At 44.7% G+C, this 71,227-nt stretch overlaps 2 long non-coding RNA genes and 1 pseudogene across 4 annotated transcripts, besides 4 other annotated features; 2 read left to right on the top strand and 1 right to left on the bottom strand.

Moving 5' to 3' along the window:
- Positions 1 to 15,719: 15,719 nt before the first annotated feature.
- LINC01868 (long intergenic non-protein coding RNA 1868) lies at positions 15,720 to 27,651 on the top strand. 2 transcript variants are annotated; one of them, XR_001739611.1, is made up of 3 exons: positions 15,720 to 18,205; positions 18,813 to 19,926; positions 25,512 to 27,651. It is a non-coding gene; the product is annotated as a long intergenic non-protein coding RNA 1868 (long non-coding RNA). The 2 variants fall into 2 exon arrangements; XR_001739610.1 differs by lacking the exon at positions 25,512 to 27,651 and having other exon boundaries at positions 18,813 to 22,133.
- Positions 30,756 to 31,256: an enhancer, noted in NCBI's record as "H3K4me1 hESC enhancer chr2:101280889-101281389 (GRCh37/hg19 assembly coordinates)". NCBI's record gives its function as "activates a minimal SCP1, AML or CMV promoter by ChIP-STARR-seq in primed H9 embryonic stem cells {active_cell/tissue: H9 hESC(primed)}" and the evidence as "EXISTENCE:reporter gene assay evidence [ECO:0000049][PMID:30033119]".
- Positions 31,257 to 31,757: an enhancer, noted in NCBI's record as "H3K4me1 hESC enhancer chr2:101280388-101280888 (GRCh37/hg19 assembly coordinates)". NCBI's record gives its function as "activates a minimal SCP1, AML or CMV promoter by ChIP-STARR-seq in primed H9 embryonic stem cells {active_cell/tissue: H9 hESC(primed)}" and the evidence as "EXISTENCE:reporter gene assay evidence [ECO:0000049][PMID:30033119]".
- On the bottom strand, positions 34,739 to 37,805 carry NANOGNBP1 (NANOGNB pseudogene 1; annotated as a pseudogene).
- Positions 42,358 to 55,517, top strand: LOC107985814 (uncharacterized). Of its 2 annotated transcripts, XR_001739198.1 has the most exons (5): positions 42,358 to 42,551; positions 43,064 to 43,175; positions 43,694 to 43,775; positions 49,384 to 49,441; positions 54,082 to 55,517. It is a non-coding gene; the product is annotated as an uncharacterized LOC107985814 (long non-coding RNA). The 2 variants fall into 2 exon arrangements; XR_001739199.1 differs by lacking the exon at positions 43,694 to 43,775.
- Positions 52,392 to 52,892: an enhancer, noted in NCBI's record as "H3K4me1 hESC enhancer chr2:101259253-101259753 (GRCh37/hg19 assembly coordinates)". NCBI's record gives its function as "activates a minimal SCP1, AML or CMV promoter by ChIP-STARR-seq in primed H9 embryonic stem cells {active_cell/tissue: H9 hESC(primed)}" and the evidence as "EXISTENCE:reporter gene assay evidence [ECO:0000049][PMID:30033119]".
- Positions 52,893 to 53,393: an enhancer, noted in NCBI's record as "H3K4me1 hESC enhancer chr2:101258752-101259252 (GRCh37/hg19 assembly coordinates)". NCBI's record gives its function as "activates a minimal SCP1, AML or CMV promoter by ChIP-STARR-seq in primed H9 embryonic stem cells {active_cell/tissue: H9 hESC(primed)}" and the evidence as "EXISTENCE:reporter gene assay evidence [ECO:0000049][PMID:30033119]".
- Positions 55,518 to 71,227: the final 15,710 nt, after the last annotated feature.

Below are 71,227 nucleotides of genomic sequence, written 5' to 3'. Positions count from 1 at the left end.
TTTTTCCATTAACATGCCTGATGATCCCTTGGTACCAGAAGCCAATATGCCGTGGAAAGAGCCATAACTTATAATTCAATGAGCCTCTCTATGTATTCCCTTGAAAGTATTATTTTTTGGAAACCAAGACCAGTAAACACCCACAATTCAGATATGCCAGGATGGGATGCACACATTTTTCATATGAGGATACTCCCATTGCTACCCATTTGGTTACCAATCCAAGTATCTAACAACTGAGCACACATGACACTGAATTAGAGTATCCCCTGCTTCTTGGAGGTGACACACCATCCTCACACCAGTGCCTAAGCTGTGCCTACAACGGGCCATTTAAATAGTTTGGATGTTTGTCCCGCATGTTCTCACTCATAGGTGGGAATTGAACAGTGAGAACACTTGGACACGGGATGGGGAACATCACACACCAGGGCCTGTCGTGGGGTGTGGGGAGTAGGGAGGGATAGCATTAGGAGATATACCTAATGTAAATGACGAGTTAATGGGTGCAGCACACCAACATGGCACATGTATACATATGTAACAAACCTGCACGTTGTGCACATGTACCCTAGAACTTAGAGTATAATTTTAAAAAAAAATAGTTTGGATGTTTGTCCCTTCCAGAACTCATGTTGAAATGTGATCCCCAATGTTGGAGGTGGGGCCTAGTGGGAGGTATTTGGGTCATGGGGGCTGGCCTTATGAATGTCTTGGTGACCTCCCAATGGTAGTGAGTGAGTTCTCGCCAACATGAAAGCCGGTTATTTAAAACAGCCTGGCATCTTTCTTGCTCCCTCTCCTGCCATGTGATACACTGGTTCTCCCTGCCTTCCACAGTGAGTAAAAGCTTTCTGAGGCCTCGCCAGAAGCAGATGCTGGCACTGTGCTTCTTGTACAGTCTGCAGAACAATGAGCCAAAGAAACTTCTTTTCTTTATAAACTACCCAGTCTCGGGTATTCCTTTATAGCAATGCAAAATGGACTAACACAGAAACCACTCCATCACTTCATCAGTTGGGCAGTTTTTGGATGGAGTTTAAATATGATATAATAGAATGCCCATTGAAAATAATTTGTCTCTTTATTGAAATTCTCTTTTTAGTGAGGCATTGTTATTATACTCTCCTTTAATACTTTAGACAAAATGTCCTTTATTTCATTGGACATATTTATAATAGCTGATTTGAAATCTTTGTTTAGGAAGTTCAACATCTGGACCTCCTCACAGACAATTTTGTTGATTGCTTTTATTCCTGAACTGGGACCATATTATCCTGTTTGGGAAGTCCTATAACTTTCACATGCCTCATAATTATTTTGTTGAAAACTTTATATTTTAGATAATGTATTATAGTGATCTGGATACTAACTCTCTTCCCTCTCCCACTCTGCACCATTGCCACCTGAATTGATGTCATTCTTGCTTTCTTGGTCATTTATTCCTTTGTTTAGTGCCTTGGCTGAACTAACTCTGTGACATCTGTTTTCTATGCATTGCACAGCCTCTAATGTCCTTGCTCCAGTTGTTTTGCTTTATTTTATCTTTTAGCCTAGCTATTTAGGGGTTGCTCGAGGTCATGATAACATAGTTATTGGTGAGAGGTTGTGCTTAAGTCCTCTTAATCTGTTAGATTTTTAACCCTTTACTACGTGTGTGACTTGGAGGCTGCTATCAGTTTAAGGAGTGTATGCTTTGCCCCATGTTCAGCCAAGGAGTAGTAGCTTGGATGTCCCTTCTGATCACTGCTGAGAAGGCCTAATCTTGGGTATGCATACAGTCATCCAGACTGGCAGACGTGCATGTGATTTTATTTCTAATCCTAGCTTCCTAGGAGTTTCCCCTGGATAGAGAAATTTGTTCAGCCAGTGCTTGGTCAGGGTTTGTGATTAGGTTTGTTGTGAGGCTTCTGCACATTGGATGATGGGTTTCTGTGCAGCCTTGAGTGGTTTTAGTCTGCCTCACACATTGCTCTGATTACTCCTGAATGGGATAGTCCATGCCCACAGCCTTCCCAACCCCCAGGGTTGGCTGTGATCTGAGGAGGGCTCTTTTTGGTTGTTTCTTTCGTGGGTTCTCATGATTAGATTTCTGGTTGTTTTGCTGTTTTGCTTATTGCAACCAGTATCACAGATCTGGAGGGGCCTTTTAATTGTTCTCCACCAAGATCCCCATTGTTTTTGGTAAAGCTCTGGCATGGTATCCTCCATGATCTGCTCCAAATAAAGTCAGTCTTTTCAGGCAGAGCTGCAGAGCTCTTTGTCCTTAAGGCACCCCTTGAGCAGAACCTCAGCACCACTGCACAGGAGCTGGGGGGTGAGGAATGTCTAGCTGCCTATTTTTCCTAGAGAGACACCTCTGTCCTGCCAGTGGTCACTGGAGGAATGGTAGTGGCCCCTGATATTCTTGGATTGCCCCTCCAGGTGTACAACTTCCAGCCTTGGAGAAAGCTGTGGCTGCACCTGGTGTAAGAGCTTCTACCCCATGAGTAGGGGCTGGACAGAGGGGAAGGAGCCTCAGACTCTTGGCCACACCCACCAGGAGCTGGAGTTGAGCTCTTGCAACATGGGGACAGCAGTGGTGGGGAGTGGGTTAGAAATGCCAGTGGCTGCCCTTCCTGGGGTCAAAATGTAGCCCTGTTAGGTACTTGGGACAAAGGGAGCCCTCATCTTCTTGTCTGTGCTGGCTTGGACAGAGCACCTGGAGTAGAGCTTTCCTAAGAGGGAGCTTGCAGGGAGAGTGGGGAGGGAGCAGGTCATGGCTCCAATACCACAGCCTTATACTGTTCTTACTGGGATTTAGTTGATTTCTTGAAAATATATACATATTTTTTAAATTTTCTGTGTGCCTTTGTGGCAGTTTTCAGAGACTTAAATAATTGTTGTTCTTGTTGTTTTTAAATCTTCTCCTGTTCACTGGTTGTTTTGTTGGGAAGAGGGGCGTGGATCTCCTTATCCTTCCTGGGAAGTTTCCAGGTTCTGCCTTTTGCATTATTTTCAGTCTATTCCCCCTCCCCCAGTTGGACATCACCCTGTTTTTATTTAAAGGGCCTTCACTAGTGTCAAGGCTGGGACAAGTCAAGGTGAAGGTCACAGTGAGTCACATCCTGGGGCTGCACCTTTCTTGTCCAGCCTCTTTAGACTTGCTTTGCAGATAAGGCAAGAGAAACACATGTATGGCTCAGGTTTTACAGCCAAGCTTCTTGCTTGCTTTTTAATGCTTAGCGTGGCGAGGTGGTTAAGAGCAGCAACTCAAGCTGGTTTGACAGGGTTCAACTCCGATTTGATCACGGGTTTGCTGTAGGGCCTTGAGCAAGCCACTTCCAACTCCCTGGGCTTCCATGTCCTTGCCACAGACAGGCGAGGAGGGCAGATATGGTGACTCTCCCTATTTTATTAATGGAACAGAGGCTCAAAATGTCACTTGTGCTGCCCCCAGAGTCACAAAGTTATAGATGGAGTAGCAGAAATTAAATCTAGCCTTGCTGAGCCTGAGCTATTCTGGCTGGCATTCTGAAGAATGCCCCGAGAAGGTCTTGGTCTTGCATGGAAGATGAGGACCCTGAAAAGTCAAGTCGTTGGCCTGAGGTCACAATGGCAGCTGGTGGTGGAGCTAGGCCAAGCTCAGGTCCCATGGCAACCAGTGTGGTGTTCTTTATGAAAAGGACATTGTCTCCCCAAGGGGCTGTGGGTCTGGAGAGGTTGCTGGATTGTGAGTTTATTAGGGGAAAGGTTGGCATGGGGGAGAGTTGAGGATTCTAGTGAGCCCACGCCCCAGGAGGGTAGATGCCCAAGGGGTCTAGGAGGCTTCTAGTGTCATGGTCCAGCACTTGGGCTCTGGTGTCAGATAACTGAGTCCAAATCCTCCTTGCACTTCTGCTTCCCAGCTGTGTGACTTTGAACAAATTACTAGACTTTTCTGACCCTCACACTACCCACCTGTGAAGTGGATATATACAAAGTACTTAATACAGAGCTCAGCATCTGGTTAGCTCTTCTGTTTAGTTGAAGTCAATCCACAATCACGTACTGGGGACCTGCTGTGTATTAGAGCCCTTGTTAGGTAACAAAGACTCAGTGGACAGGACAGACATGGTCACTGCTCTCATGGAAAGTGGCTAGGAAGCTGGGTGGGGAACACTGGCAGTAAGTAGGTAGCTATGAGCATGGTGAGCATTACAACAGAGAAAGTGGTAGATGCTGTGGATTTTATGGGACTGGACCTTCCTCCAAGTCTGGGGGTCAGGGCAGTCTTCCCTGAGGCAGTCAGAGGGGAGAGTTGAAGGAAGAGTTACACTTGGTATTGGGAGGGGGCCTGGCCCTTGAGTAGCAGCAGCAGCCCCTCCAGGCAGAACCAGGCACCGGGGGCTACATTTAGCAGAGGCCATGGAGGATGGTGGTCCCCAGCAGCAGTGATTGGTGCAGCAGTGGTTTCTGTCCTCAGTCTCCTGACAGCCCCCATCAATGAGGTGCATATTCCACTCCTGGCAAAGCTCCCAATTTGCAAGTTTTCTGTCATTGTCCACAAAGCAAAGGATTTTTCATTTATTTGAGATAAATAGCTGCTCCAAGTGACGTAACAGACCCAGTTGGCACTACCCTGAGTGGAAAATGTAGCTCAAGACTTCCCTTGTTTGTGTGTTTCTTGGAGGCAGGTTGACTGCTCTCTTGTCTTTAAAAAGACTCTTTAGAGAGCTTATTGTCTAAGAGAGGGGCGTGTAGGCAACCACCCAGGAAGTTCTGTGGGGGCATTCCAGGGATATTTGTGTGTGTGTGTGTGTGAGAGAGAGAGAGAGAGAGAGAGAGAGAGAGACAGAGAGAGAGACAGAGAAAGAGAGAGAGAGAAACCAATGTAACATCCCTACATCCTTGCCCCCGGCCCCCATCATGCCTGGTCACAGGGATGACCTACTTTAATTATTGGAGGGTATGGAACCAAAAGGGATCCCAGAGGCAAATAGCTCTTTAATGGTAGTTGCAGCTAAAAATGAAAGCAACCCTCAGTTCTGGCAGGGACAGACACCCAGTTATTTACAAGACACTCCATTGAACCTGGTCCACCTCCCCTCTAGACCTGGCACAGAGATTGCCTGATGGCTCTAGACTGCAGTCTGATGAAAGAGAAGGAGGCCCCAAAGACCCAGGTTTTGAAGGGGATTCAAGAATTAAGAGAGGACTCCCTCTCTCTGTGCCTCAGTTTCATCATCTGTAAAAAATAGAACAGTATCTATCACAATGAGTTGGTATGAAGATGAAATGAGTCAATACAACTAAAGTGCTTAGAAGAGTGCGTGGCACATAGTGAGCGCTTGATAAATGCTATTGTTAGTTTGTTGTCATTATCATTTTGCTGTAGTCGTTATGCCAACCTTTACCCTCTCCCCTCTTTGCCATTAACACTATCAAGCTTACAGGCATAAGGAGGGGGGTCAGTGGCTTTCATCTGAGCAAGTGCAGCCCGAAAAGGCCTATCCAGGTGGAAGGATCCCACAGACTGAGCCTCCTTGGGGTCTGTAATGACAACACCTTGTAGCCTGTAACTAGCTCTAAGCCCAGAACAGAAGCTAAGACATTTGCACCCTCAAAACACATCCTTGAGCTCAGAGCTCAGAGACCCTACTGGGTCTGGGTAGGGATGTGTGAAGCACCACAGTGGCCATCCACAGGGAAACAGAGAGAGTAACACTGGAGGCCGGGAGCCACAAGAGCAAGCGCCTTGCTATTGGAGGAAACAGGAGATAAACTGAGTTCACACTTGAATCTCTAAACTCCTGATAGTAAATTTTGTTTTGATTTATACCATGCAGTTCTTAGCATCAGACTTAACTCTCCTACCTGACTCAGAACATTTTGATTTACAAATTGGAAAATAAATGGGTTTGCACATCCTGGGCCTGTCTTGCAAACCACTCCAATAAATTCTTCATCAGTGGTTTCAGCTCTTAGCCACTTCACCTGCATTTGGGCTGCTCTGTGCATTAGAGGTGAATAAATCATATTTGAAAGATCTCCATTCTTACTGCTACATTCTGTTCCTTTGTCTCTCCTGGATGTGCGGACTGTGTATTTTGTTAAAATTACCTGGGGAGGATGTAGTCTGTTTGACAGGTCAGGCTTTCTTGCTGGAATCCACTCCTTACCCAGAATGCTGAGCCTCTTCTCACACACTACCTACTGCCTGAACTCTGGACCTTGTTCCCTCTTGAGCTCCTCTCAGCCCTGTCCTTCTTTCTTTTGCAGCTGACCACCCTCCCTGCTGTTCCAGCAGAGGCCTACTTTGTAATATTCTTGGGGAGCAAATCTCAGCTTCAACAGACTTTGCCTCCCAGCCTTTGAGATCAGCAGGCTTCGTGGATGGCTGCCTGGGTATAGATCTTCTCCTAAATAACTCTCAAGACTCAAGCTTTCCAGCATTTAGTGACTTTATTTTTTTTTAATTTTTTTCTCTTTTTTTCGATGTATTCAAAATTTTATTTTACTTATTTTTTATTTTCCATAGGTTTTGGGGGGAACGGGTGACATTTGGTTACATGAGTAAGTTCTTTAGTGGTAATTTTTGAGATTTTGGTGCACCCATCACCTGAGCAGTGTACATTGAACCCCATTTGTAGTCTTTTATCTCTAACCCCCTTTCCACCCTTTGCCCCTGAGTCCCCAAAGTCCATCACCCAAATACTTTGGCATAAATTTAACAAAAGATGCACAAGAGCTCCACACTGAAAGCCTCAAAACATTACTGAGAGAAATTAAAGAATATCTAAATAAATGGAGATAATATGTTCATGGATTGGAAAGTTCAAGATTATTGAGATGTCATTTCTCCCTAACCCAGCAATTTTTTGGTTTTGTTTTTGTTTGGTAGAAATTGATGAACCAAGTCTATAATTCATATGGAAATCAAAAGGACCTAAAATAGGGAGAACAATTTTAAAAATAAGTTGGAGGGTATATACTACTTGATTTGAAGACTTACTATAAAGCTACAGAATTGAAATGGTATGATAGTAACATATAAATTGACAAATAGACAAATGAAGCAAAATATAATCCAGATATAGACAAACGCATGTATGGTCAACTGATTTTTAACAACAGAAAAGCAATGTAATAGGGAAAGGAAGTTTTTTATTAAATGGTGCTAAAACTGAACATTTATGTGGTGGGGATAAGCTGGATCCCTACTACACATCATATACAAAACCTATTAAAAGTGGATTGCAGATCTGAATATAAGTGATAAAACTATAAGACTTCTAGAATAAAGCATAGAAAAATATCACGACCTGGGGGTAGGCAAAGATATGTTGAAATTGAACGTCATCAAAACAAAAAACTTCTGCTCCAAAAAAAGCACCATAGACTGGAAAAAATAGTCCCAATCCATATATCTGACAAAAGTACTGTTTCTAGTATATATAAAGAACTCCTATGACTCAATATTAAAAAAACAAACTCCATTTTTTTAAAAGAAGCAAAAGTCTTGAACAGATACTTTACAAAGAAAGATATACAGATGGTCAATAAACATGTGAAAACTGTTCAACATCTTTAGTCATCAGGGAAGTGCAAATTAAACCATAGTGACATACCACTACTTACCCACTATAATGGCTATAATTACCAAGTCTTACAACACTGGTGACTGGAAAGAAGGCAGAGCAACTGGGACTTTCATTCATGACTGATGGGAGTGTAAGATGATTGAACTACTTTGGGAAACTCTTTGACAGTTTCTTATAAAAGTTAAACATATATTTCTCTTATGCTCCAGCAAATGCCATTTCTAGGTATTATAACAAGAGAAATAAAAAACATATGTCCACACACAAAAAAAGACAAGCACAGAATGTTCATACCAGTTTTATCCATTATAGTCAAAAACTAGAAACAATTGAAATGTCCATCAAATGAATGAATGATATCTACAATATTCATACAAAGCAATAGTACTCAGTGATAAAAGGAATAAGCTACAAATAGACTCAACAAAATGCATAAATCTCAAAGCATTATGGTGAACAAAAGAAGCGAGATACAAAAGAGTATATTCTATGTGATTTCATTTATATGAAGTTCTAGAACAGGCACAACAAATCTATGGTGATTGTCAATCAGTGATTGTCTTAGTCTGTTATGATTGTTATATAACAGAATGCCACACACTGGTTGGCTTACAAACAGAAACTTATTTCTCATAGTTGTAGAGGCTGGGAAGTCCAAAATCAAAGTGCTGGCAGATTCTGTGTCTGACGAGATCCTGCTTCCTGGTGCATAGCTGGCACCTTCTCCCTGTGTCCTCACATGGAGGAAGGGATGAAGAACCTCATGACTTTATCACCTCCCAAAGGCCTCACCTCCTCCATCACATTGGGAATTAGGTTTTAATACATAAATGTTGGGGGAGACATATTTAGTCTACAGCCTTGATGCTTTTTGTGGGCAGAATAGATGGGAGTTTGACTGAAAGGGAGATACAAGTTTACTTTCTTGTAAACTTCTACTCCTGCTCTGAAACTTGCTTTGGTATCTTCTGTCTAATATTTTCCTTTTTTGTAGTATACTTATATGACTTTGGTATCCAGGTAAATTGAGTTAGAGAATATTTACCCTTTTATTTTCTAAAAAAACTTTGTGTAAAATCTTATTTATACATGTAAATCATGTGTGTTATTTCATCCTTAGATTCTTGGTATAATTGAACCATGAAGCCATGTGAGTGTGGAGTTTTCTTTGAAGGAAAGCTTTTAGTTACAAGTTCAATGTCTTTAGAAAATAAGGGGAAATTCGATTCTTCTATTTCTTTTTAGTTCAGTTTAATTGTATGTCTTTCAAGGAATTGATTAATTTTATATATTTAAAATATCAATATGTTTATATTGAATTTTTGGTATAAATTTCCTCTATTTTTTTAATGCCTGTAGGGCTTATAGTGATGGCTCCTCTTAAATTCCTGAGATTGGCAATTTTTCTCTCTCTCTTTTAAAATGAGTCTTGTTATGGAGTTACCAATATTATTAATATTTTTTAAAAAAACAACTTTTTATGTTATTGATTTTCCTATTGTTTTTCCTTTCATTATGTTCTTTTCCTATTTTTATTAATTTTTTCTAATTTTTTCTGTTAAATCTTTTTTTCCCCCAACTTCTTGATGTAGCATCTTATACTGTCAGTTTTAAATCCTTTTTTCTCATGTAATTATTTAATATTATATATTTCCCTCTAAGCATTCCTTTAGCTGCATGCCACAAATTTTAATATTTAATATTTTATTATTTATTTTAAAATATTTCTAATTTCCCTTGTGACTTCTTCTTTGACATATAGAATATTTAGAAATATGTAGCTTCACTTCCAAATATTTGGAGATTTAGGACATTATTTTAATATTACTCTTCAATTTCATTCTGTTGTAGTCAAGGAAGATGATCCTTATGATTTCAACACTTTAAAATGTATCAAGACTTTTTTAAATGGCCCCATATATCATCCATCTTAGTGAATGCTTCATGTGTGCCTGAAATGAATGTGTATGGAGTCAGACATTGTGTTCTATAAATGCCAATTAAATGTTGACATTGTTATTTAAATTTTTTGTCTTTTTTCTATTAATTATTCACAGATGAGTATAAACATATATAACTATGATTTTGAATTTGTCTATTTCTCTCTTTAGTGCTGTCCATTTTTTTCTGAAGGTATTCTGATGCTCTTTTATTAAGAGTATACACAAATAGGATTTTTATGTCTTGATGAATTGACCTTTTTTTCATTTTATCTCTTTATCTCTAGCAATAGGTTTTGAAGTTTGCCTTGACATATTATATTGACTTATAAGTGACTTAAATTGAAGGGGTGGCCTGCCCCTCCACAGCTGTAGGTGTTTCTTGTCGGGTGGGACGAGAGACTGAGAAAAGAAAGAGACACAGAGACAAAGTATAGAGAAAGAAAAGTGGACCCAGGGGACTGGCACTCAGCATACGGAGGACCCGCGCCAGCACTGGTCTCTGAGTTCCCTCAGTATTTATTGATCATTATCTCTACCATCTTGGAAAGGGGGATGTGGCAGGACGATAGGGTAATAGTGGGGAGAGGGTAAGCAGGAAAACAGGTGAACAAATGTCTCTGTGTCATAAACAAGGTTAAGAAAAAGGTGCTGTGCTTTGATGTGCACATACATAAACATCTCGGTGCATTAAAGAGCAGTATTGCCACCAGCATGTCTCACCTTCAGCCCTAAGCCAGTTTTCTCCTATCTCAGTAGATGGAATATACAATTGGGTTTTACACCGGGACATTCCATTGCCCAGGGATAAGCAGGAGACAGATGCCTTCCTCTTATCTCAACTGCAAGAGGCATGCCTTCCTCTTTTACTAATCCTCCTCAGCACAGACCCTTTACGGGTGTTGGGCTGGGGGACGGTCAGGTCTTTCCCTTCCCACTAGGCCATATTTCAGACTGTCACATGGGGAGAAACCCTGGACAATACCTGGCTTTCCTAGGCAGAGGTCCCTGCGGCCTTCCACAGTGTTTTGTGTCCCTGGGTAATTGAGATTAGGGAGTGGTGATGACTCTTAATAAGCATGCTGCCTTCAAGCATGTGTTTAACAAAGCACATCCTGCGTAGCCCTAAATCCACTAAACCTTGAGTCGACACAGCATATGTTTCTGGGAGCACAGGGTTGGGGGTAGGGTTACAGATTAACAGCATCTCAAGGCAGAAGAATTTTTCTTAGTACAGAACAAAATGGCATCTCTTATGTCTACTTCTTTCTACACAGACACAGTAACAATCTGATCTTTCTTTCTTTTCCCCACATTATATTAATAACTACTCATGTTTTCTTATAATTGGTGATTAAAAGATATATTTTTCTCTATCTTTTACTTTTAATTCCTCTGTACCTTTGGTTTTAAAGTGTGTGTCTAGTAAATAGCATATGATCCAATCTCTTCTTTTTATCCAGTCTGACAAGCTCCACTTTTTAATTGAAACGTTTAACCAACTTTCCTACTTGTTTTCTATTTATCCCATCCATTCTTTGGTTGTTCCACCCCCTTTCCTCCCTTCTTTTGAATTAATTGAATAAATTTTAGTATTTCATTATATCTACTCTTTGGGTTGACTTTGGGTTTTATAGTGGTTTCACTAGAGATTAAAGTATATATCCTTAACTTATCCCAGTCAATCTTTACTTAGCATTATACTTCCTGTAAAATGTAAAAATTCAATAATAATATTCTTCCATTTTTATCCTTCCCATCTTTGTGCTATTTTTCCTACATTTTAATTCTAAACATTCTACCAACCGCATTGTATATTTTTATTTTTTTTTCATTTCTCTTAAGTCAAATGAATTTTCTTCAACATTTCTGGTAGTACAGTATATCAACAAATTTTTTCAGCTTCTGTTTAGTTTGAAAATCTCTTTCACTTTATTTCTTAAAGTTATATTTGCTGGAAGAATTCTAGATTGCTTTTTTTTTCTTTAGCACTTTAAATAAGTCTTTCCAATTTCAGTTACTCTTATTGTTCTCCTCTATACATTTTGTCTCATTTCTCTGACTGATTTAAAAATTTTCTCTGTCTTTGGTGTTCAGACGTTTTACTGAGATATCCCAAGATGTAGTCTTTTTTTGTTTATAATACTCAGGATTTGTTGAATCCGTTGAATCTGAACTTGTTAGTTTGACATATTCCATCAAATCTGGAAAAAATTCTGTCAGTATATTTTCAATACGTTTTGCTGTAAAATCTCTTGCCTTTCCTTCTGAGACTATAATTACATACAATGAAAATATTAACTTATCTGTTGAGAGTTCTGTTTCTTATATCCACATTTTCTTTATAAATCCTTGAATAAATAGGTAACAGCCCTTTAAGATTTCTTGTCTGTTAATTCCATTATCTGTGTCATCTCAGTATCTGTTTCTATCAATTGTTTTCTCCAGTATTAGATCATATTTCCTACTTCTTTATTTTTGTAGTGAATTTCTATTGTGTGCTCTACATTGTGAATGCAATATTGTTGAGGGCCTAAATTAAATTTTTTTCCTTGAAAGAATGTTGAGTCTTATTTTGGCAGGAAGTTAATTTACTGGCAAAACAGGTTGGTTTTAGGCTTTGGTAGCTCAGGCTGCAGTAGCCCCTACTTTGGAGCATAGCTTTTCTGCAATCTTAACTGAATACCTAGAATTCTTCCATCTGTAGCAGGGTTTCTTCCCTCGGGCTGATCAGACCTCCAAAGTTTCCAAGCACTATGCCTTCTCTGGAATCTCCATGCATTTCTCAGTTCCCAGAAGTTGTTCTGTCTCAGGCCTTGTGGAATTTCATGTTTACACGTGTAGTTTAGTATTTGTCCGTAGACTCAAGACGTCATTATACAAATTTCTGGATAACAGGTTTCTTGCATCCTTCCTCTTCTTTGGTATCCTCTCTCTCAATTTCCAGCTGCCTCATCAGCACTGAACTAATATTTTTTCTCCACTCAGGCAGAATGCTGCTGTCTAGTTCGGTTCCACTTTCATGTCACAATTTAGAATATGCTCTCAGGCAGGAATCTGGCATAAATGTGACATCATTCCATGTGTTCTTCTTTCAAGGGCCACAGCCCCACACTATCTGTTGTACAATGGCTGAAAAGAGTTGCTTCCATTTTTCTCTCAGTTTTGTAGTTGTTTATGGCGAGACTGTAAGTCTGATACCCAACATTGCATCATGGACTGACTGGAAGACTCCAGTGGCCCCCTCATTTTACAGATGGGAATGTGGAGGCTTAGCAACCTCTTCTGTTTTGCCCAGTCAAGATCACTCAAGCGATGGGTGTCAGAATACTGACCAGAGCCCTGATTTTTACCCCTCCTTTTAGGTCTCTCTCTGCCACATTTCGTGTTACATCAGAGCATGGGAGCCCCGGAAGTGAGAGTCTCCTGTTCTCGTCCCTGCTGTGTCCTGTGCTCATGCTTCAATCTTTCGGAGACTTTTAGATAGCAAAGTGCACCAGCTGGGGTTCTGGGTCTGCCAGGCCTCGGTGGGAATCAGATCCTCCACTTAGCAGCTGATTGACCTTAGATGAGTTTCTTCATATTCTTACCCCCATTTGTTATCTTTAACAGGCGGGTAAAAACACTAACTGTTGGAGGGGTTTGCAATGATCAAATGTTCTATACTCAGAATGTGCCTGCTGTAGAGGTTTGCTCCATAGAGGTGAGCACATCACAGTGTGACTCTGGGAACTGAGGGTGGGTGACTGACAAATGCTGTGCTTTCTCTCTCCATGCACATGGTGAGCTTGAGTTATTTTGTTTATTAAAGCATTTTGTGGCAATGGCACTTGATGAGTCCCAGGTGTTATTAATATCTCTGAATCACTATGAAGTTCTATAAATACCTTTCCCTCCTCTAGCTATGTTATTTTTTCCCCTTACCTTATGAAAATTTAAGTCAGCAACGAAATTATGAATCACTGGCTCCCTTATCCTCTGTTCTGTAATTAAGGAAGCGCTAGGTAAGAAAGCACCTGTTGAGGAAGGTGGATGGCAGGCAGAGCCCATGCTGGAGGCTGCCTGCCTGCCCACCTCCAAGGTGCCAACAAGGTAGTCAGCTGTGGAAGCTCTGCGGGAGCAGAGCCAGGTACCCAAAGGCTGAAGGTCATAATCAGTCTCTGTCCCTGAGGATTTCTCTTTTTGTGCTTTAGTCTTGTCACAAGCTAGTTTTCCAAGCTGGCAAGCATTTTGTTTCAGTCTTGAACATTTTACCTGCATCTCTTTTTTGCTTATCCATAAACTATTACAGTCAACCAGCCACCCATTTCAGTCATCCACCATATCTATTTTTTAAGTGAGTATGTGGGCCTTCAGCAGAATTTGGCCCTTTACACAGATCTAACCATTTAGAATCAAGAGAAAGATCTTCACTGGGAAAATCTGTCTCCAATCCCATTGGTTTTTAAAAGATTCTGTATAACGGAGGGGGGAAATGCTATTAGGAAGGGAAAAACCATAGTTTCTAATAAAGAAAGATGGCACTGTTTTCTTCAATCCACATAACGACTTCTGATTTAGTTACCTTGGGAGCCATCACAGGAGACTGTGAAGAGAAGTTGTAAAGCAGCCTGCTTCAGGGCCGACTTTAAACATGGAATGTTTTAGAATTAAACAGTAGTTTAGATATAACTCTGCCTGCACTAGCTCTGAACATAAGCCAATGAATTTAGTCTTCTAATCCTCAGTTTTCTTATCTGCAAAATGGGAATAAGAACGGCTGTCTGATAGGGGCCATTAAATGACAAAGCATGGTTGATGCAGATGCCTAATAAGTGATTGTTATAATAATTATTGTTTTGTTTTTGTTTTTGTTTTTTGAGACACAGTCTCAGTCTGCTGCCCAGGCTGGAGTGCAGTGGCATGATCTCAGCTCACTGCAACCTCTGCCTCCTGGGTTCAAATGATTCTCCTGCCTCAGCCTCCTGAGTAGCTGGGATTACAGGCATGCACCACCACACCTGGCTAATTCTTGCATTTTTAGTAGACATGGGGTTTCACCATGTTGGCCAGGCTGGTCTCAAATCCTGGCCTCAAGGGATCCACCCGCCTTGGCCTCCCAAAGTGCTGGGATTACAGGTGTGAGCCACCACATCCAACCTATGATAATGATGGTTACCATGAGGAGGCTTGACCTGCAGAGAGTCTGAGTGAAGTCTGTTTTACGTTAGGTTTGGGGAGGTTGCACTTTCACTTTTTTGGACCACTTCAAATGTTATGCCCCTCCCTGCTTGACATTTGAGGCAGTGAATAGCAGTGTTCCTTGAGACTGCTGGATAGTGCTAACAGAATCTGTCTCTCCCTGTGAATCTGTTCCTTGGAGCAAACAAGGAACCCTGACACTCAGCCCCCTGGTCACTGCCAGGGAAAGCTCTATTCTATTTTCCTTTCCTTTTTTTAGATTAGAAACCTAGGAATCCTCTGTTTGTCTCGATCATTTTCCTTTTCCCCATCTAAGCTGCCATTAGTCCTATCCCTTCTCCAAAGATTTAGAAGCTCCCTTTGCATCCCCTGTGGTCACCCTACTTTGGGCCTCAGCACATCTCACCTGGACAGCTGCAGGAGCCTCTGGTTGGCTTCCTCTGCCTCTAGTTAGGGTTGCCTCTTGTCGTCCACTGGCTTCTGGATTCTTCATGATGGAGACCTTGCAATGCCTCCTTAGTGCAGCAACTGTCACAGTGACATTGCCAGGCCACCTGCTTCAGAGTCACCTGGGTGCTACTTAAGCAGGTAGATACCCAGACCCCACTCCTTCCCTACTGAATCAGAATCTTTGTGGCAAGGGCCCAAGCATGTGCATTTTAATCAACTTTCTCAGATGATCCCTATATTCATTTTTGTTTTGTTTTGTTTTGTTTTGTTTTGTTTTGTTTTGTTTTGTTTTTTGACAGAGTCTTGCTCTGTAGCCCAGGCTGGAGTACAGTGGTGCGATTTTGGCTCACTGCAACCTCTGCCTCCTAGGTCCTGGTTCAAGCAATTCTCCTGCCTCAGCTTCCCGAGTAGCTGGCATGTACCACCATGCCCAGCTAATTTTTGTATTTTTAGTAGAGAAGGGTTTTCACCATGTCAGCCAGGCTGGTCTTGAACTCCTGACCTCGTGATCTGCCCGCCTCGGCCTCCCAAAGTGCTGGGATTACAGGCATGAGTATATTCTTATATTATAAACTGAGTTTGAGAGTGACTGTCCTACTGCTGAACATCTAGTCTGGCTTTCAAGGCATTGCAAGACCTGACTCCCTCTTCAAACCCTGCTTATTTCCCCCTGAACCCTCTGAGCAGATGCTCTGGTTGGCCTATCCAATAGTCTTCCCCAGCTCCAATCCTTTTCTTCCTACTGACAGAGTGTGAATTCCCACAGTTAAGGCTAAAAATGCCAGATACACACTTTTTCAGCCTTCTTTGCAGGTAGGGGTGGGCAGGGCCCCCATTTCTGGCCAATGAGGGGAGGCCTTCTGGTAAGGGGGGGTTCTGATACCCCCTCAATCAAAAGAGAGACACCTATTTCCTGTCTTAGCATCTGCCACTCCCTTGCTTCCTGCAATTGGATGTGGTTGAGTGGTTGTTTCTGGAGCTGCACTGGCCGTCCTGTGGCCTGAGGTGACAAATCTGTGGATTAGAAGCCACCATGCTGGCAGATGATGGGATGGAAGATGACCGGACCTGCGGCTCTCGATGGGACGGCTGAGCTGTTGCACCAGCGGAGCCCAGCTGCCCTAGGCCTCCCATTACAGGCCGTCACAGGACACCATCGGGGGCAGGCCATGGCTGGCCTGGTTCACTCTTTCTCATGACTGATTCATTCATCATGGTCAGGATGGACTCCCCACTGGCCGCCACATATTCCAGGTTTCTGCAGACCTCAGGCTTCGGCTTCTCATATCCAACTCCTGATACCCATTCATTTTTCTCTGGGCTTTTCCAATTTGTGTACACTCTTTAAGGACCAGTTTGAGTATCGACTTTCCTCTTCCATGAATCTTTGCATACGGCAATTGGCTACATTAACTTCTACTTTAAGTACTGATATGTTTTCTATTTTGTGACAATTCATCTTCCTTCCCATCTAGATTTTAAGCACCTTATACCACCTTTGTTTCATTGCATCTCCCAGGATAGTGATGGGATAAATAAGTGCTCAATAAATCACTGACAATTGATGGTGTGATTGATCGCTGATCTAGGACAACTACAACTGAAGCAACATTTTAGGTCTTCATTGATTTGCTTTGCAATTTCCTTCATAGATGACTGGAACATAAATCTTCAGTTAGGGCCAGTTCAAAGTTTTCCTGACTCAAAATATTGCATTCAAGATTGGTATTTTATTAACCAGAGTTGATCAATTCTGTCCTCAGATCTGTGTAGATCTCCAGAGAGATAGAAAGGAAAATGCTATTGGATGGAGAAAAATTACTAAAATAGGAACGAGAACAATAAAACAACATGAACACTAGCTGATAAAGACCCTGAATGAAAAGGACCGAAATGAAATCAGTTGAACTAAGACCGGAGACGGGGGGTCTTCTGTCCTCCGCTCCCTTCTCCAACCATCCCCTCTGCAATCTCCCACACTGCAGGCAAAGTTCACGGAAGTCTGTTTAAAAGACTTGTGAACTTTATAGGGTAAATGCATTCTACTTATATATTTAAGTCGTGGGAGTTTCAAGATAGCTCAAAATACTTGCTAATTTTCTAACTGGGGTCTGAATTTTCTGGTTCTTACTGAGTGAACTTTTTGTGCCTACTTATATTCTGTTACCTGAGGCAAGGGTCATCTTGCTATGCTTTTATATCTTTTTCTTAATTCTCGCCACATGTTGTGTCTCTTAGATCCAGATTTCAGTTTTAAATTTGGAACCGGGGGAAGGGAGCTCACATTTATTGTGGGCCTACCATTTGCCAGCACTTTATATAAGAATCACATTTCATCCTTCCAGCAGCCGTGTGAGGTGGATAATATTGTTCTCATTTTATGGATGAGAAAACTGAGGCTCCAAGAGGTTAAATACCCAGCACGAAGCAACTCTGGCGTTAATCCCCACGGCAGAAACTTTTCAGTTCTATGTGTCAGAAATTCAGCTCACACGGGCTCAGCAAAAGAGTGGTTTCCTGATTCCCATAACTGAGAGATGTCGGTACTTCCGACCCAGCAGGACCTAGAGGCTGAGATGCTGTCCTCAGGACTCGGCCTGGCTCTGTTTCACGCTCCCTCTGTCCCCAGGTGGGCCCTTCCTTACCTCGTAGGGTCCAGAAGGCTCCCAGCACTCCCAGTTGACATCTCACATTCTCAGCTATCCCAGCAGGAAGAGGACTTCTCTCAATGTTCCACCAAAGGTCCAGAACAGAAGCTCACTGGCCTGGCTTAGACACCATGTGCTGTGGTCTGAGTGTTTGTGCCCCCGTCCAAATGTATATGTCAAAACTTCACCCCCTATGTAAGAGTATTTAGGGGCGGGGACTCTTGAAAGGTGGCAGTGTCATAAGGGTTGAGGGTTGAGCACTCATGAATGGGATCAGTGCCCTTATAAAAGAGGCCGCAGTGAACTCTTTTCCCTATGTGAGAACACAGTGGAAGGACAGCCGTCTATGAACCAGGAATCAGGCCCTCACCAGACACCAAATCTGCTGACATCTTGATCCTTAGGCTTCCCAGCCTCCGGAATTGTGAGAAATCACTTTCTGTAGTTTCTAAGCTGTCCGATGTATGGATTCTGACATAGCAGCCCAAGCAACTCAGACACCCTGCTTACCCCCAGAACGCTCACTCCCCTAGTCGGGGAGTGGGGTAGAGAGTGCTCCTGAGCCTCAGGGCCCGAATAGGGGTGGCATCGTCTCTGAAGTCAAGTCCGAGGGGGTGTTTCTGGTAGGAGGGGAAGGGATGGTGGGAAGGCAGAATGATGCTCAGCCCTGAGCGGGGATGCACAGGACCAGCCCGGCCGTCCCTCGACCCAGGAGCAGGTTCTAACCACACAGCCCTTCTCTGTCCTAACCCTGCACCATCTCCAAGTTGTCAGGTGGGGAGAATGGAAAGCAGATCTTTATTCCCCTTGTACAGAGGGCTCATAGCTTGTGGCATATGTATGTGGATTTGTGCTAGAGAGCACAGAACAGAAATCAGAGGGACTCAGAAAGTAGGTGGGGAGGAAATGCACACCATAGGATGCTTCTTCTGCGCCTCCTCCTGTGTTAGAATTGAGGCTCCAGGATGTCTCCCCATGCTAGGGCCGCTCCCAAGCCCTCATCCGGGCCCACTCTTCTCCCCTGACCCCAGCTCTGACCCAGGGACATGCTCCTCCTTGAGGAAGCGCACTGCAGGCAGATCCATCAGACCTACCGTCAGCTCTGAGGTGCCTTCTCTTAGTCCTTCGTCTATACAGATTGTTGGCCACCATATTTCGCCCAGGCTGCAGTGGAAGAGCCCTCGGGCTCTGGAGCCTATGACCTGGGTGAGTGTCTCCTCTTAATACCACCTCTCAACTCTTGACCTCCGGCAAGTTACTTAACCTCTCTGTGCCTCGGTTTGCCTTATCTGTAAATAAATTGAGGTAGGTGAAGCCCTTAGCACAGTGCCAGGGGCATATGCAGTGTGAAATAAATGTTAGCTATTATTATTATTACTTCCTCTGGGCATGGTGAAAATGTAATGAGCTAATGCACAGAAAGCACCCAGAACAGTGACCAGCATGGAAGTTCATGCTTAGTCAATGTTTGTTGCTGTTATACCTTAGAAACCAGCAGGACATACCAATTGTCACTTCCTGGCCAGGCTCACAACCTTAGCTGTCTGTTCAATCAACCTGACGAATTTTTAAAATATACCCATCAATGGGCCTCATCCTAGCTCAGTGGGTCTCAGCTTTGGCAGCTCAATGCAATCACTTGGGGAGCTTTAATAGCTATGGATAGCTAAGCTACATTCCCAGAAACTCTCACAGAAATGGCCTGTAGTGTCCTGGCCGGTGAAATGTGTCAAAGCTTCCCAGGGGTGGCCAGAGCTGAGAACCCTGTCTTAGGAGGATCTAATTGGAAGAGAGGACATCATAGATAATATAATAGTGACATCATAGGTGACAGAGGAAATGCCCGGTGGCTCTGAGACCAGCAGAGAGGTGCAGGCAACTCTCTGGGGGTCCAAGACATGGTCCCTCGAGGGCCTCCCGGTGGGTATTGAGCCAAGGAGCAGCCAGTGGTGATCACAGACTCCAACCAAGGGCTGGGCCCCTCCAGAGTGAGCAGAGCCCTGCTCAGCCAGCTCCTGCAAATATCAATCCTGCAGGAAGGGTTGTGGGGAGAAGACACTGTTCCAACCAACTGACCTGCTGGATTGGAGGATCTAGAAACCTACACGTGACTCTGGCCAAGATAAAATGCTTCAAGATTCCTGGGTACGCTCCACATGGATGAGGGCTGTGTCTTTTTATTCACTGATTTGTGCCTATAGAAAAGACTTACTACAAGGCAGAAGCAGTGCCAGGCGAGCAACATAAACGCAGCCTCTGCCTTCGTGGGCCTGACCATCTAGAGAGGCATGTGGATGTGCACACTTGGAGGCCCACAGGGGTACCTGGTTTGTGGGGTGTAGATGCTGCTCACTGAGCTGGCAGCAGGGTGGGACCACTAGGTTTGGAGCAGGGTATGGGCTTGTGGGGCAGGGACTCTAAGTAGAGTCATTCGTTTTTGCATCTCTAACACAGTAGCTGCCTTCTTGGGCCACATGTTCGAATCTCCTAGGGAGCTCTTAAAAATGACTGAAGCCCAGTCCCCCACCCCTATGCATTCTGCATTCTTTGACCTGAGGGTGAGGTCTGAGAATGTGAATTTAAACTTTCTCCTATGAGTGGACATAGCTGGGCTCTGGACAAGTGCTCTAATGCTTAGCATAGAACCTGAATGACAGAAGGACTCCACATGGCATATGGAGCCTGGACAGGGAAGTCCTAGTTATGGCAGTTGGGGGTGCAGGCTGGCCCTCCAACCCCTGTAACCTTCTGGGATGCTTCCTGGAGGGGCACCAATCTGGCATTAAGATTTGAGGGAGGAGAGAGAATAGCTGGGGGCCGGGGCAAGAGGCAGGGCTCCCATTCTTGTAGGCTTGCCGATTTTGAACAAATTTGCCAGGCAGGCCTCGCTTGAATTCTTGGATGCAGAAGGAAAGGAAGGCTCAGAATCAGATGATGTCCTTCCCCACTGAGCTCAGCCAGGGCTGGCCTTGCTAACCAAGGACGCTGCACCCAATGGCCTTGCTCCCCTGTAATCTATCCGAAGACCCTGACAGAACCCTCAGGCTTAGAAACAGGAGGTGGGTCTTGAGGGCCACTGGAGCTCCTGGAAGAACAAATGAATGAGCTCATTCTTCAAGGGAACGCAGGGCCGGGACAGAAGCTACCGTCTGCCAGATGCGGCTCTCTGTGCAGCGCCTTTCTGAAGATTCAGACTGTTCCCATGGTAATTTGAGTGAAATCGTGGGGGAAGCAGCTCATCACCGCATGGTCAGTTAGACATAAAATGTGTTTTAAAATAATTTTCTTTGACTACATCTGTTATCAAAAATCACACCCACCTCCAGAGTATACATTGCAATTTTTAAAAGTGAAAATTGAGGAAAAGTGCATTCTTATCAAAATAGCCCCCTCTTTTTTTCTCCCCTCTCTCTCTGCCTCGAAGCCATCAAATTGATTCAGCTTAAGGCTAAATATAGGGTTGACTAACAATGATTTCCACAAGAGCTTTAGAAATCGCTTGTAAGCGAGCAAACGGAAAATAGATCGTCCCACAACCACATCAACCAATGTCTGAGACAACAGCCTAAATCCAGCTGCTGAACTGAAACGCAAAGGAATGCTCTGTCCCTTGGCTGGCCCAGCAGTTGCAAGGCCCCAGCAGAAGGGGAGACATCGATGGCGCCCAGTGCCCTCAAGGCGGGTCTGGCTGGTTGCTGTTTGGAGATGTTCCCTGGGAGGGGCTGAGGGGTTGCCGTGAGAAGCCCATTCATTCCACTGTGGGTCCCAGGGTGGGTTTTCTGGAAATCAAGTACTTTGTGAGCCCTGGCTCTATGTATCATAGCAAATGAGACCCTTTGCATGTTTTGCATCTCTTAGGAGGCCTGGAGTATTGGCAATAGCAGGTCAGAGAGGAAAGGCGAGCTGCTGGCCCAGGATGCTACAGAAGGGGCCTGGTCAAGAATCACGACCAAAATAGCTCCTGTTGACAGGAGAGGCTCCTCTTCATCAACGCCCCTTATTAACCTTTGCAGAACACCGTGACTGCTCTGGCCTGGCAGGCAGTTTTAGTACCATCCTGATGCCTGGGCAAGACGGGATCCTCCCTCAGCCCTGTGCCCCTGAGGGCCCCACTCCCCACTCCACAGGGTAAGAGGTCCAGGGCCCACTGGGATGTGTCCACCTAGAGTTTTTGCCTCACCTTCTAGACCAGGGTTTGCAAATGACTCCTGGGCCACTAGTTTCCATTCAGCTCATAAGCTAAGAATGGTTTTTATATTTTTAAATGGTTGTAAAAACATCAAAGGAAGAATGATATGTGAAAATTACATGGAATTTAAATTTTGGTGTCCATAAGTAAAGTTTTCCTGGAACATTGCCATGTTCATTTGTTTGCATAGCGTCTATGCTGTTTTCACCACAAAACGGCAGACTTGTGTAGTTACGACAGAGACCGTATGGCCTGCAAAGCCTGAAATATTTATCATGTGGTCATTTGTAGAAATACTTGCCAATCCGGGCCTAGACCATTCTTAGTGCACCTGGGACCCCAGCATTCCCTGCCCACAGGACCCCAAGCCCCTTCCATCACAGGACGGGTTTTCTTCTTGAGGATGGCCAAGGGGCAACTGTCTGTAGGGGACGTAGATGGAGCTTCCACAGTACTTGCCAGTCCCCTTGGTGTGTGAGAAATGGGGGTGAGAAGAGGAATGAGGTACACCTGGGCTGGAGCCTCAGAGCTGGCCATCTCTGACTACCTCGTTCTAGCACGGAGCCCTATGGAGTCCAAGAATTCAATGTTAAAATCTGGCCTTCTGGGTTTGTCGGGAGAGGAAGGCAGACTATATTTTGTTAGAGTTAACTTGATTTATTTTTATTTTATTTATTTATTTATTTATTTATTTATTTATTTATTTTTGAGACAGAGCCTCACTCTGTCACCCAGGCTGAAGTGCAGTGGCAGGATCTTGGCTCACTGCAACCTCTGCCTCTTGAGTTCAAGTGAGTCTCCTGCCTCAGCCTCCCGAGTAGCTGGGATTACAGGCATACGCCAGGTTAATTTTTGTATTTTTAGTAGAGACGGGGTTTCACCATGTTGACCAGGCAGGTCTCGAACTCCTGACCTCAAGTGATCCACCCGCCTCAGCCTCCCAAAGCACTGGGACCACAGGCATGAGCCACCGCACCTGGCCAAGTTAGCTTGATTTGTAATTTTCAAATGTTCAGCAGCATGGCATGTGGGCCTCCATTTGTGTTCTTGCCCTGGGGTTTCATGTGTTGGGGGATTCTCTAGACCACTCCCTTCTGGCCCCACCAGTTGAGGTGCTCTTCACCCAGAGTCACAGGGATTCCTCCCAAACCCACTCTGCCAGAGGTATGTGCTATCACACTTACACAATTTAACTCAGCACTTACAAATTAATGAAACATGAATGTGAAAATGACAGCTTTTTTGTTGAAAAGACCCAAGAAAGATGAGTCTCTAGAAATCAGTGGCATTGACATAGGTGTGGGCAGGACAAGTTTACATGTTTGGGAGAAAAATTGAATATTCATAGGACTCTTGCATCGTATATTCCTTTAAACCTTTGCTCTATTTTTAGAATCAAAACTGCAGAGCATAGCCTGTTTATACACTTGTAGTTTGTATAAGGAAGAAGACATAAAGTTCCCGCAGAAAGACAAGGCATAAGCCAGGGCCTTGACCCTACATCAAAAGATAGGCAAATCAGTGTGCATTTTTGCTTTTTACATGAAATAATTTTAATATCTTTATCATTGTTTATAATTCCCTACTTAATATTTTTGATTAACTCTTCAGTTAATAATTCCATAAGGACAGTTCTATAGACGATGCCATCTTATGCCATCATGGCGAACACAATTAAGCCCTATAGGGAACATTGTCCTGAAAGGTACCGAAGCTCTACAGGCATTATTTCATTTAATTCTCACAGGTCTCATGTGACAGATGCCCCTATAGCTCTCGAGCCATAGGTAATGCAACTATAAGTCGGGTGTGGTGGTGACGCACCTGTAGTCCCAGCAATTCTGGAGGCTGAAGTGGGAGGATGGCTTGAGCCCAGGAGTCCGAGGCTGCAGTGAGCCATGATAGCACCAATGCACTCCAGCCTAGGTGACAGGAGTGGAACCCTCTCTCTTAAAAAAAAAAAGAAAAAAACTAAAAGGTAATACAACTAAAACTCAGAGAGGGCAAGCCACTTGCCCAAAATCACACAGCTAGTAAGTGAGCAGAGACTTGAATGCAAGTTAGCCCTTACTCTGAACTCGTGAGCTTAACATCTGTGCCATCCTCCACATGGCAGGCCCAATACGTGCAGAAGAAATGAACAAATGAATGATAACCCCTAAGCAGCAGGTCTTGCTAACTGGATTGTGGTTCTCTGCGGGAGTCAGTGTGCTGGGTGGGAACAGACAAAGCTATAGGCAAGACATGGCACAAGAGCGTTGATTCTACCTGAGAGCAATCAATAGAAAACTTTTAAAATGTTTAAGTGAGGCCAGGCCCAGTGGCCCACTCCTGTAATCCCACCACTTTGGGAGGCCAAGGCAGGCAGATCACCTGAGGTCAGGAGTTCGAGACTAGCTTGGCCAAAAACGCTGTCTCTACTAAAAATACAAAAATTAGCCAGACATGGTGGGGCACACCTGTAATCCCAGCTACTCGTGAGGCTGAGGCTGGAGAATCACTTGAACCTGGGAGGCGGAGGTTGCAGTGAGCCGAGATGGTGCCACTGCACTCCAGCAGGGCCAAAGAGTGAGACTCTGTCTCAAAAAAAAAAAAAAAATAGTTTAAGTAAACTTGTATATATCACGGAATGAGATGCAAAACATTGCATCACTTCTAAATAGAAACCAGAAGACTTCAAAGAAACTCTGAGGTTCTGCCCTGCTTTGACCTATATCCCCATACCCTGCGGAGTTTGCCGTTGTTCTTGGCTCCTCGATGGAGATTTCGAGACACACAGTCCCACAGAGTACCAAAGAGGATATCCTCAGGGTCAGGGAGGAGAAGAAAGGTGCAGGCGAGAAGGCTGAGTTTGAGCCTTACACAGCATTGCCGGGTTGTATTTGGACACCAGGCAGAGGGTTTGTGGGACAGGGTGCTAGAAAAAGCTGTTGCCAGGCCCTGACATTGCCTCATAGTGCAATGCAGGAGGAGGGTGGAGAGGTGGGGAATTCATTCTGGGCATATGGGAGGGCACATACTCTGTGTGGCCAGAGCCCGTGGGGAGCTAGAAAGGACAGAAGGCTGCTGAGGTGCAAGCCTCTATTGAGGCTGCATCATGACTGTGCTGAAAGGGAAGAAAAGTGTTCTTCTGGCAAAGACTGAATAACACCTCTGCTTAGGAAAGCGACCGAAGGATAGATCATTACCTCCAGGGGCCTGGGGCAGCCCTCTTCCCTAAGCCCTGGGCAGAGGGGCCGATGTCCCTGTGCTTCCCTAGAAAGCCCTCTGGTGGCTCATTTTACAAGTCCACTTGACTGACCATGGGGTGCATGGATTAAACATTACTTCCGGGTGTGTCTGTGAGGGTGTTTCTGGGGAGACTGGCATTAGAACTGAGGGACTGAGAAAGCAGATTGCCCTCCTCAATGTCGGTGGGCATCATCCAATCTGTTGAGGGCCTGAATAGAACAAAAAAGCAGAGGAAGGAGGAATTGGCCCCTTTTCCCCCTGCCTCATTGCTTGATCTTGGACATCTCATTTCATCTTCTCTTGTTCTCAGACTGGGAATCTCACCATCGGTTCCCCTGGTTCTCAGACCCTTGGGCATGAGCTGAATTGCACCATGGCTTTCTGTTTGTCTGGGGAACGCTGACTAATACAAGGCATCTCAACTTGGGCATTACTGAGGCTGTAGGGTCACGGTAAGCCCTGAAATTGCACATGTCTGTGCACTGTTATGGGGAGAAGATCCACAAGGTCACTTAATCCTCCAAAAGGTGAAGAGCTGTTGCCTTCAGGAGCCCCAGGGAGAAAAACCAGGCTTGAGGGTTTTAGGTAAACCAGCCGCAGAGCCCTGAACCCTATCTTCACAGAGCACTGATTCCAGCCTCTCCCACTGACAGAAACTGTTGGGTTTATGATTTATGTAAGTGTCCTAATCGCCACTGAATTGATCAAGGCAAAGGGGTATTTAAGGAATGAAACCTGAACTGCTCTGCAAGGTGAGGGTTAGGAATATCTTATACTTCCCTGCAGCTGGAGCATGCATGAAGTTAATTATTGCATACAACAGCATTGTAAAATTTGGAGAAAGAGCATAGGGCTCCAAGAAGTATTGTCCTCAAAGTTACAGAACTGGTGACCTAAGACAGAAGCCACCCATTAACCACTGGACCTTGGACAAGTTGCTGTCTTCAGGATTCAGAGTCCTCATCTATAAAATGGGATTAATAGGGTTGTTGTGGACGTTCAATCATATAATGTGGACATTCAATGTGTAAAGAGTTTACAGAGTGAAAGATGAAGTCACTGCTTGATAACTGTTAGTTTTTATTACACTACTGATAATTACTTTATTAAATGTTTCTGTCAGTGATAGTTGGGGAAAGGAGAAATAATAGAAGATACTATTAGAACTAAGCCTACAATTGATATGTAACTTGCAGCTTGCCCTGCTGAGCAAAAAGGCATAAGGATAACAATTCTTAGAACCAAGGCTACAATTGATACGTAACTTGTAGCTTGCCCTGCTGAGCAAAAAGGCATAAGGATAACAATTCTGCCAAGGGCTCCTTCTGCGCCCCTCCTCACATGCACTAACTGAATTGCTCCTCTCAACAACCCATCCTGTGATTGAGGAGGCTGAGACTCAAAGAGATTAACTAATTTTCCCAACTCACTCCTCAGTTTGGAAAAGTGGAGGCACGACATTAATTGGACTCTGTCGTAAACCGCTGGTCTCTGTCTCTGGAGCAGGGGTGTGTCTGGACCACAGAGCATGGGCAGAGAGGGCCTGCTCCTTCATCAGTGATGAGTTGTGTTGGGTGAGAGTACTCTTGGATGCACAGGTCACCAGACTCAATTCCCCTCCTTTCCTCATTAGAAGCTTCCGCTGAAATCTACACCTTGGCAGGATGCAGAGCTAGGAAGTTCATAAATCAGAGAATCGCTGAGTGACAAACTGCAAAAAAGGAAGTGACACTTCCCTAGGAGATGTGGAGATGCTGTTTGTGAACAAAAAAGCGAGAGGGACTTGGCCCCATGTCTGCAAAGAGACAGGTGTGCTTCTGCAGGGGGGCCTGCGCCGACCCAGGTCTGCAACCCTTGTGTTACCTATCCATTGCTGCGCAAGCTCGGCTTTGGCCCCACAGTGCACGCCTATCCTGTCCCCCAACCTCATCACTCCCAGCTGTGTCTGCTCACTGCTTCCTGTCACCCCGAGTATGCAATTCAGACTCAGTGTCCATGAGGCCCTCTTATCTGGGATTGACCATTCTCCCTCCTCTTCCCAAACTACTTGCACCGGCCACATCGGCTTCCAGAGCTCTGCTGGGAAACACAGTGTGCTCCTGCCTCAAGGGTTTGCTCAGGTGTTCCCTCTGCTGCAGGGCTCCTTCTCCAGTTCTTTAAAGGGCTGATTCCATCCCATGGTTCAGATTTCAGCTCAGCTCTTAGCTCTTCAGAGAGACCTTCCCTGACCTCCCAATTTAAATTATACTCTGAAGCCAATCACCATGACGTTGACCTTTGTAATTTTCTCCATTAAAGCCTTCAAAATCTTCACCTGCAACTATTTCATTATTTCTTCCTCCTCTGCCAGAAGGTAAACTTCCAGAGACAGAGGCCAGCCTGTCCTGATCACTAGGTGGTCCAGAGTTAGAACAGCAACTGGGTCGAGTGGGCCCTCTGAATCCTCACAAGTTGGCATCTGAATCCACAAAGGAACTCAAGCTCTGGCCGCTCAGCCTGTGCGCCTTGGTGGGTGCACAAGGCGGTGACTCTGGCTTCTGGGCAGCCATCATCACTCTGGACCATGCTCAAGGCGTCTCCTCGGGTTGCTACTGTAGGTTGTTGCTTTACCAAGACAGTGGAGGGGGATGGGCAGGAGAGGCCGTTGATGTTTCTTGAGTTTTGATTTTTTTTTTTTTAATTATGAGGAACTAGATACAGTCTTGCATTGTTGAATGATGGGAATATGTTCTAAGAAATGCATTGCTAGGTGATTTCGTCGTTGTGTGAACATCATAGCATACACTTGCACAATCCTAGATTGGACAGCCAACAACACACCTAGGCTATGTGCATGGTCTATTGCTCCTAGGTTACAAACCTGCACAGCATATTACTGGGCTGAATACCGTAGGCAATTGTAACACTATGGTAAGTATTTGTGTATTTAAACATAGCTAAACATAGAAAAAGTACAGCAAAAATATGGTATAAAAGATAAAAAATGGCCAGGCACGGTGGCTCACACTGTAATCCCAGCACTTTGGGAGCCTGAGGCAAGCGGATCACTTGAGGTCAGGAGTTCGAGACCAGCCTGGCCAACATGGTGAAACCCCATCTCTACTAAAAATACAAAAATATTAGCTGAGCATGGTGGCGCATGCTTGTAATTCCAGCTACGTGGGAGGCTGAGGCAGGAAAATCTCTTGAATCCAGGAGGCAGAGGTTGCAGTGAGCACTGAACTCCAGCCTGGGTGACAGAGCAAGACTCCATCTCAAAAAAAAAAAAATGAAGATAAAAAATGGTCCACCTGTATAGGGCACTTACCGTAAATGGAGCTTGCAGGACTGGAAGTTGCTCTGGGTGACTCAGTGAGTGAGTGGTGAGTGAATATGAAGCCCTAGGACATCAGTGTACACTACCATAGACTTTATAAATACTGTACACAGAGGCTACACTACATTTAAAAATATTTTTCTCGAATTATAAATTAAACTTAGCTTACTGTAACTTTTTTACTTTATAAAATTTTTAATTTTTTTTAACTTCTTGACTCTTTTATAGTAACATTTAGCTTAAAACACAAACATGGCCAGGTGCGGTGGCTCACGCCTGTAATCCCAGCACTTTGGGAGGCCGAGGCGGGCGGATCACGAGGTCAGGAGATCGAGACCATCCTGGCTAACACGGTGCAACCCCATCTCTACTAAAAATACAAAAAATTAGCCGGGCATGGTGGCGGGTGCCTGTAGTCCCAGCTACTTGGGAGGCTGAGGCAGGAGAATGGCATGAACCCAGGAGGTGGAGCTTGCAGTTAGTGGAGATCATGCCACTGCACTCCAGCCTGGGCAACAGAGCGAGACTCTGTCTCAAAAAACAAAAACAAAACAAAACAAAAACCCCACAAACACATTGTACAGCTGTACAAAAATGTTTTCTATCCTTATTCTATAAACATTTTTCTATTTTGAAAACTTTTTTCTTTATACCTTTTAAGTTATTTTGCTAAAAGCTAGGACACAAACACATCCATTAACCTAGGCCTACACAGGGTCAGGGTCCTCAGTATCACCTCCACATCTTGTCCCACTGAAACGTCTTCAGGGGCACGCATGGAACTGTCATCTCCTATGATAGCAGTGCCTTCTGGAAAACCTCCTAATGGACTTTCCCGAGGCTCTTTTATAGTAACATTTTTTTTCATAAGTAGAGGTACCCTCTAAAATAATGATAAATAGTGTAATATAGCCAATACATAAATCAGTAATAGTCATTTATTATCTTTATCAAGTATTATATACTGTGTGTAAGTGTATGTGCTAGACTTTTATACAACTGGCCACACAGTGGGTTTGTTTACCCAGCATCCCTGCAAACGCATATTGCACTGGTGTGTTATGGTGGCTATGATGTGACTAGCCTATAGGAATTTTCCATCTCCATTATCTTACGGAATCACTGTTGTGTATGCAGCCCATCGTTGACCAAAACCTTGTTATGTGGCACACGACTCTATCACCATCTGTAATTAACCACATCTATGCCCAACCTTGACCTATTAGTTCATGTGAGATGGGAAATGATGCAGAATGGAAGGATGACTGGCTAATGAGCCAGGTCCCAACTCCACTTTTAGGTGCTGGGTGACCCTGAGTAACCACAGAGCATCTGAGCCTTGGTCTCTTATTTGTAAGATGGTTGAGTTTGTGGATTTCGGAGTCAGACAGGCCTGATTAGCCCACTTAGTGAGCTGGGCAACTTCCCTAGTTCTCCGTCCTGGTTTCCTCATGTATGACATGGAAATCTTAAAACCACCTCAGAGGGTGGTCATCAAAATAAAATGAGACTGAACTTGTAAGAGTCACACTTGTGTGCCAGGCACAGAACTCAGTGATTGTTGGGTGTTGATTGCCATTTGGTACTGCTGTTACTGCTATGACCACTGGCTACCAGGCAGAGGATGTGGCTGTCATCTCCTGACATAACAAGTAAACCCTCGTTATCAACATAATCCTTTAGCTGAGTGGTTCTCAAAGTGTGGTCCCCAGACCAGCACTATCAGCATCACCTGGAAACATGTCAGAAATACACATTTTCAGGCCCCACTCTGGACCTATCAACTCAGAAAGCCTGGAGGTGGGTGGGGATCAGCCATCTTTAGCAATTCACTTCCAGGTGATTCTGCATAGAATTCTGCATTAGCCCAAGCAGGTGAGAACCACAGTGTTAGCCCCAATCTTCCTAACCCTAGTTTCGCATTAGAGCCACCTGATGTGCTTTACCAGCATGCTAAATACCTGGCTCTACCTATGGGGATTGTGATTTAGGTGGTCTGGAAAGGGACTCCCAGTAAAACAGGACCAGCAGGGTGTGAGTGTGTGTGTGTGTGTAAACTAGGACACAGAGAGAGAGAGAGAGAAACACACAGAGGTTTTAATCTAAAGAATTGGCTTATGTGATTGTGGGGCAAATCCCACATCTGCCAGGCAGGGCAGCAGCTGGAGACTCAGGGAAGAGCTGGCATTGCAGCTCGACTTGGAGGCAGTCTGGAGACAGAATTTCCTCTTTCTTGGGGAACGTTAGTCTTTTTCCCAAGGCCTTCAACTGATTAGATGAGGCCCACCCACATTATGGAGAATCATCTGCCTTACTCAACATCTACAGATTTTAATGTTAATCTCATCTAAAATATACCTTCACTGCAACATCTCAATGGTGGTGAACCAAATGTCTGGGTGCTGTGGCCTGGCCAAGTTGACCCACTAAAGGAACCACCCGGGCTGGGCAGCAGGGAAGCAAGGCCGTGGAGGCCTCCCTCTTGGCGCACGTTCTTTCTGAATGGGGTCAACAAAACAAAGAGGCCGCCCCCTCCCCGGCCACATCTCAGGCAGCCCCCGCTCCTCTCCTCACTGTCACTGCTGACAGGTGTTGCGTGGAGGGAGACAATCTGTGCAGCACCCTTGTTTGGGGGTTTTCACCCTGAAGGTGTCTTCCTAGCTTCTCCCTGGGAGCGCTCAGCCTTGTGTGACCCTCTACCCTCAACTCTGCTTTGAGGGTACTGCCGGCCCCCTGTTGGATCGTGTGCGGATGGATAGAGAAAAAGAAACAGGGCCACCCCGCACATGGAAGATGGGAGGGGGAATGGAGAGCTCCAGGAGTAGCACAGATGGGGCGCCCTGCGTGGTGCCGTAGGTGGCGCGCCCTGACATGGCGCCACTAATAGAGCACCCACAGCAAAGCCACCCAGCCAGGCTCCTTAGACCCCCGCAGAACCTTCTTCACCAAGCCCTGCCCTTCTGTGTCTCCTTGCTCCTTAGCATATTGTTATGTATGTCAGGTTAGCCTCTTTCCCGGCTTCGGGGTGAGGGCAGGCGGGGGAAATTGGGCTGCTATTGTAGGATTCACAGAGGCAGCCTGAAGGAGATGGAAAATCTGGGAAACATTCCCAGAGGAAAGCTCTGGGTGAAGCAGGTGCTGAAACGGGGTGGCCCTGCCCCACTGGGGCTGAGGCATCGCTTCTAGGACATCTGAGGTCACCGGGTGATGGTGACAAGATGGACAGGGACGGACTTCCACGCTGGCCTGGGTGCTGCTCTCACAGGTCCCCCCTGGAATGAGCACCGAGAAGGAGCAATGTGCTTTGTTTTTCAAAATGTACATGGATTTCATTTAAAGGGCTGCCCTTGATGAGATGATGTCCTGCTAACTTTAGGAAAGGAGATGGTCATGAGAGTAATGGTAGCTGATGGGGTTCAGGGTTTTTTTTCCTTTAACGCCCTTATATGACATTAAAAAAATTGTCAGCCCTTTGCTGGTTCTCCAGTTTGGAGGCAAGAGCAGTGAACGTTAGGGTCCTTACAATCCGAAAGCCAGGCAAACCACTGATCTAGGTTCTAGAACCTTCACCTGGAGTGATTTCATTGATTGCTGTTTTTAAAGAAGGATCTTAGGGTTTAATTCCTTTGCATCTTTTCTCAACCTTGGCCACTTGAGCTAGCCAACTCCTGAAGGCCAGGGTAAATGGAGGGCCTGCCTTCCCATCATGGCACCATCATACACAGCAATAGGAAGTGATGAAGAACCCGCAGCCTGGCAGGAGCTGGGCAGAGACTGTGAATAAGGCACCATGACACGCCACCCAAAGTTACCTCTGGGTAACTCATACGGCAAAAAAAAGCACACAGTGACCACTGCCCTACTCTGTTTTTTCTGCAATCTCCTCCCAGGCTCTTTTTATACAATTTAGGAATAGAAATATACAGGTTCCTGTCCTTATGAGGAAACCATTCATGTAGTTTGGCGTCCTCAGCCTGATCATTAGGTTATCTCTGCTTCCCCTGTCCAGTGCAATGATCGGGTCAGGATGGGCACAGACCCAAGCTGGGCCAATCAGATCACACCTTGGGGCTTCTGTTTAAGCTTTGGGAATAGACGCGCTTTCTGTTTCATGGGGTGCAGTAGCCCTGAGGACAGTGTAAGCCTAGAGCCACCAGTGGCTGCCTTTGCTACCCTGTGGCGTGAGCCTGCTGGATAGTGAAGACAGTGTAGACGAAAGAGCTGAGAGGTGGAGTGACAGCTTTGATAGCATTGTTTGAATCTCTACTTTCCATCACGCCTGAAGCTACCTGCACTCTGGGACTTCTCAGTATATTTCCTTAAAGCAGTTTGAGTTTAGTTTTGATCATTTGTACTCCAAAATATTCCTGAAAAACGCTCCCTAACATTTTATGCTCTTTCTTTCTACCAAAACTCAGAAGCTCTTTGCATGAGTGTCATTGGAAATCCACTGACCCAAATGCCATAGGCTGAACTTAAGCCATTATCCTTAACACATTCAATTCCATATAAGAAATTCTTCCCTGAAATCAATCAGGGACCAACTTTAGGACCAGCTTAGGGTCATCCTGGCTATGAAGAGAACAGCCTGACTTTATTAATTTGTTCTGATGAGGAACTTCCTGCTGAACTAATTTGGACCTAGATGGGCAATTTAGTTAACTCCATGAGCTTCTGTTTCTACATCTGTAAGATGAGGGATAGAAGTACCAGTATTGCAGGATTATTCAATTTTGTTCAGTTCAGTTCAATCTCTTTCCAAACAGCTCAGGTCGACACAGCTCATCCAGTTCCACTCCCATGCAGGAAGGCCTCAAGTGACTTAAACTGTACTTAGACAATGTCCTTCCTCACCTAATCATGGCTCAGGCTGGGCCAATCACGCTCCCTTTCCAAGGAACTGGGCACTGTGTTGCAGGAGCTCTACTCTAGGGAAACCAGGATGCATCCGTGTGAGAGGCCTAGTGAATGGAGCAAAGGTGTAGAGAAAAGCAGAGAGAGACGTGTAAGGACAGGGTCCCACGCCTGTGAGGCCCAGGAGATCTCCCACTTTGGGACTCAGGAGGTATCTCAATATATGTCCACTAAAGAGCCCTTTGGGCCTCTAGCTAGCTGGAGAGGTTTCTTTCTTTCTTTTCTTTTCTTTTCTTTTTTTTTTTTTTTGAGATGGAGTCTCGCTTTGTCGCCCAGGCTGGAGTGCAGTGGCACGATCTCGGCTCACTGCGAGCTCCGCCTCCCGCGTTCACGCCATTCTCCCGCCTCAGCCTCCCAAGTAGCTGGGACTACAGGCGCCCGCCACCACGCCCGGCTAATTTTTTGTATTTTTAGTAGAGATGGGGTTTCACCGTGTTAGCCAGGATAGTCTCATCTCCTGACCTCGTGATCCGCCCGCCTCGGCCTCCCAAAGTGCTGGGATCACAGGCGTGAGCCACCGCGCCCAGCAGAGAAGTTTCTTTTTATTACTCCTAAAAAGCAGCAGCCAATCCCTGAGGATAGTTCTTAGCTGAAAATCACTTCCGGTTTCCATGTGATCCTGTGGAAGCCCCAGTCCACTCCTCTGTGAAAAGGGCTATCAAAGTTGCTTCACCTCAGAGGATTAGAGCTCAGTTGGGATAATGGATGTGGAAAGGAATCTTAAACTTGGAAGACAATAATTTCCCGTAGGAACAGTTGCAATTTATTGGACCCGCTTACTCTTCTTTTGAGCTTTTGTACCGACAGGCGAGCATCACACGCCTCTCCTCGTGATCTCTACACAGATCTTACTTCTTGAGGTTACTCACAAGGAGCCAGCTCAGGAGACTGAGCCGGGTGTAGGATAACGAACGGTTCAAAGAGGTCCTTTTCTGATGCCGAATGTCCTTGCTACTAGCCTGAAATTCCATAATTACAGGTTGATTTCCTTATGACTTGAAAACACACTTGAATTAAAATGCAGACTAGGCAAAGAGTCCTTAGATTTGACACCAAAATCATGACCCACAAAAGGAAAGATGATATATTAGCCTGCTTAGGCTGCCATAACAAAATACCATAGACTAGGCGGCTTAAGCAACAGCAACGTATTTTCTCACAGTTCTGTAGGCTGGAAGTCCAAGATCAAGGTCTGATAAGGTTCAGCTTCTGGTGAGGGCTGCCTTCCTGGCTGGTAGACAGCTGCTTTCTCACAGTGTCCTTGTGTGTGAGAGAGAGAGCTCTAGTCTGTATTTTTTTTTTATTGATTTTTTTCTTAAATAAAATCAATTTTAACATCCATTATAAAAACTTTAAATCTACAATAGGGTCAAAATAAAATGTATAAAACCTCCTTTGCATGCCCCTCATTTAGTTCTACTCCACGGAATTAATGATTGTTAATATTTTCTTGTTTATCCTTTCAGAACTCCATTTATTGGTGAGAATGGTGTCATATAAAATGTCTTAGCCAGGTGCGATGGCTCATGCTTGGATTCACAGCATTTCTGGAAGCCAAGGTGGGAAGATCGCTTGAGGGCAGGAGTTCGAGACCAGCCTTGGCAATACAGAGAGACCCCATCTCATATGTGTTTTCTTACTCTTTCTCTTGGACATTTATTTGTTATATTTCTTCCTCTTTTTACAAAACCTTTGATTTATCTGTTTATGTGTCATGCCAAATTCAAATGAGAGTGATAGACTCTCTTGTATTGTGGGGCACCTGTTTAACTTAAACTTTGCCCAGAGATTGTCCATCAGGTATTTCCTGACTAATCTTTTCTTGGGATACTGTTTCTGTTTCTCATTTCCGTTTTCCTCTTTTTTTTCCTGTTCATCTTCCAGCTCCTTTTCATTTTCCTCTTCTTTTTCTCACTTTCTCTTTCCGCCTGGTTCTCCTCCTCCTTCTCTCCATTTCTGCTTTCCCTTTTGTTCATCTTCACTGCAATTTCCATTCGATTGTTCTGGATTTTGATCCCAAGGCATAGCTCGTTGTTTCTGTATAAAAAGATTTGAATTATCAGGGGCTTCTGAAGTATCAGGATCTCTCTCCATATTGAAAAAGTTTCTTCTCCCACTTCCTGGACACCATCCTTTCCTGAGCTTCCTCAAAGTCAATGGCTGCTCTTTCAAAGCTTTCTTTGTTGCTCCTCTTTCCCCTGTCTCTCTTCTTCTTGTAAGAGCACCAACCCTATGGAATTAAGGCCCTACCCTTATGACCTCATTTAACTTTTATCACCTTCTCTCAGGCCGAAACAGAGTCACACTGAGTCTCATTGGGAGTTAGAGCTTCAACATAGGAATTTTTGAAGGACACAATTCAGTTCATAGCAGATTGATATATTTGACCTTACCTAAATTTAAAACTTCTGCTCTGCAAAAGACCTGTAAGGAGGATGAAAATACATGCTATAGACTGGGAGAAAATATTTGCAACCTATATATCTAACAGAGAACTTGTATCTAGAATATATGAATCTCACAAAACTCAGCAGTAAAAGAAATTCCAATTAAAATATGGGCAAAAATTCTGAACAAAATTTTAGCCAATTGAATCTAACAATGTATAAATCCTGTGACCACATGGCATTTATTCCACATATGTACAGCTAGCTCAATGTGATTCACCATATCAACAGGCCAAAGAAGAAAAATATGATCATATCCATTGACATAGAAAAACATTTGACAACTTCAACACCCATCAATGATTAAAGGCACTCAGTACATTAGGAATAAAGGGGAACTTGCTTGATCTCATAAAGATCATCTGCAAAAACCTAAAGCTAACATTATACTCAATGGTGAAAGATTGAATGCTCTCCTTCTAAGATGGGAACAAGATAAGGATGACTGCTCTCACCACTCTTATTCAACAATGTACTGGAAGTTTTAGTCATTGCAATAAGGGAAAAAAAGAAATAAAAGTCATTTAGAGTAAAAAAGGAGAAGATAGAAGTGTCTTTATTTGCAGACAATATGATTGAAATCCCAAGGAATCTGCAAAACAAAACAAAACAAAAACCTCATAGGACTAATAATTGAGTTCAGTAAGATCACAGGATACGAGATCAATACACAAACATCAGTTGCATTCCTATATACTGACAATGAACAAGTAGAAACCAAAATTAAAAATGCAACACAATTAATAATTGCCCAAAGAAAGGGAAATAGTTATCAAACAAATCAAACAAAACATACACAGCATCCTTATGCTGAAATTACAAAGTGCTGATGAAAGAAACCAAAGAAGACCTAAATACTTAGGGAGACGCCAGCTGTAGTGGCTCATGCCTGTAATCCCTGCACTTTGGGAGGCTGAGGCAGGAGGATCGCTTGAGCTTAGCAGTTTGAAACCAGCCTGGGCAACATAGAGAGACCTCTTCTCTACTAAAAATATATTTTTTAAAAATTAGCTAGTCATGGTGGCATGTGCTTATAGTCCCATCTACTCAGGAGGGTGAGGTGGCAGGATTGCTTGAGCCTGGGAGGTCAAAGCTGCAGTGAGTCATGATCGTGCCACTGCAGCCTGGACAACAGAATGAGACCCTGTCTCAGAAAAAGAGAAGAAATTGATAAATTGAATCTTATCAAAATTAAAAGCTTTTCTTGTAAAAGCGTATGTTAAGAGGACAAAAAGACAAGCTACAGATTGGGAAAAATTATTTGAAAATCACATATTAGACAAAGGACTTGTATCTAGAATACATAACAATTCTCAAAACTCAACAATCCAATTAAAAAATGGGAAAAAAACGTGTAACAGACATTTCACTGAAGAGGATGTGCAGATGGGAAACAAGCCTGTGAAAAGATATTCAACATCATTTGCCATTAGAAAAATACCAATTAAAAGTACAACGAGATAGCATCACACACCTACCAGAATGGCTAAAATAAAATATAGTGATAACACCAAATGCTGCTGAGGATGCAGAAAAATCAGACCACTTATACACTGCTGGTGGAAATGAAAAATAGTACAGCCATTCTGAAAAATAGTTTGTCAGTTTTTCGGTTTTTGTTTCGTTTTAGTTTGGTGTTTTTGAGACAGATTCTCACTCTGTCCCCCAGACTGGAATGCAGTGGCACCATCATGGCTCACTGCAACCTCAACCTCCTGGGCTCAAGCAATCCTTCTGCCTCAGCCCCCCACGTAGCTGGGACTACAGGTGTGTGTTAACATGCCCAGCTAATTTTTGTATTTTGTTTGGGTCGGGACAGGATTTTGCCATGTTGCCCAGGATGGTCTTGAACTCCCGGGCTCAAGCGATCTGCCCGTCTCAGCCTCCCAAAGTGCTGGGATTACAGGCATGAGCCACTATGCCTGGTTATCAGTTTCTTTTAAAACTAAAAGTGGACTTATCTAGCAATTACACCCTTGGGCCTTTATCCCAGAGAAATTTTCATTTCAAAATCTTGTGTTTTTACAAAAATTTATACACAATGTTCATAGCAACTTAATTTGTTATAGCCAGAAAAGCTGGAGACAATCAAAATGCCTTTTAATAATCTATTACACTGTGCTATGTCCATACCATGAAACACCATTCATCAATAAAAGGGAGAAGCTACTGATACATGCAGCAAGTCGGATGGATCTCAGTGGAGTTATGCTGAGTGAAAAGAGCCAATCTAAAAAAGCTACCTATCATACGATTCTGTGTATACAATATTTTTGAAATAATAAAATTGCAGAGCTGGAGAACAGATTTGCGGCTGTCAGGGGTTTGGCAAGATGAGAGGGGAGGAGGAGACCATGGCTAAAACAGGATAACATAAGGGATCCTTGTATTCTATATTCTGACTGTGGTGGTGGTCATACGAACTCACATTGCATAGAACTAAGTATACACACACACACACACACACACACACACACACACACAGCTGCATGCATGTAAAAGTGGTGAAATTCGAAGGTCAATGTACTGCATCAATGCCAGTTTCCTAATTCTGCTATTATACTATAGTAATGCAAGATGTTACTACTGGGGAAACCGGGTGAAGGGTGTGTTGCTTCTTTTTTTTTTTTTTCTTTTTTTTTCGAGATAGAGTCTCGCTCGCTCACCCAGGCTGGAGTGCAGTGGCGTGATTTCGGCTCACTGCAACCTTCCCCTCCCGGGTTCAAATGATTCTCCTGCCTCGGCCTCCTGAGTAGCTGGGATTACAGGTGCGTGCCACCACATCTGGCTAATTTTTGTATTTTTAGTAGAAACGGAGTTTCACCATGTTGGCTAGGGTGGTCTCCAGCTCCTGACCTCATGATCCACCTGCCTTGGCCTCCGAAGTGCTGGGATTACAGGCGTGAACCATGGTGCCCGTCCGTGTTGCTTCTTATCACTGCATGTGGATCCACAATCATCTCAAAAATAAAAAGTTTTTTTTTAATGTGGTTACCCCCAGAAAAAAAAATTGCATATAAGTGTACAGATTCCTTTCCACATCCATTATCCCAACTGCTTCCATTCCTGGGAGGTCAAGCAGTCTTGTTAGCCCATTTTGCAAGAGAAACCTAGGACCAAAATGGTTAATATGGCCAAGGAAAGATCATATTCTTGGTCCTGTGACTGGCTGTCTTCAATAGCTGTAGATGGAGCATATTATCTCTATTTTACCTGTGAGAAAACTGAGTCTCAGAAATAGAACATGTCCCAGTTTATATACCTAGAGTATGAAACGGAGGTCTTTTGGTTGTAAACTATAGAAACTAAACCCAAGCTGGATTAAGGCAAAAAGGTGGCATTGGCTCAGGTAACGGAAAGTTTATGGGTTTCAGGCACAGCTTGACCCAAGTACTAAAACCATGTAACTGGGATTCCACCTCTCAATTTTAGCCCTGCTTTCTTTCACATTGTTTCTATTTCTAGGCAGGCTTTCCCCAAACAATGGCAAAGATATTTTACATTCCACCAACTTAGCAAACCATAAAAAGAGTCCCTCTTCCAATATCTCCAGAAAGGTCCTAAATTGATTCTGACTTTTCTGGCTTGAGTCACATACCCAGAAATACATACAATTGTAAGTGGCCTGATCCTGGTCACGTGCCCACCCTTGACCTGAATTATCTGGACCAAGAGTAGGGAGGACTGGTTCTACAAGGGAGGCTGAGCACACAGAAAACACACCTGCATGGGCTCCCACGAGAACCCACAGGTAAATCGGAGGGCATCCCACAAAGAGCCTGGATAGACAGCAGCTCTGAATAGTAGCTCAGCTTTCCTTTGATGTTGGCCACCTGTCCTACCAACCACTCCCTCAACACTCAACTCTTGCCACTTTGGCAGGAGCCAACGGGCCCCCTCTAAGTTGCACAGCAATCTGAGCACGGTACCAGGGGCTGGAATTCGAAGCTGCTCTAAGAAACCAGCCAGCATTTCTTTCCTGAAGACACCATAGACCCATCTGCTTCACAGAGTAATGAGAAAACACGTGCGTTAATAAAGGCGAACATTTGCAACTTGCCTACTAGAGACAGCTGAAAGTAAACACTGAGTGGGGATGCTCCCTTATTGTTATCTACACCTTGCCAGGCCACTTAGGAGGATGCCAAGAGCCCGCAGTATTTCATCTCCAGCTCCAGCTTCATCAGAGCCAAGTCCTCATCACTCTATAGTCTTGCCAGCTGAGTGGGCAGTGCCAGCCCCTGCCGTGGGAGGGGGTGTCCAGTGCATGGTGCCCCTATTCCAAGGGGCACCCTCCAGAGCTGCTGTCCCTGCAGAGCTAGTGAGGGTAGCTCTGTTTCTGTTGAGGGCCTACTGGGGACCCCATCCCCTTTCCTCGGTGTGCTTTCGTCTGTTCCCAGAAGCACCATTCATCAGTCGTCCTCACTTTAATCTCCTTCTCCAGTTGACATATTTAAAATTAATGAGGAATTTGTTTTTATCCAACTCTCTCGTTAGGGCAGTGAGCCTATTTCTCCCTCTCAAATGAATCTTCTAGGTAAAATTATGAAAAAATATGTTTTTCTCTCCTACCCTGGCCCTACTTTTAATGTTTTTGGCAGCTCTGAACAGAGCCACTATATAAAAATCAGACATTTTATTGCTCAGTAATTAGCCCAAACTAGCCCAGACAGACAGTTTGCAGGTAGAGAGAAGAAGAGATGGATGAGGAAAGGGTGCCCAGGGATGCAGTAGGTGCTTGTGTGTAATGAGCTTTTGAACAATTTCCTTTGCTGGATTTCTGTGGGCAAAAGGTGTCCCTGAGTAGGCTGTGCCAAGTTATTTCCTGAAGATGTGAGCACTAAAAAGTATTTGTTTCCTCAATCTCATGGTGTTACGGTCTGAATGTGTGTGCCCTCCCCCGCAAATTCCTGTGTGGAAATCCTCACCCCCAAGGTGATGGTGTTCGGAGGTGGGGCTTTGGGAGGCAATTAGGTCATGAGGATGGAGCCCTCATGAATAGGATTAGTGCCCTTAGCAAAGAGACTGCAGAGCACTCTCTTGCTCTCTTTGCATCATGTAAAGGCACAAAGAAGCTGTGGCTGGATGCGGTGGCTCACACCTGTAATCCCAGCACTTTGAGAGGCCGAGATGGGCAGATCACCTGAGGTCGGGAGTTCAAGACCAGCCTGGCCAACATGGTGAAACCTCGTCTCTACTAAAAATACAAAAATTAGCCAGGCATGGTGGCATGTGCCTGTAATCCCAGCTACTCTGGAGGCTGAGGCAGGAGAATCGCTTGAACCCAGGAGGCAGAGGTTGCAGTGAGCTGAGCTGGTGCCACTGCACTCCAGCCTGGGCGACAGAGCAAGACTCCCTCTCAAATATAAAAAAAAAAGGGGGGGCCAGGCACGGTGGCTCACCCCTGTAATCCCAGCACTTTGGGAGGCCAAGGTGGGTGGATCACCTGAGGTCGGGAGTTCGAGATCAGCCTGACCAACATGGTGAAACTCTGTCTCTACTAAAAATACAAAATTAGCCGGGCGTCGTGGCGCATCTCTGTAATCCCAGCTACTCAGGAGGCTGAGGCAGGAGAATTGCTCAAACCTGGGAGGCGAAGGTTGCGGTGAGCCGAGATCGCACCATTGCACTGCAGCCAGGGCAACAAGAGCAAAACTCCCTCTCAAAAAAAAAAAAAAAAAAAAAAAAACCAGACAGAGAGAGAGAGAAGCTGTCAGTCTGCAACCCAGAAGAGGGCCCCCACCAGAACCCAACCATCTGCCACCCTGATCTTGGACATCCAGCCTCCAGAACTGTGAGAAATAAATTTCTGTTGTTTATAAGCCACTGTGGTATTCTGTTATAGCAACCCAAACTAAGATACATGATTTGAAATGACAGGTATGACTGCTTCCTGGTGTCTGTGCGAGGGGAGATCTCACCACAGGCAGGTAGGAGGGCCCTGGTGCAGGTCCCTGAACATGCAGTCTGGGCTTGCGTGGGGCCCTGCCCGTAGCATGCTCATAGCACCCAGCTCACAGACTGAAATGTTCTCTTTGTGGATCTCCCTCCCACAAGAGAAAGTGGTTTCCGTGAAGAAAGGGACTGCATCTTTCTTTGTAATGTGAGCTTTCTACTGTGCTTAGCACATAGCAGGTGCTCAGAAAGATGTGTTGAACTGAGCTGATGTAGGGTGAATACAGACACAGATCACACATGAAGCCAGGTGAGCCTTGGCCCAGGCATGCCCTCTGGGAGAGGCGGGGGATAAATGAGAGGATGCTGCCCCCTCTTTTTCTATCAAGAAAGCCTTCCTGGAGCAGATGCAGCTTGCCTCCGTTTGGGAGCGCTCTGGACACTTCTGTCCTTCTGCTGGACCACCACAGGACACCAAGCAGGCTTCCCTGTCCTCTGTCCTCCCTCCCACCTTCTTTTGTGCTAAGTCCTCCAATCGTCAAGGCCTGGTGTTCTATTGGTGACCACTCTCTCTGCTGGTTAAAAAGCCCATTCTCAGAAGGACTGTTCAGTGTGGCTGACCTTCACTCAGCAGGGTCTGTGACTCCCAGGTGTGAAGCCACTGGCGGAGTATCCAGGGGCCGAGGGCTGATGCATTTCTCCTCATCCACCTCACTCTGACCCCGGATGCCAGTTAACCCAGGAGAGGTCCCTGAACACAACCCCGATGCAAGCAAAGGTAAGTTCATAAGTTCTCAATGCCTAAGGGATAGAACGTGGCAAATCTGGACTCAGAGCCTAAACCAAGCAGAAAAGTAACAGTAACAATTCTGAGGCTGGGAAGACCAGCTTGGGAAAGTTGCAAGCGCTGAAGCATTTTCAATTCTTAAAATGCACCAGCACCACACTGCCCCACCCTGAGCAGAGGAAAAGAAAATCAATTCTTCCATGGCAAAAACGAAATAAAGTGCTCAGCTGGTTAAAACTGCTGTTGCAGGAAGAAGCAAGCCCTCTGAGACGGGGTTGCCAGAAAAACACAGGATGCCCAGTTAAATGTGGATTGTAGATAAACAAGAAAACAATCTTTAGTATAAGTATGTCCCCTGAAATACTGGGGACATACTTATACTAAAAATTATTGCTTACTTAGCTGAACTTCAAATATAATTGGGCCTCCTCTACTTTGCCTGGCAACCCTGCTCTGACAGGTAGAGGCCACTGCTGAATCTCTGCTGTGTGTTCTGTTCACAGGTGGTGGACAATACGGAGGAGGATGAAGAGGCATGGTCCACCACAACAGGTTGCCCAGAGAGGCTGTAGAGAGTTTAAAAGGAAGGAGTGAGAGGGATCACCAGACCATGAAGTAGGTACAAAGGTATTCCTGTCCAAAATACCAAAGACTTGGGAACAGCATAAATGTTTCACATCAGGAAAATGGTTTGAAGTGATGGTATGTTTACATGATGGAATATCAGGCAGACACTAGATAGTATGTTTGGGAGGAAACTTCAACAACTTTGAAAACAAAATGCCCACCTTCTCTGTCTCTGAAGGGCCCTGAGCTCCCTGGACCCACACAGTTGGACGATGAGGGCTTTTATCCTATAGTTAACTCCTGAAGATGAATCCAGGCCTTTAAAGTTGGCCCCTGCAGGTTCACATCTCAGTTCTGTGGCTTCCTAGCTGTGCCATCTTCGAAAAGTTATCTTTCTGTGCCTCAATTGTCCCATCTCTAAATGGGGCCAATATGGGCCAATCTCATAGGGTTCCTGTGAGGATCAGGATGTGATAAACACTCAGGACAATGCCCGGGACATGGTAATAGCTTGGTAAGCATCAGCTCGGTGTCCATTAGCTGTGATTTCTCCCATTTCCCACAAGAAGGCTGAAGGACAAAACCGTGGAGAAAGTACAAGCATACCTGGGAGATACCGAGGGTTCAGATCCAGACCACCACAATCAAGTGAGTCACACAAGTTTCTGTTTCCCAGTTACATTAAACATATGAAAGTTATGTTTACACTATACTGTGGTTTATTGAGTATGCAATAGCATTATGTCTAGAAAACCAGTCTAAATTCCTTAACTTTAAAATATACTTTATTGCTAAAAAATGCTAATGATCATCTGAGCCTTCAGCCAGTCATAATCTTTTGGCTTGTGGAGGGTCTTCCCTCAATGTTGATGGCTGCTGATTGATCAGGGTGGTGGCTGATGAATTTGTGGGCCACTGTGGCAATTTCTTAACATAAAACAACAATGAACTTTGCTGTATCAATTGGCTCTTCCTGTTACAAAAAATTTCTCTGTAGCATGTGATGCTGTTTGAGAGCATTGTATCCACAGAATAACTTTTTTTCAAAATTGGGCTCAATACTCTCAAACTCTGCTGCTGCCTTAGTAATTAATTTGGGAATATTCTGAATACTTTGTTGAGTAGATTCTATCTCAAGAAAGCACTTTCTTTGTTCAATAAGAAGCTACTACTCACTCATTCAAGTTTTATCAAGAGGTTGCAGCAATTCAGTCACATCTTCAGACTCCACTTCTAATTCTAGTTCTCTAGTGTTCTCTTGCTGTTCCTACCATATCTGCAGTTATTTCCTCCACTGAAGTCTTGAACCCCTCAAAGTCATCTATTGTTTCAAACTCTTATTAATATTGTGGGTTTGTTTGTTTGTTTGTTTGTTTTTTGAGATGACAAGGTCTCTCTCTGTTGCCCAGGCTGGTCTCAAACTCCTGGGCTCAAGCAATCCTCTCACCTCAGTCTCCCAAAGTGTTAGGATCTACCGTGCCTGGCCAATGTTGATATTTTCACCTCCTCTCATGAATCACAAATGTTCTTAATGGTATCTAGAGTGATGAATGTTTTCCAAATTTTCAATTTACTTTGCCCAGATCCATCAGAGGAATCATTATTTATGGCAACTATAGCCTTATGAAATGAATTTATTAAATAAGATTTTGAAGTCGAAATTACTCCTTGATCTTATGAGTTGCAAAATGGATGTTGTGTTAGCAGACATGAAAACAACTTTAATCTCCTTTGACATGTCCATTGGAGCTCTTGGGGAACCAGTTCTATTGTCAATAAGCTGTAATGTGAAAAGAATCTCTTTTTCTGAGCAGTAAGTCTTAACAGTGGACTCAAAAAATTCAGTAAACCATGCTGTAAACAGATATGCTGTCAGCCAGGCTTTGTTATTCCACTTATAAAACATTGAGTAGAGTTCACATAATTCTTTTCTTTTTTTTCTTTTTCTTTTTTATAGCAGAAAGTAAAGGCTAAGAGTTAACATAATTCTTAAGGCCCCTAGCATTTTTGGAATGGTAAATGTGCATTGACTTCAACTTAAAGTCACCAGCTGCATTAGCTTCTAACAAGAGAGTCATCCTGTCCTTTGAAGCTTTGAAGCCAGGCATTGACTTCTCTCTAGCTCTGAAAGACGTAGATAATGTCTTATTCCAACAGAAGGCCATTTCATCTACATCGAAAATCTGTTGTTGAGTGTAAACACCTTCATCAATATCTCAGTTTGATCTTCTGGATAACTTGCTACAGCTTTTACATCAGCACTTGCTGTTTCTGTACTTTTCTGTTAGAGAGAAAGCTTATTTCCTTAAACCTCATGAACCGACCTCTGCTAGCTTTCAACTTTTCTCCTGCAGCTTCCTCATCTCTCTCAGCCTTCATAGAACTGAAGAGAGTTAGGGCCTTGCCCTGGATTAGGCTTCATCTTAAGGGAATGTTGTGGCTGGTTTGATCCTTTATCCAGAGCATTCATGCTTTCTCCATATCAGCAATAATGCTAATAATAAGGTTTCACTTTTCTTTTTTAATCTTCATGTGTTCTTTGGAGTAGTACTTTTCATTTTCTTCAAGAACTTATCTTTTGCACTCTCAACTGACTGTTTGGTGCAAGAGGCATAGCTTTCAGCCAGTCTTGGCTTTCAATATGCCTTCCTCATTAAACTTAAAAATTTCTAGCTTTTAATTTAAAGTGAGAGACATGCGACCCTTTCTTTCACTCAAACATTTAGAGGCCATTGTAGGGTTATTAACTAGCCTAATTTCAATATCATTGTGACTCAGGGAATAGGGAGGGACAAGAAGAGGGAGAGAGATGGGAGAAGAGCCAGTTAGTGGAGATTTTTATTTTCTCTTTCTACCACCATGGGACAAACTCTTGTTAGGTTACTTTTCCAGCCCTAATCTACCAGGTTGGGAGCTGTGCAGGGCTGGGCTTTAAGGAGGTGGAATAGAGAGCTTTTCAATGCAGTGTGGTGGAAGGTCACTGGCTATGTCTTCTAGCCCCAAATACCACACATCACCCACCTTTCCAACACCTGCCAATTTCAGCACCTGAAAGGTGATAATTTCTGATTTATTTCACAGGGTCTTGAAAGATGGGTCCTTTGTTGAACCACAAGTGGCCCAACTGGGGCTAACTGGCAGCTGGGTTGTGTATGGCACTTAGGTAAGAGTAGGGGAGTAGAAGTACCCAGAGGTTCATACGATAGGTACGTTAGTCTTAGGTTTTAAGAAACTGAGCTGTACTGTGGTTGCTTAAGTAAGCTGTGTTTATTATAAGGGCAGCTCTGGAGTAAGGGATGGAATATAGATGACAGGCACAAGCTTCAAAGGGACCGCAGAAATATTTTTACAGCCAGGCCTCATGGAAATAGGGAAGTAGTCCAGGAAGGGTGGTCTTAGGGTGATCACCACCTCAGCAGCAGGAGCCCTCTGATGCCCTTAGCCTTTACCTTTACTCAGCTCTTAAGGGTCTGTCTTCCATTGTCCCTATTGAAGCAGGAAATTTTCCCTGACCCCTTCATGGGTGGGAACCGGAGTGTGGGCACTGGAGCTAGCCAGCTGCTTTGGTGCCAATGGGGGTAAACTCCACTCACTTGAACCCATTGTACTCAACCCCTCATGGGAGGTAGCATGCAGGTGAGTGGGTGTGGGAGCCAGGGTGATTGCTTTTGGGCACCAGCAGAAGCAAAACTCCATGTAGGCCTTGCGGCAGCATCTAGCAGGGAATACCCATGACTCCCGAAGCCCCAGAAGGAGTGTTACAGTCAGCGCTCTTTTAGCTTTGCTGTCCATGGACAGTTTAAGTGTTAACAGCTCAGTGAGCCCTCTGCCTTTTCACGTGAGATGGCTGCTTTCTGCCAGTGAGAGGGTCAGTGTGACAGTCTTCTGCATCTGTACCTGTGGTACCTGAGCTTTTGTTCACTGTCCAGGAAAGATCGGATCGTACAAATGAATTAAAGGGTGATGAATGCAAAAGATTTTATTGCCAATGAAAGTGGCTCTCAGCAGGAAGGGGAGCTGGAAAGGGGATGGAGCAGGAAGGTGATCTTCCCCTGGAGTCCAGCCATCCCCAGCTAGACTCCTGTCCGAAGCAATGCCATCAAGCCATCCCTCTGAAGTCAAACTGCTTCTTCCTGATGTCCAACTGTAGTCTCTGACGTCCTGCACTTCTCCTCTTCTCCTCTCTGACAGTGCAGCCTAGGGTTTTTATGGACAGAAGATGGGAGACAGGGCAGGCCATGGGTGGTTTTGGAAAATGCAACATTTGAGCAGGAAAACAGGAATGCATGTTCTCACTTTGGGCTGTGGTTCCAGGCTTGAGGGTTGGACCCTCACTGGGGACCCGCCTGCTTCTGCCCAGAATATCCCTGCCTCCTGTCCCTGTAACTATGACTGCTTGCAACCTACTCTTTCTCTTTCCTCTACCTCCTGACCTCTGCTAGTTACAGCCTCTACCTATTCACAGATTCTCCAACTCGTAGTTTCTGAGTATTACTTCTCTCTGATGGAGGTTCAGTTTCTTTTCCCATGACCAACCACTCAGTTGCCTCTCTCTCTTTCATATTCATACTGCCCAAGGAGTGATTCTGCAGAATAGGCACTGGCCATGCTGTCTATCCACTGTCCAATCAGCTGTGGCCATGTGGTCACATGATCATGGTTCCAACATGGCAGCCCACAGTGGGAGGAACTCATGGGAAGAGGACTATGGGAGTAGCAGGCACCCCAAGACTTGTCCTGCCCACATCAGGGGGATGAAAAAGAGGGGGTATGACTCTGCCAATAACAAATTTTCTCTATTTTATAGATTGGTTGCTGGGGGAGGGTCTGGTAAAATGAAATGAGACACTGAGTTCTGTCATAGAACTTTATTTTCAATAATTAGGCTTTATTTTCAAGAATCCTTAGAGTTCCTCCCATGAACCCCAGAGAGCCAAGGGGCACTGTTTGAAAAAAAATAACACTAGGTCAAATCTGACCCCCTAAGCTTGTAGCCAGGCTGCTTTTTTCATTTTTCGCAAGTCAGACACATCTTTGGGGACAGTGGTAAGAACACATGGAAGTGATCCCAAGTCCCCTAGACACTTCAGCATCATCTGGCCAGTGAGGGCAGTATTTGCTGCTCTGACCCTCTAGGCACTGCTAAGTTAAAGATGTACAGGACATATCATGTAGCTGGCTTGTCTCTGAGGTAGTCTTCCAGCTACCTTGATCTTGTCTTGGGAATGTCTGCTGGGTTCTATAACTTAATAGGGTAAGTCATTTTAACAGGTAAACAACAGTGGAGTTTTTTGGTTTTGGGGTTGGGGAATTGGAAGAGAAGGAGAATGTATATACCAAAGACATCTAAGGGGAAAGAATCCAAAAGAAACAAGGGAATATTTATCCACTTAACATTTACGCTAAAAAAAAAAATGTAGTTTTCTTTAAAACACTTAGCTTAACTATCAAAATGGAAATGTGCTCATGAGGTAATTCGCATGAAAGAGGCAATGACTGATGGCTTAAAGATAATATATACTCATGTAGTAAGTGCCACACACTGTTCCAAGTGCTTTATCTATATCAAGTCATTGGTCTCCACAATCTTATGAGGGAGGTATAATTTTGATTCCATTTTACATAAAAGAAAACTGAGGCACAGAACCATTAATTCACTTGCCCAAGGTCTTGCAGCTAGCAAGTGGCAGAGGTGGTGGCATTTAAATCCTGACAGTCTAACTCTCAGAGTTTAGGCTCTGAATTACAATGTTCTCAAAGGAAATTTAAAACTACATGGAATTGAATGAAAATGATAACACAACATATTAAATTGGATGGGATGCAGCCAGTATTTATCCAGCATGCATTATGCCTAAGTGGTTTTAAGTCCATTACCTCTATGAGGCAGGGTCACATGAGCACACCCATGCTCAGAGAGGTCAGGTACTGGTACAAGGTCATTCAGGTAGGAGATGGAAGAGCCAGGATAAGAACACAGGTCTAGTTCCAGAATCTTCCATCTACCCATTAGTTCTCCCTGTGCACAAGTGATAACTTTCAAGGTACATTTGCACGTTGATGGGAGATAATCCATCTACCCAAGAAATAAACGTTGATGGTGGAAATTCTAGAAATAATTTAGCTTGAGGGAGGGCGTCTTCCAAGCATCCCTGAAATTATAGCTCACAATTCGCTGTTTCCTAAGCCAGCTCTGCTAGAAGGTGACAGAATCTGAGCCCTGCTTGAGCAGTTTTCTTTCTCCCTCTTCCGTCAGGCATCCCCTGTGGGAGGAAGGAGGAGCTCAAGGTCAGGAGAGCACTGTTCCCTGGGAGGTAAGTGCAGCACTCAGCCGCATTGACTCCAGCTGGCATCCTTCAGTGCGGGAGGCCTCACCGTCTATCCCTGCAGGGCTTTGTTCCCCGCAGGCCTCTGAATGTGAGATCCACCCTCTTTGGATTTCTGGGGCAATTTTTGCTTTACTTTTTCACCTGACCCTTTGGTTTAAAAACACAATAAGGAGTGGGAATTATTAGCACTGGAGTTAAAGAATGCCGGCTTTTAGGACCTGTTTTTTTCTGGTCAAGCTGAGAGAGGAAATCAAAGCTTCCATTCTTCTCCCTGGAAACAGAACTTACAGAAGTGTGTCTTATTACATCATTGTTGATAAAAAGCAAGTGGGAAATACTTGAAAATGTGAAAAATCACAGAGTAACTGTGTGTGCATTCTACAGTGTAAAATCAATGGATGACATCCTTCCTGAGACTTAAGAAAGTCCAGACCAAGTTAAGAAGAGGGAGTTGGATGGAGATGCCAGGAATTGATGAAACTCTGTGTGCAAAGCACAGCACAGTTAGTGCCAAGAGTAGGAGGTGGTCCTCTCACCTCTAAGGACTTCAGAAGGCTGGTTGGCCTGGGGAATGCCAAATACTCAGTAATGCCTCTGTTTCCTAACTGGCCAAAATGTGAAAAAGTAAATGGGCTCAAATAAATATTAATGAAGTGTCGACCATGTACTACATTGCAAAACGGCCTTTGTGGCCTTTGCAAAATTTATGACAGTAGGAAATCTGATATAGTTGACTTCATCTTGCTTCTGATCTCCAAGCTGTCCTTGGTCATTCCTGGGCATAGGACAAGCTAACTTTGGGAGGAATTGAGTTTATAGTTTACATTTAAAGCAAAGGTGATAATAGCCCTTCCCCAAACTAAACCACCTTTGTAAAACTAATGAAAGGTCACAAGGTTAAGATTATGAGAGAGAGGGGCCTGAATTCTGACAAGACAGGCATAGTTTCTAGAATCCCTTACTGCTCAGGGGTCATGTGGCCAGAGGTCACAAGATTTGTGACTTTTCCAATTGCTCCTATAAATAACATCGCTATTGTAGAACTGAAGATTGGTTTTTGAGATATCTTTCAGACTGACCCCACCAGGACTCATGACTCATGGCTCAACAGGTCTTGTGGCTCCCATGTAGAGGCAGACTCAGTGCACGAGGACCATTTTCCACACCCTTGTGATTTCATCCCCAACCAATCAGCAGCAGCCATTCCCTAGCCCCCTGCCCACCAAATTATCCAAAACACCCTAATATCCAAGCTTTTGGAGAGACTAATTTGAGTAATAACTCCAGTTCTCCCACGTGGGTCAGCCTCACGTCATTTAAACTCTTTCTCTATTGCAATACCGTGGCCTCAGTGAGCTGATTTTGTCTGCGCTGTGGAAAGGAAGAACCAGTCAGGTGACTGCAGTTAGACAAACTGGAAGTTAATCTGTGGGTCTTTCACTGACCAACAATGACTTCATCTCTCTGAGCCTCAGTTTCCTCATTTATAAAATGGTGCTCATAGCAACTGTACCTGAGTGTAACAAGCCCAATGCCTGAACTCTGATACCCCCCAAGGAAACACAAATAGGCAAGTCAGAAATCCTCTTTTATAACAAAGCAGGGAGCGGAATGCACCAGACATCCCCAGCAAGGCTTTCTAAAACTCTCTTCAAAGTTGTATTCCACAGGATACCGGCTCTCTCTCCACTCCCCACCATCCCCCACCACACTCTCAAATATTTTCTTCTTCCTGAGCTCTCCATGCCCTTTGTTCTGTAGATCAACGTGACTTGTAGATCAATGTGTTCTATAGATTAATATTCAGACGTCTCTGGTACTGCACCCTACCCTCTGCAGCACATCAGTGGGGTGGGGTTGAGTTGAGGGTTACACAGAATAATAACTTTTTTTTTTCTGATACACAATCATGCCATAGGTTGACATGATGATTAAAGAAACCACAGATGCAAAAACCACTAACAATAAGCCTAAAATGTGGAGCAAGCTCAGTAAAAGTTCACTTCCTTCCTCCTCCCGCAGACACAAAGATCAAACGTGCAAAGATCAAATGTATCTGAGAGGGTTTGGGAAATGGAGCACACAGTAGGGCCCTATTCTGATGAAAGCGCTGATCTGATGCTGAGATAAGAGGTAGCAAAGTGATGGTCTAACCCCACTTGGGGGTGCGATCAGCTATCCTTACATGGGCCAACTCCCAGGGAGGGATGGGGTCTCCCCTCCTGAAGGGACAGAGGAGAGGAAGGGAGCAGGGGTGGTGGGTGGTCTAATGCTAAACCTATGAAAGGAATGGTGATCTCAGAGGGGGTGGGGTTAAGACACTGATCTGTGGGCCAAAAAAAAAAAAAAAAGATACCTCTAGGAGAGTCAGTTAGCAGGAGCCTATCCTCATTTGTAGTTGGAAAACAGCCTGGTTGGGGCTATTTGGTCTCTTCTAAGTCAACTAAAAACACATTGAGACCAGGCACGGTGGTTCATGCCTGTAATCCCAGCACTTTGGGAAGCCGTGGCAGGAGTACCACTTGAGCACAGGAGTTCAAGACCAGCCTAGGCAACAGTGAGAGCTTCTCTCTCCTCCCACCACCCGCAAAAAAAAAAAAAAAAGAGCTGGGTGTGGTGGTACATGCCTGTGGTTCCAGCTGCTCAGGAGACTGAGAATGCAGTGAGCCAGGATCACACCACTGCACTCCAGCCTGGGTGACAGAGCCAGAACCTCTCTCAAAAAATAAATAAATAAAATAAATAAATAAATAAAATATATTTTTATTGAATGAAAATGATAACACATGCGTGTGTGTATGTGTGTGTGTGTATATATACATATATATATATATATATATATATATATGACTCCTTCCTTTTTTTCTAGTATTTTCCCTAATTACACAACAGAACAAAACAAGAAGGAAAGAAACAAGGTCAAGCTTTCTAGAAGGCCTGGATTTTTTCTCTATGAGGAAAATAAAATCATGCAGCCCCTTAGGGTTTCAGTCAGTGATCCTGTTATGGGCTGAATGTTGTCCCCCAGCAAATTCACATGGTGAAGTCCTAACCCCCAGTACCCACAGATGGTGACGGTATTTGGAGATTGGGTCCTGAAAGAGGTGGTTAAGGTAAAATGGGGTCACAAGGGTGGGCCCTAATATAGTATGGCTGGTCTCCCTATTAGAACATGAAGATGGCCATCTACGAGCCAAGGAGAGGGGCCTCAGAAGAAACCAGTCCTGCTGACACCTTGCTGTTGAACTTCCAGCCTCCAGAATTGTGGGAGAAATAAATGTTGTTTAAGCTGCCCTGCCTGGCACCCTGTCATGGCAGCCCTAGCAAACTAGTCCAGCTGCACTTGTCTGCGTGGAGACCTCTGACCCCAGGGCAAATGTTCCAGCTCGTCTTCCCTCCTTTGCCCTGCTATTTCCCCTACCGGTTGGCTCCTCCTGCCTGCTGGCTCTGCAGTGGTACCAACACCGAAGCAGGGGTCAGCAGGGGTGTGCTCTGGGGACCTGAAGCTGGCCCAGGAGGGTCAGGGATGGGCACAGCAGTGGGGAGAGGACAAAGCTAGAGTCAGTGCAGCCTTGGACCGACCACAGGAGCACTGTGGGCAGGCAGCCGGCAGGGGTAGTCTCGCTCTGTTTGAATGAGACCTGCTGTGTTTGCTGAGCCAGGAGACAGGCCCTGACTTCCCTGAGCTTCCAGGACGTTGAAGCATGGAAAGAGGTCGTTTTCCTTGGCCCAGCTTTGGGAGCCCAGGTCCGCATATGCCTCACAGCCCTCTGGGGGAGGCAGGAGCCCTCAGAGGACTCAGCTCCCTCAGTCAGGAAGAGAACCTGGTGTCTCCCAGAGGTGAGCACAGGTGTGGGAATAAGCAAGTTGAATCTGACTTAGAGGCCTAATATTTACTTTCCATCCCTATTCAAACCCCCCAACCTCCATCCCCCAGGGTGGCACAAGAACCAGGCAGCTTTTGAAGTGGCAGGAAATAGGGGTGAGACCACAGGCCTTCAGGTCCTGGAGTTGCCTCTGAGGAGCTCATCCCCATGCACGGGGTCCTTTCCCCATGCACGGGGTCCTTTACAGGGGGGACTCTGCTGCTTCCAGGCCACAGGGGACCAGGGCCCTCAGATGATGCTGGCAGCCACAAGGGCTGGGGTCAAGACCCCGAAGGACACACAGTGTTTCTCCTCTGAGGGTCTATCCTCATGAGAGCCTCTATCCTATTCTTTTCCAGAACTAGGTGCGCTCTCTCTCTCTCTCTCCTTTGAGAAGCTTAGGGTTCCAGACAAACAAAAGCCAGGGGGGCAGGGTAAAGTCAAGCAAGTTGCCTGCTGAAATATTGGGTATGAGAAATTGGAGCTGAAATGCAATCATTCCGCCACACCTGCTACACACAGCTTTGCTTCCTGGTCCTAGTCATGGGCTGAGGAAGCCTCAGGGTCCAGCTCAATCCCAGCAGGCTTGGAGTTGACCTCAAGGCCACCGAATTGCATCTTCCTCAATGCAGGGACCATGCCTTGCTTATCACCATAGCTACCGTTTATTGAGAGCATTCTCTGTGTGAAGTGGCTTCATATCAGTTATCATTAACCCTCACCATACTGAAGTCAGATGTTATGATCATCTTTTAACAGGCATGGAAATTAAGGCTCAAGAAGGTGACTTGCCCAAGACTTCATAGCCCACAACTGCTGGAGGTGGGATTTGAACTCGTCTGCGAGGTTCGAAATCACCCCAGCCCAGTGCCTGCTCCTGACAGAGACTCAGCAAGTGCAGCTCTGCGTGTTTCCTCCATCACAGAGGCCTGCTTAGGGGAAAAATCTTGCTGAAGAAAAGTGGCCGATGGTTTCGAGAGAAGAGACGCTTATTCATGTAATTCTCAAGAATCCCATCTCCGGCTTAGAAGGACACCTTTTCTGATTTCCCATTCAAAGGGACTGACGTACACTCAGGGGCTGAGGCAGCAGCTGTTTTTGCTGTGCACAGACTGGAGAGCGATGTGTGAGTGAAGTCTGTGGCCACTTCTCTCCTCCCCCGAGCCTTCTGGGGTTTGGGTTTATGACTCCAGAGGCGGAGAAGCGTGTTCCCTTTCTGTGCGGATCCCGTCATTGACAGAGTCTGTTTTAGAAGAGCATTTTTAGATGGCAGCGAACGTTCCAGACCCCAAAGCATTCTCTTTACAGCACCGTCTAGCTTGGGTGGGGATAGGGTGGGTTTGTGAACACGTGTGTGCGTGAGAGTGTGAGTGTGTGCAAGTGTGTGCACGTGTGTGTCAGTCCCTCTGTCTGGCTCCCACTGCTAGCCACCTCTGTCATATCCTGACTATTTCGCCGGGGCATCGTCCAGCCATAGGAATCTTCAGCAAACCTACAGTTCAGACGAACGCCCTCGTTTCTGCCCTGAGAAGAAAGTCCGTTGAGTCTGAGGGCTCCCGAGTCATTCTCTCAAGGCATTCATTCAGTTTTGTTTCCCCTGGTGCTACCCTCTCTGAAGTCGTTATTACTCATTAGGTGTATTGCACATACAGAAAAAGTAGGTCAAGGATTAAAAAAAAAAAGAAAAAACATCTCTGGGAGAAGCACAAGTATTGTGTAAAGCTATTTTGAACTTGCGTGAGATTTTTCAAGGGGGAAATGTTTTGTGCAGAGACGGCTGCTGCCACAGCTGACTTACCAATGAATGCCCGTGTCTGAGCCTTTCATACGCTAACCACGTGACCTTGGAATTCCATTTTGAAATGATAATTGTGCCCAGTGGGGTGAGCAGCCTCTCAATCCAGGTTCTATACAATATAGGTCACCTCGAGGATCCTCAGTAGAACAGGAACAAGAGAATCCTGAGAAATCTCTGTAAAGAAACAGAAAGAATGAGAGAGAAAACTGTGTGTCTAACCACCGGGCCCCTGGGCCCTATGTGCCACCCAGGTTTGGAGCAAGGCTGCGGGGCAGATGATGTCCAGGAGAGCCTCAGAAAGTCCGGGCTCTAGAAAAAAATACGTTCCAGCTCACTCTGCTCTGACCCTGCATCTGCTCTGTGCTGAAAGCTTTGTTGCTGCCATGAATATATTTAAGGGGAATAAAATGTGCAGTGTCAAAGCGACTGGCTTGAAGTGGGCTGGATGCATCCTAGGCTCCGCGAGGGAAAAGGCCTCTAGCTGGCAGTTGACAGAAGGGGGAAGGCAGTGAGGAGTGGGCCCACCCACGGGAGTCTGGGCATGAGGCGGGTCCTGGTTCCCAGGCTGCCCCGTGGGAATATGCTCCATGGGCTGGGGCTGCTGTGCTGGCTGCTCTTGCCCCCAGGGGGTCACTACGCTGGGCTTCTCCATCAGGGCTATCACGATATTGCCCAGGGTTTACAGGTTTACAGGCATTATCTCACTCAGTGTTGTTTTGCTCCCTTTCACAAAGAAAGGAAGGAAAAGAGAGGCAGGGGGTGAGAGAGGAAGCCAGACTAGCATTCAGCTCTGCTAGTTGTTCCTCGCCTGGGTTAGGCTTCCCTGGAAAGTAGCCTGCATTGTCTTGCACCTCCTTCATCTGACAGCCAGGTGCTCCTACTGGAGCATAACTGTAGTAGGCCATTTCTGTGCCAGTTGACTGAGAAGGCAGTGTCCCTGCTTTTCTGGAAACTTCCACACAACACAATTCCCGATGGAAAGCATTTAACAATTATGGGTGGGGCTCTGATCAAAAAGTAAGCTTTAGAAAAGGTTAACAGCTAAGCTGGGCATGGTGGCTCACACCTGTAATCCCAGCACTTTAGGAGGCCGAGGCGTGCAGATCACCTGAGGTCAGGAGTTCGAGACCAACCTGGCCATCGTGGCAAAACTCTGTCTCTACTAAAAATACAAACAACAACAACAACAAAAGAAAAAAAAATTAGCCGATCATGGTGGCAGGCACAAGCCTGTAATCCCAGCTACTTAGAAGGCTGAGGCAGGAGAATCGTTTGAACCTGGGAGGTGGAGGTTGCAGTGAGCCGAGATTGTACTACAGCACTCCAGCCTGGGCAAAAGAGTGAGACGCTCTCTCAAATTAAAAAACAACAAAAAAAGGTAACAGCAAGTGGTTACAACCCATGAATCTTTAATCATTTTAAATAGTAAAAGTGTTTGGAAACTCTTATAATATTAGAGCTAAAACACACCTTAGGGATGATTTAAGGCACTTTTTCAAACGATAAACAAGATCCAGATAATTACGTCAAATATTTATAGTAACCCATCTTATTGGTGCCAGTTTGAGAATAGAACCCACATTTGCAAATAATCTCAACACCTTCTGTTTCACCTCACTTTTCAAAGGTCCTTGAGAAGGGTATTTGCACACTGCCTGCAAGGTAGCTGCAATGGCTATAAAGCTATTGCGTAGATAGAATTCCAATTGCGTAGATAGAATTCTACTCTATCTGTGTTAACCTAGCTAAAATTAATGTGCTGTGATAAAACTCACCAACTAAACATGTAAAAACAATCACTACTTTTCCTTCTTTGTGTTTTCTCAGTGCGTTTTGGGGGAAATGATTTAGATAGCCAGCGTCTCAGAATTGCTGTCCAGTCCAGGGAGACTAAATTGGTGATTTCTTTTTCTCTCAACGAATGTTCCTATAACAGGCAGTGACTTTTAAAATCATTCTAGAGATGATTCCCTTCTAAAAGTAGCTGTTATATTCTTTAAACATTTGCATTCATTGGTTGGTGAAATGGGAACCTTGACAGTGCTGGGGAAGAGCCAGAGAATGAAATAATCCGTGATGGCATGGTAACCCCTTGGCAGAGAGGGGAGGGCTGCAGGGATGCTGGATCTGTGTGGGCAGCAGTGAGCAGTGGTGGACCCTGAGAATTGGACAGTAGAACGGGGCAGAGCCTGGGAGGATGGTGCCGGTGACTCTGGGGTCCAGGGAAGCTCACGTCTGTTGATTTTAGTGCAAACGGTAGCAGCTTCCTCCTGCTCCTCTCCTATAGTTGCATTAGATCCTCCTTAGTTCATGCAGAGATGCCGTTGATTTCTAGGCATCATTCCCCTCTCACTTTCCATGCTGGAAGAAACCGGGGGTAGCCTTAACTAGAGGGGGCATCTAAACTTTCAAACTGTTTCACTCTGGCCTCTACCCTTACTTCTCCGTCAAAATTGCTCTAACGGATGACCGCTATGTAGCCCGATCCAGCGGAAACTTTTCAGTGTTCATCCTACGTGACTTTTCAACAGCCTTTGGCATGGCTGTCCATGCTCTCCTTCTTGAAATACTCTCTTCTCTTGCTTCTGAAATACTCACTCCCAGCACTTCTGTTATCCTGTCCCTCCTTTTCTATTGCCAGCAGCTCCTCCACTACAATGTTTAAATGTTGAGGTTCCTAAGGCTTGCTCCTAGATCATCTTCTCTCCTCACCACTTTCTTGCTTTTTAAGAGAATTGCCTTCCCTACCCAGAAATACCAAGGAAAGGAATAGGGGGAGTGCAGGTCGGGGGACACCACCCACTGAAAGAAACTGAATTTCCATGACAAGGGAAAGCCCTTCTACCCACTCAGGCAGCATCATCAGGGACCAATGGGATATCCAGAAGCACCAGAGAAACCTAGCAGACCAAAGGCTCTGGAAATCAAACTAACATTAGAACCAGAGTCCATAAGGTAAGGCGAGATGCATGTGCTAAACCTAAATAGGGTACCTGACTGCTAATATGAAATATTTATATAGGACCCAGACTCTCCTGACATAACAGACAAGATATCCAAGATATAATTAAAAACTCACCATTTATGCCAAGAACCAAAATAAAAAATCTCGACTCAAAGGAGCAAAGACAGGCAGCTGACACCAACACCAAGATGAATCAGATGTTGAGATTATCTGACAAGGATTTTAAAGTAGCATCATAAAATGCTTCAAGTTATAAATTCTCTTAAAATGAAAATTAAAAATCTGAGAAAAGATAGAAGTTATAAAAAAGTACCGGATGAAAATGAAGACCTGGAAAAATACAATAACAGAGATTTTTAAACTTACTGTATGAACTCAATAGTAGACTGAAGATGAGAGAGGATATACGTGAACTTGAAGACAAAAAAAATGGAATTCACTCAATCTGAAAAACAATGAGAAAATTGACTGAAAAAAAGACCAGAGACTCAGAGACCTTTGAGACAATAAGAGAAGATCCAAGATTCCTATCATTGGAGTTCCAGACGTGAGCCACTGTGCCCAGCCCCTCAAATAATTTTAAAGAATTGAAATCATGTAGTGTGATACCCAGTCATAATGGAATCAAACAAGAAATCAATAATAGAAAAACAACAGGAAAATAACAAGCAAGGAGTAATTGAACAACATACTTATAAATAATCTGTGGGTTGAAAGAAAGCCTACAAGGAAAATTTTAAAGATACGCAGAACTGAATGAAATGAAAATACAACCTATGAAAATTTGTGGAATGCAGTTAAAGCAGTACTGTGAGGAAATTTTTGGCAATAATGTTATATTACACAAGAAGAATATCTGAAATTAATAATCTAAGTTCCTACTTCAAGAAACTAGAAAGAAAAGAGCAAAATAAAACCAATACAAGCAAAAGAAAGAAAATAAATATGAGTGGAAATCAATGAAATTGAGAATAGGAAAAGAAAATAATAGAGAAAATTGACAACAGAAACTGGTTCTTTAGAATCAATCAATAAAATTGATAAACCTCTAACAAGACTGACAAAAATATAATGAGAGGAGACACAAATCACCAATGTCGGGAATGAAATGAGATATATCACTATAGATTCTGCAACCATTTCAAACAAGGGACCACTATGACTAACATTAAACTCACATATTTGACAACTTAAAAGAAGTGGACTAATTCCTTGAAACAACAAACTACCAAGTCAACCAAGATGAAATTGACAGTCAGAATAACCCTATAACCATGAAGAAAATTAAATTAGTAAATGAAAAGCTCTTAAGATAGAAATCTCTAGGCTCACATGGTTTCACTGGAGAATTCTACCAAACATTTAAAGAAGAATTGACACCAATTTTACACGATCTCCTCCAGTAAGTAAAACAGGAGAGAACATTTAAAAACTCATTTTACGTGGTCAGTATTACCCTAATACAAACACCAGGAAAAGACAGTACAAAGAAGATTACAAACCGACAAGTCACAGGAAGTTAGATGTTGAATTCTCAACAAGATATCCACAAACTTCATCCAATAATGTATAAAAAGAATTATATACCATAAACAAGTGTGATTTCTATCAGATATGCAAGGCTATTTTGACATTCAAAAAATAATTGAAAGTTAGGCATCACATCAATAAGCTAAAGTAGAAATATCATATCATATCAATTGACACAAAAATAGCAATTGACAAAACTCTAATTTTATTCATAATAAAAATTTCAGCAAGTTAGGAATGGAAGGGAATTTTCTCAACTGATAAAGGGTACCTACAAAAAAAAATCCACAAAATCCTACTTAATGGGGAAAGACTGAATGCTTTCCTCCTAAGATCAAGAACAAGACAATGCCCATTCTTACCACCCTTATTCAACATAGTACTGGAAGTTATAACCAATGAAGTCTCAGTAAAGACAAGACATAAAATACATACACATAGAAAACAGAGCACTAAAACTATATTCATAGGAGATATGATTGTCTCTACAGAATATCCCCAGGAATCTATGAAAAAATGTTTAGAACTAATAAGTGAGTTCAGCAATGTCACAGGATACAAGATTAACAAAAATGAATTCCATTTCTATATACTAACTATAAAAATGTAAGAACTGCAATAAAAAATACAATACTATTTACAGTCACTCCTAAGAAGATGAATAGTTAGGTGTCCTTTTAACAAAACATGTACAAGATGTTTATATTGGAAATTATAAAATGTTGATGAAAGAAATTTTAAAAAGCCTAAATAAATGGAGAGGCATACTTACTGTGTTCTCAGATTGGAAAACTCAACATAATAAATATGTCAATTTTCCCTAAATTGATCTATAGGTTTAAAGCAATTGCTACCTAAATCCCAGGAAAGTTTTCTGTAGATATTGACAAACTTAGTCTAAAGTATGTATGGTAAAGTACAGGCTCTAGAATAGTTAAAACGATTCTGACAAATAAAAATAAAGTGAGAGGACTCATTCTGCCCATTATTAAGACCTCTATGTAACTATAGTAATCAAGATAGCATTGTATTACAGAGGGATGGACCATAGATCAATGGAATAATAAACTCAAAAACAAACCCACACAAATACATGCCCATCTGATTTTTAACAAGGTACAAAGGCAATTCAATAAAGGATGAATTGCCTTTTCAATAGATAATGCTGGAGCAATGGGACTCTTGTAGGCCAAACAAGTGAATTACGACCTAAACTTCACACTTTATACAAAATTAACTCAATTTGGATCATAGACTTAAATGTAAAATGTAAAACTATAAAACTGTTAGAAAAACATATGGGCGAAAGTCTTTAAAAAGTAGGACTATGCAAAAAGTTCTTAGACTTGACACCAAAAGCATGATCTATAAAAGGAAAAAATTGACGAATTGGACCTCACCAAAGCTAAAAACTTTTGCTCTGTGAAAGCTCATGTTAAGAGGATGAAAAGACAAGCTATAGACTGGGAGAAAATATTTGCAAACCATATATTCAACAAAGGACTAGTATCTAGAATATAAAAAGAATGCTCAAAACTCAACAGTAAATACCAAACAATCCCATTTAAAAATGGGCAAAAGATATACACAGACATTTCACCAAAGAAGATATACAGATGGCAAATAAGCACGTGGAAAGATATTCAACACTGTTAGCCGTTAAAGAATTTCAAATTAAAATCACAATGAAGCCTGGAGCAGTGGCTCATGTCTGTAATCCCAGCACTTTGGAAGGCCAAGGTGGGCGGATCACTTGAGGTCAGGAGTTCAAGACCAGCCTGGCCAACATGGTGAAATCTCGTCTCGACTAAAATACAAAAATTAGCTCAGCATGGTGGCATGTGCCTGTAATCCCAGCTACCCGGGTGGCTGAGGCATGAGAACCCAGGAGTCAGAGGTTGCAGTGAGCCAAGATTGTGTCACTGCACTCCAGCCTGGGCAACAGGGTGAGACTGCCCCACCCGCGACCCCCCCCAAAAAAGAAAAAAACACAATGAGATATCACTACACACTTGTCACAATGACTAAAATAAAAAATAGCAACAATACAAAAAGCTGGCAAGGATGAGGATAATCTGGATCGCTCATACACTGTTGGTGAGAATGTAAAATGGCACTCTGGAAAACAATTTGGAAGTCTCTTATAAAACTAAACCTGCAGGCCAGGCTTGGTGATTCATGCCTATAATCTCAACACTTTGGGAAGCTGACGTAGCAGGATCACTTGAGGCCAGGAGTTAAAGACCAGCCTGGGCAACATAACAAGACCCCGTCTCTGAAAAAAAAAAATATTAAAAATTAGATGGGCATGGTGGTGTATGCCTGAAGTCCTAGCTACTCAGGAGGACGAGGCAGGAGGATCACTTGAGTCCATGAGTTCAATGCTGCAGTGCGCTGTGTTTGGACCACTGTACTCCAGCCTAGGTGACAGAGCAAGACACTGTCTCTAAAAAAACTAAAGTCAACATGCAACATGCAACTACTGTATGACTCAGCAACTGAACTCTCTTTTTTATCCCAGGGAAATGAAAACTTAACATCCACACAAAAACCTGTACATGTTATACATGAATGTCCATGGCAGCTTTATTTGTTCTAGTCCAGGAATTTGCACAGATGTCCTTCAATAGGTTTACGGTTAAACAAACTGTTGTGCATGCATGCCATGGAACACTACTCATAATAAGAACAAACTCTTAATACACACAACTTAGTGAATCTCCAGCAATTTGTGCTGAGTGGAAAAAAAAAAGCCAATCTCAAAAGCTTCTATACTGTGTGATTTTTTTCTCTGTAACATTTTTGAAATGAAAAAATATTTAAAATGATGGACAAATTAGTGGCTGCCAGAGGTTAAGGATAGGGGTTAAGGAGAGTTAAGAGTTACATGAGGGGTTCTGAGGATGTTAAAGGGATTTAGTATCTTGACTATGGTGGAGATATGCATCCACTTAGGTGATAAAATTATATAGAACCTAATATACACACAAACACACATGCACCAGTACAAGGGAAACTTGGGATATTTGAATAAATCAGTGAATTGTATCAATGTTGATGACATGGTTATGATGTTATACACAGTTTTACAAAATGTTACCACTGGGGGCAGGGCACGGTGGCTCACGCATGTAACCGCAGCACTTTGGAAGGCCGAGATAGGCAGATCACTTGATGTCAGGCATTCAAGACCAGCCTGGCCAACATGGTGAAATCCCATCTCCCTGTCTCTACTAAAAATACAAAAATTAGCTGGACATGGTGCCACATGCCTGTAATTCCAGCTACTCAGGAGGCTGAGGCAAGAGAATTGCTTGAACCTGGGAGTCGAAGGTTGCAGTGAACCGAGATCATGCCACTGCACAACAGCCTGGGTGACAGAGCGAGACTCCATCTCAAAAAACAAAACAAAAAAAGCAAAATGTTACCACTGGGGAAGCTGGGCAAAGTGTATAGGGGATCGGAGTTCTCAAGAGGACTCATATTCTCTCAAGGTCCAAGACATCTGCTTTGGCTTCTGGTTTCTCACACAACACCTAGCACAGAGCTCCTCACATCAGAGATTCTCAATGAAGCCTGAGAATTCCCATCTGGGATTGATGATGTCACCTGATGGAGTAGGCATGAATGATGATCAGGGTCTTCATCAATGGATACCTGGGAGGGTTTGGTTGTCTGCTACTGAGCTTTCCCAAGGACAATCTTCCCTGAGAAGACCATTGGCATATGCTGCCCACACATGCACAGCCGTTGTCACACACATACACATCACACACACAACTGCAAACACTGCATTCTTAAAACAGGAGTCCCGGGTGATGGTTCTCATGGCAACCACCAGAGAGCCACTTCCCATGTGTCCTCGAAAAATCACTGGGTGTGACACAGGCTCGCAATCCAACTTCTGCAGGGCGTGTGCTTCTTTCTCGTGTTCATCATTCAGCTTATCGTTAAGCTCATTGTGACTACAATGTGATAAATGATCAATGCTGTTTAGTCTTAAAGGGCCCTATATTGTGCTAATCTATAACTCTAGATGAAAAGTGAATGCATTCAATTCAGTTAACCGAATGTTGAGCATTTTCTATCTACAAGGCACTAAACAGGGGTTTCTAGGAGAAACAAAGATGAATCATGGTGCCTGTTCTCAGGTATCTGACAATGGCACAGGGAAGGTCTTTGTGCCAATTCTATAGCAGAAGACTGGCTTTGGAATGAGCTGTTAGTGTGTACTGATATGGCATCTTAAGACCTTGGGAGAGTTGACTTCCTAGCTGGCAACCACCACCCAGGGGTGCCACTCAGCTCTGTACAGAAGGTTCATAGAAAGAACTGTGGGCTACAATGGTTACAAGCCTGCTGGTGGGCCAGGTGGGGAGGCTCATGCCTGTAATCCCAGCAGTTTGGGAGGCCGAGGCAGGCGGATCACTTGAGGTCAGAAATTCAAGACCAGCCCAGCCAACATGGTGAAACTCTGCCTCTACTAAAAATACAAAAATTAGCCAGGCATGGTTGTGGTCACCTGTAATCCCAGCTACTTGGGAGGCTGAGGCAGGAGAATCACTTGAACCCGGGAGGCGGAGATTGCAGTGAGCTGAGATCACACCACTGCCCTCCTCCAGCCTGGGTGACAGAGCCAGACTCTGTCTCAAAAAAAAAAAAAAAAAAAAAAAAAAAAGTAAGAAAAGAGCCTCCTGGCCAAGTCAGCCTGTGTAATTCAAGTCCTGGCTTCTCTACTCACCAGCAGCTAAACTTGGGCTAATTCCTCATCTTTAACATTAGGAAAATAGTATCAACCACTCAAGTCTGGTGTAGGGAATAAAAGGCAATGCGTGTGACCTACTTAGCACACAGCCTGGCATATAGTAAGTGCTTCATAAATACTGGCTGCTATCATTTGAGCAGGTAGGATAAAAAAGATGAATAAGGCATGGAGCCTCTTCTTGAGCTGCTCTCAGTCCAACGGGGGTGATAGACACGCATGCAGAGGGATCGTTGGGCAGTGCAGAAGAGAAAATCCGGGCCTCCCTCAGGAGGCTGCAGACAGCGAGCCACGAACAGATGCCTGCTAGTCTTTGCAGTGCCTTTCACCCATGCCCGGGGCAGGTTTCATTCACAGCGTGACCAGCTTCTGCACTGGCCAGGGACACATGCAGTACAGGCTGAGCACGCTGAGGGCCTCTGTTCACCTCCCTCCATTCACCTCCCTGTGTTCATCTCGTCGCTGGTTCAGCATTGCACTTGGCTGTTTGCAAAGCTGCAGAAGGAGCTCTTCTCTGGGATGTTTTTCTCCCCTAGACCCCATGACAGATGTGGTCCCAGGAGAGGGAGATGTTGAGGAGCCATCATTATCACACTCCCCGCTTCGTGCACAATTGCATGGAACTTGCTTATTGCTCACCATTGTTGGTGTGAGAACAATGTTATTTCGGTTGCTGTTTCTTATCTCAAGGAAGGATCCCCATTTCCTGCACCAGGGGGTGTCTGGGAGGCAGAGCAATTGAATCTTGTAGCTCAAAGTATCATTTTCCTGCTTGCTTTGAGTCAGCTTTGTGGGGTGCTGTGACACAGAAATGTGCCTTCCACAGACTCATTTGTCCTGTGGTCCAAGCTGCTTCTCAGATAAAAACTTCTCTGTGACCCTGAAACTTGGCAGAACCTGGTGTGTTTAGTGCTAGTGCCCAACAGCTATTCAGTGTGCTTTGCGCAGAGAGCTACATGGGGATAGAAAATAAATCACACCTTAAAATATGAGGTGAAAATTCTTAGAATTGTCTATTGGAAGTTCTAGGACATCTTGTCCATGTATAGTAATAGCGAGTTACTTTTCAGAAGGAGTAACAATGGAGTAGAAAGGCATGCCATTTGTTTGCTTTGTTGACTAATGTCATTTCTACAGGAAGCCTGGTTGGCGGTGGAGAGGGGAATCTGAGGCCTCCATGAAGCCCTCCCATCCCCAGGGCCATGGGCAGAAACTGCAGGGAAAACAGTCATGAGGAAATTGCAACTTATGTTTTGCAACCTGAAATCTAGAAAGGGGCTGAGAATAAGAATCAGGATAATTACCCAGCAAATCTGCAAGACATCTGCCAAAGAAACACAGAAGTCAAGACAGGAGGAGTCAGCTACTCTGGAGGCTGATTGGGGAGGATCACTTGAGCCCAGGAGCTCGAGGCCACAGTGAGCCAGGATTGCACCACTGCACTCCAGCCTGGGTGACAGGGAGAGATCTTGTTCCAAAAAAGAAAGCAAAAGAAAGAAAAGAAAAAAAAGGAAGGAAGGAAGGAAAGAAGGAAGGAAGGAAGCAAAGAAGGAAGAAGGGAAGGAAGGAAGGGAGGGAAGGAGGGAGGGAGGGAGGGAGGGAGGGAAAGAAGGAAGGAAGGAATCAGAGGCTACTGCTGTGGGCCAGAGACCTGCCCAGAGCGCATGCCCTGCAGGCAAATTTGGGGGTGTCCCTGCATGCCCAGAAGAGGCTTCAGTGCAGGGGGTGGAGTCGAGCGGGCTCAGAGCCAAGCCAGCTGTGACCCTTAGGGCTCTCCTCTCTGAGTCAGGAGCATGCAGGAGGTGGGCCTGGGTCCCCTCCTGCCCCAGGTGGAAATTCACCATCCCAGGGAGTGTACTTTTCTCCCAAGGCACTGGGTTGGAGGCCCGGATCATCTTCCACAGGTTTGCAAGGAGACTTCTGGTGGACAGCAGCTCCCTTTTTCCCTTTAGCCAAAGTCGCCAGGTCTAGAGACTCCTCTGCTGATCAAAAAGTCATCCCGGCAGCATCAAAGTAGAGTTAGGGCGACAGCTCAGACTCAGGTAAGGCAGGGCCTCCCCACCCTGAACAGCTACCGGAGCCAAGTGTTGCCAGCCACCCTCCCCTCTCTGTTGGGGACTGAGCCCAGGAGACAACACTCCTCCAAGTGCCCCACTCTGTAACTCCTGGGACACTGTGAGTCTTCCTCAACCTGTCCTGGAAACATCACCAAAACTGCTTACCTTGTTTCAATCCAAACCCCGTTCTTCCTTAAAATGTTCTTGGTTCATTTAAAATAAAATGTAAAAAATCCTCCTGCTGCACATGGCACAGTTGAGGAATTAAAAGGAGGCACCTGAAGTGGCTGGGATAGGGACAGTGCCAGAGACCATGCTACAGGAGAGATGGCTGGTGGAGCCAGGCAGTGAGAAGACTGAGGGCCTGGCATGTGGCTGGCGGCCTCAGAGCTGGTGGGTGCCTGCGTGCACCTCCAAAGGCCAGAGCAGGGCCCACAGGTGGCCACTGAGGGGTGAGGAATAGATGTTGGCACCACCTAAGGGGTCTTGAGCAGGTTCCCACAGCCTCGATGTGGGAAGGCTGTGCAGGCGCGATGCCAGGCTGGGAAGACTCGTGCAGGAAACGTGGGAATGGAAAGGGGTACAGCTCCATCCAGCAGCTGAGCCGAATCCACTCTGAGGGTGGACAGAACCTGCAGGCCCCGGCCTGCTTCGAAGCGCCAGCACGATAGATGGGAAGGGACCCACCTGCACACCCCGAGGCACCCTTCACACCTTGAATTTGGTGGAGCTGGGCATTCAGGCTCTTGGTTGGGGATTCGGGGCAGGGATTCCTGCTCTGAGCAAGAGGTTGAGCTGAATAAGCCTCCCAGCTCCCTCCGTACTCTGAAAGACTGCATTAAGCAGTGTTTCACCTGCTTGTCCTTTAGTAAGCTCCACACAATGTGCATAGACCCTATGTCTTTCCTCCAAATGTGGGCACCCAAACACACATACACTCTTCTCTTGTTCCATGCCAAAGGTGTCTGCAGCTGCATAACTCCAGAGGGACCCTTCCAGCCCCATCTTTCACTCTTCCTGCAGCCCCACTTTAAAGCCTGGCTTTCCTCAGGTGTGTACCAGGGCAATCCTGCCCCCTGGGATGCAGCTGCCTTGGCTCCAGCTTCCTCATCCAGGGTTTCCACCAGCCACTGCCCTGGCTGTGGGAGCCTTGGCCTCTCAGGGGTCAGGTACATGTCCTTTCTGTTCAGGTCCGCATGGTGACCCACTGACCTACTTTCAGAACTGCTTGGCATCACTCAGCATCCTCGCCTGTCCTCTGCAGATCTGTGATGTTTAGATTCTGTGACAGGAAACATGAGAGTAACGGCCCTGCAGATAAAAATATAACACACCAAGGTGCTCACAGCCGCCAGGCTGGCTGTTTAATTGCACACACATCATTCATCATGAGAGATGTGACAAATTTATCTTTATTTTTCCCCAGCTTACGGCTCTGTACTCTCTCATGCATGTTCATGAGGTATACTTCTCCTTATCCTATTTTCATATTTAAATGAAAACAAATTGGCTCATTTACCGGGAGACTCTCAGCTTGGTAGAGATTGAAAAAGTGTGTGTTTGTGCACGTGTGTGTGTGTGTGTGTGTGTGTGTAGTGTTGCATTTGTTTTCCCTCAGAGGGTTAGGAAAGTATGGATTGAATGGATTGTTCAGAAATAAAGAAATTTTCAGAATGTCTTCAATCATCTACACAAAACAGAGCCTGAAATAGCTCAGGGAAGAGCTCGTTGATAAAACATCAATCACGACAAAACCAAATCAACACGGCAGTCGGTTGCAAATGTCACAGCATCGCATATTATTTCTACCTGCACAGAGAACTGCAACCAATTCTGGAATTGCTTTCTCCTGCCTGTGTTCATGGATTTGGAGGAAGAACACGTCTTCCAGGGAAGTAAGGATGTGCTAAAAGGATTGGAACATGGAGCGGGCCCCAGGTCGGGGAGGAGGGAGAGGCAGGTGCCTGTGGATGGAAGGAAGCCATTTCTACAGGGTGGAAGGAGAAGGAGAGGTGGGTCACCCTGAGCACCCCCTGTAGGAGGATGTAAAAGGCATGAGCCCAAGTAGGCACAGACCTTCTCTGCACTGCAGATAATTCCCCCTTTAACATATTGTTCTTTTTTAATTCCCCAAGAAATGCACAGACCCCTGATACAGGAGTGCAAAGAGCATGCTTCCTTTACCCCTCGCTGTCCAATCCCAATCCGTAGCCCTTTGGGTGTATGGTCCTCCAGAACTCTCCATGCATCTCATGTCTGCTGCTGAGTCTGTCTGTCTCTGTCACCTATGTGGATATCTACTGCCTCCATGAGTGGTATCTGCAGCAGTTATTAGCAAGGATCACTCCCTCTTCCCCAAAGCTCTCTCTGCCCTTGGGTTCCAGCTTCTACCTCCGCCTCTTCAGGCTCTCCTGCCTCACCCCATGGTCCTCCTCTGCCTGCCAAGCTGGGTCCTCCTCATATGAGTGACTTCTAAAGGAGGGGATAATCACGGCTCTCCCCTCATTGATTCCTCTAGCCCCACAGCTCTACATAATGTTTAGAAGAACACGGCTCTCTTCTCAGTTGTAAGAGGGAGCTAAGCATTGAGTACACATGGACATACAGACAGGAACAGTAGACACCGTGGACTCCTAGAGATGGGAGGTGGGGAAGGGCTGAAAACCACCTCTTGGGTACTATGCTCACCACCTGAGTGATGGGATCATTTGTACCCCAAGCCTCAGCATCATGCAATAAACCCTTTTAGCAAACCTTCACACATACTCCCTGAATCTAAAATAAAAGCTGAAATTATTTTTTAAAAAAGAAGATGACTCTCAAATATGTTCCTCCAGCCTGAAGCTGGACCTCCAACCGCCCACCTGACACCTCAGTCTGAATTAGCCATGCAAACTGGTTCAAAGCAGAGCCCTTGACTTTGCCTCTGCCAAGCCTGCTCCTCTCCCAGTTCTGCTTAGTAAAGTCAGCACCATTTACTGGCCAAATACTGGGAATCCTCTTTGGTTCCTCTCTTTTGTTGCCGCCATCTGAAACACCAGCAAATCCTGGGGGCTCCGTCCTCAAAGTCCACCCAGAGCCTGCTGGCCTCTCACCACCCCACCCCTACTACAATGGTTCAAACACAACTCCACTTCCCCCGAAGCACTGCAGTGGCCACTGGACGGCTCTCCCTGCTTCAAACCACCCAGAAGCAATGCTTTTTGGAATAGACAGACTGAAATTTTAAAAATCAAAGCAGGGATGTCATGCCCCTGCCCTGCTCCAAGCCCTCCAACAGCTCCCTGTCTTCTCAGAATAAAACCCAGTGGTCCTGCATGGATCACCAATCCCATCCTTGGCCCTGTTTCCTGGCATGGCTCCAGCAGCACTGACTCCCAGGGAAGAGATTCTGTTTTATTCGTTGCTGTGTCCCCAGTGGGTAGCAGACTCATATTGTCTCTCTCTAATGCTGTCTTTACACACACACACACACACACACACACACACACGCAAACGCATACGCATGCACATTTGTTAGTTAAATGAATTAATTTTTATTTTATTTTTCAAACTTAGCTGTAATTTAGATTTTTTTATTTTGTTGTACAATAGCCATCTCTTTCTTTATAACTTTTGTGTAGTTTTCTGTGGATTTACTATAATTTATTTACTCTTTAATGATACAAAATTGTGTTGATCTATTTTCATTAGGGTGATTAACAAATAAAGCAAAGGGATTGAAAAGTTCAGATCCTTATGTAGGGAGCCCAAGGAAGGGTTTCAGGGTGCCTGGAGTCCCCCAAAGTGTAAGCGAGACTGCCTAGGTGCTTGAATATGGAAATGCTTGGTTCTGGGGAACACTGGTTTTCACCCTTCTGAAAGTTATAGATCACTGGATCGGGATACTCACTTAAATTAACCCAGGCTAGCCGCTATGCTGGCCCTGCCAACCCCTAGCCAGGAAAACCATCTAATTAAGGAGAAAGCTGCTGTCCGTTCAGAGGCTTTGTGGCAGTGTGTTCTGGGTGAATGTGTCAGAGCCTGGATGGGGAGACCTGCTCCTACCTCCTAATGATCTACAGCAGCCTGCAGATCTCTGCAGGCCTCCGTGCCCCTTCTGACCATGGGCCCAAGAAGATCTGGCTACCTCCAGGTAGCACAAGGGGAAAGGCCTTTATAACAGCAAATTGCCCTAAAGTGGAACTTGCTGTTTTGTTTTTCTGACTTCCCAATTGCTCTGTCTCTTAATCCCATACTAATGACGGGGTACAAAGGGATGAAGGAAAAATATAAAACGAGGCCACAATGAGATGAAGTTGATGACGGTAGCAATCAGCTCTTTAAGATGCAAAAAGTCTGTTAAAATTCTTCCGACCAGAGCAGATGCCTCCCAGCCCCTTGCCATTGCAGAAGGATGTGTGAACTATGATATTTGGGCTGCTGTCTGGCTCTTCTGCATGCACCACAAGTTCTTGCTGTAGCCCTGGGGTCTCTCAAAGCAGCAGGAAGGAGTACGAGTGCCTGGAGTTGGGGGAAAAGGAGGCAATGTTCCATACAAAGCCTTGAGCCACAGATCCCCCAACTGGCCCTTGAGGAGCAGATCATACCCACTGGCCAGTCTAGCAGGAGGCCCTGCCCATCCACTCCCTGCCAGCTACTCAGCGGTCTGACCACATCTGAGTCCTGGCTTTCACCCCGGACTTAAGAATATGGGTGGCACCTAATTCTCCAGCCCGCTGTCGAATATCTCAAGGAAATTTCTTGACAAATGAATGAGTTTGAGGCTTTGGGGCAGAAAGATACAGCAGGCA

This window comes from Homo sapiens, chromosome 2 (genome assembly GCF_000001405.40).
Source record: "Homo sapiens chromosome 2, GRCh38.p14 Primary Assembly".
Taxonomy (NCBI): Eukaryota; Metazoa; Chordata; class Mammalia; order Primates; family Hominidae; genus Homo; species Homo sapiens.
Note: the sequence above shows the minus strand (reverse complement) of the source record. Positions and strands in the feature narration are given on the sequence as shown.